This window comes from Rattus rattus, chromosome 1 (genome assembly GCF_011064425.1).
Source record: "Rattus rattus isolate New Zealand chromosome 1, Rrattus_CSIRO_v1, whole genome shotgun sequence".
Classification (NCBI taxonomy): Eukaryota; Metazoa; Chordata; class Mammalia; order Rodentia; family Muridae; genus Rattus; species Rattus rattus.
This window is the reverse complement of record NC_046154.1, coordinates 117,513,220-117,585,308: the sequence shown is the minus strand read 5'-3', so window position 1 is coordinate 117,585,308 and position 72,089 is coordinate 117,513,220. Positions and strand designations below refer to the sequence as shown.

The window sequence follows — 72,089 nt, the reverse complement described above, 5'->3', positions numbered from 1 at the left end:
GAGTCCATATCGCATCATCTCCACCTAATCGTTTCCAAGGTCACCAGATCCAACGCCATTACACTAGGAAACAGGCTCAAAGCACGACTTGGGACATGGGGCACACACATTCAGCCATGATAGCCTTTCTCTCACCAGACAGGCAGCCAGCAGCGGGGCACCCAGGGAGGCCTGCTGGCCACACACCATTTTCAGCAGCAACCACATCTCCCAGTCACACTGCATGGGGCAGCCTGGAGGGTAACTCCCTAGTAGCTCAGGTCCTGCTGTTAAAGACTGTCCCCCAGTGTCACCTCCATCCCGGCTTCAGACCTCTCTGAATGTGGCCAGTCCACCATGAGTCCCCGTCTCTGCAATATTTCAGGCACGGGGGGTGACTCAGAGAGAATGGAGGACACGGGCTGCTGTGAGGCAGGAGTGTTGGCAGGCTGTCCAAAGTGTGCCTTATGTCCCCACACGGAGAAAAGAGCCCGGGCAGCCACCGCACAGTTGACACTCATCTATGAGTGGGCTCGCCTGCCTTCAGCTTGGGAGGGAAATGGAGGGAAAGGCTAAGGAAAGGGAGGTCCTTCTGGGGACCTCAATGGAGCAGTTCTCAATGGAGCAGAGGTGACAAGGGGGAAGGCAGGGCTGAGAAAGCTGGAGTACACACACACATGCATGTGCAGGAAGCAGGTGCCTTTTTATTCTTGGCCGTAGGTATCAACTAAGCTTACTCTTAGTCATCTTGTACTCTGCCCTAACTTTAGTTTACTTTGTAAAGTGGGGTTACCCATTACCGACCAATTACTCAGAGGGGCAAAGCCACCATGAATTATTTTTATATCTTCTTAATCTGCTATTGTAGGATAAGCCTGGTTTTCGTTTTTATGTCGAGGTTCATTACAATTTGCCTTTAATCTAAGCTTCAGGATTCTCCCATGGGTTATCTAATGTTAGTTCTACTGAATGGATGGGGCTTTGGTTCTCTGTGGTAGAACACACGCTTGGTAAGCACAGACGCTGGGCTCAGTCCCCAACACCACAGCGGCAACCAAAGACCACTCATTATCCCTCATCACTAAAACAGCTATGAAGATTATACAATTGTACTGATTGATTGGCGGTGGGGGGTCAATTTGTCATTGACCCCATGACAAAGCTGGGGTTCTCAATTGAGAAAATAAGACTGGCCCGTGGGATGCCTGACCCGTGGCTGCTGCTATGACTGCTGCTGCAATGGCGGCAGTGGCTGAGGCTTCCTCTTCTCCTCCTTCTCCTCCTCCTCTTTCTCCTTTTTTTTAAAAAAGATTTATTTATTCTCTGTATATGAGTACACTGTCGCTGTCTTCAGACACACCAGCAGAGGGCATCAGATCCCATTACAGATGGTTGTGAGCCACCATGTGGTTGCTGGGAATTGAACTCAGGACCTCTGGAAGAGCAGTCAGTGCTCTTAACCGCTGAGCCATCTCCAGCCCCCTCTTTCTTCTTTTAATGAATGATGCAGAAGACCCAGCCCACTGTAGTTGGTGACCTCTGGGTAGGTAGTCCTAAGGTATACAAACTGAGCAAGCCAGGGGAGGCAAACCAATAAACAGCGCTTCTCCATGGTCTCGGCATCAGTTCCTGCCTCTAGATTTTTACCTTAAGTTCCTGCCCTGACTTCCCTCCGCGATGGATTGTGACCTGGTTGCTATAAATTGAAACAAACCCTTTCCTCCCCAAGCTTCTTTTGCTTCATGATGTTTATCACAGCAGTAGAATCCAAAGTGACCCTGTCTCAAAATAATAATAATAATAATAATAATAATAATAATAATAATAATAAATTTAAAAATCTCTCCCAATTACTAGATACAGAAAATTAATCAAAAAGTCTTTTGAAAGCAATAAAAAAGATTTAATGGGAATATTAGTAGAAAAACCCTTAACAGCTGGATGATGGTGGCATATGCCTTTAGTCCCAGCACTGGGGAAACAGAGGCAGACAGATCTCTGTGAGTTCGAGGTCAGCCTGGTCTACAGAACTAGGACAGCCAAGGGTTCACAAAGAAACTCTGTTGGGGGGTGGGGGGTACAAGAAAGAAAGAAAGGAGGGAGGGAGAGAGGGAGGGAGGGAGGGAGGGAAAGACAGAAGAACGGGTGGGTGTTGGGAGCTGGAGAGCAGTTAGGTAAATCAAAGCAAACACATCCAGCTCACAGACTTCTGAATTTTCAATATGTAACCACCAAGTACCTTTTCTCTCCTCATACTTTTCCTCTTGAAGAATTTATATATTTTTCTTCCACAACCCGGTTGACATAATTAGAAAATGACATAGCTCCAAGGTGCAGATAACACCCATAACCTATTCCATGGCATTAAGGCCAGGACAATTTCCTGTAACTGACAAGATTCACGAGCCCTGAGCAGAAAATGAGAAGTCTCGCCTTCACACACGTCTAAGTATGCGGGTCAGGACAGGGCCATTCAATAGCACAGCTAGGTTTTCAATTGTTCATAATATTCTGGCAAATGGATATTGGAGGGGAGACAGTAAAATCAAAAACTACCAAGAGGGAAAAATTATCATGTTGGTTTACCTAAAACCTTCAGTACATCTGCCAAGCTATCAAAACCAATCAAGATACACACTAAGATGCTTGTTAGAAAATAAGTTACCAGACTGGAGAGATGGCTCAGAGGTTAAGAGCACTGGCTACTCTTCCAGAGGTCCTGAGTTCAAATCCCAGCAACCACATGGTTGCTCACAACCATCTGTAATGGGATCTGGTGCCCTCTTCTGGTGTGTCTGAAGAGAGCAACAGTGTACTCATATGCATGAAATAAATAAATAAATCCTTTTTTTAAAAAAAAAAGAAAATAAATTACCCAAATCAGTAACTTTTCTACAATGATCAAACAAGGAAAAGAATATTGAAAACAAGAGCTGAGGAGCTGGCCCAGTGAGTGAAGCGCTTATCATGCAAGCATAGGGATCTGGGTTCAGACCCCAACTCCCACAGAAAAGCCAGGAACACTGCATCGGTTTGGAGGCAGGCAGATCCCCGGAGCCGGTTGTTCAGGCTAGCCAATCAGTGAGCTCAAGGTTCAGTAGGAGACCCTGTCTCAAAAAGTAAAGTGGAGGGGTTGGGGATTTGGCTCAGTGGTAGAGCGCTTGCCTAGCAACTGCAAGGCTCTGGGTTCGGTCCCCAGCTCCGAAAAAAAGAAAGAAAAAAAAAAAGTAAAGTGGAGAAAATATTGAGGAAGAGATCCTGAGTTCAACCTCTGGCCTCCCTTCGCATGCACGAGCACGCGGGCGCACATGCACAATTTTAAGAATATAGATCTGTAAGACAGCTCAGTACGGTGCCTGCTGCCTTGCCTGATACCTGAATTCAGTCCTTGGCACCCTCATGGCGGAACACAAGGACCAACTCAAGCAAGTTGTTCTCTGACATCCACACACGTGTGCCATTCATGGCTCATGCACATGTGTCACGTGCCCGTGCACGCGCTCTAAAACTGAACAGAATTTGCTAAGTTTTCGTTGTTTTGTTCTGTTTTTTGAAACATGGTCTCACTGTGTATGTAGCCCTGACTGTCCTGGAGCTCCCTATGTAGATCTGGCTGGCCTTGGACTCGAACTCAGAGATCTGCCTACCTCTGCCTCCCAAAGGCTTGAGAGGCCTGTGCCACCATACCAAGCATAAATTTATTTTAAATATGAAAACATAAAACCCATTTCAATTGCCACAGTATCCCTTCATATAATGAATGACCACCCAGAATAAACTTAACAAGAAACGTAGACCTCACAGGACAAAGGAAGTACAAAGTTGTGCCTGTGCGTGAAGGAAGATTTGAACCTGTACCTGTGGAAGTCAACAGATACCAAGGGGACACCCCACATGCCCAGTGAAGCAGCTCACAAGACCAAAGGTAATCCACGTGATGCCAAACCCAGAAACACGAGCTTCCCGAAGCGTTCTAACCATCGGTCCCTGGACATTGGAGATGACGTCATTACAAAAGGCCCAGTTCCATTGGTCAGAATGTTTCAGTGGTAAGGGGGCCTCCTAAGAGCCTTTACGAGTTGCCTTGGCCATGATCTCTTCACATCAACAGAACCCTAACTAAGAATCCCCCTCCCTATATTCCCTTCTCCAGCCTAAGCCCCACTTCCTCTCCCTAGTTTAACCCTTCCGACTGCATTGTTCCCTTTTAACCCTTCAGACTAGTGCGTTCCATGCCCCTAATACCCCTTACCCATACCCCTTCGCAGGTTCCTGACCTCTGTGGGATTTCCAAATGAGACACACATATCTGAAGACTCAAAGCTAACATGCACACATGAGAGAAAACAGGTGACATTTGTCGTCTTAGTCTGGGTTACCACACTCAGAATGATTATTTCTAGCTCTATTTTTGAATATAATCATTAAGTCCAGTCCTCCCACAGGAAAGAGAAGAAAGAAGAATTGAACTTCTCTGCCACCTTTCATCTATGCTATAATAGCTCAAATGAGAACAGCCCCTCCCCTAGTAGTTCATATGTTTGAATACTTGGTCCCCATGAGGTAGAACTGTTTGGGAAGGATTGGGATGCATAGCCTTGTTGCTCTCTGCCCCCTTCTTGTGGTTGGAGATGTGAGCTCTCAGCTGTTGTTATGACCATGTCTTCACTCCACCTTTATAGTCTGTAAGCTCGATTGAACTGTCTCTTTTATACGTTTCCTTGGTCATGGTGTTTTATCACAGCAATACTAAAAAAAAAACAAAACAAAACAAAACAAAAAAAAACAAAAAACCTAATACACACGGCTCCTCTGGTTGCCATGGACATCAACATCATGCAAGCAGAGGAAAAGAAAAACATTTTTGCCAGATCTAAATGAGTCATCCCTCACTCCTGCTCCCGAGTCCACCCAGGGAGCATGGCACCAGAACTCACTGCCTCACCATCCTGTCTGACACTGGGCTACACAGTTGAGACAGGAGGAGCAACTGACCATGCTGTTCATATAACTGGACCTGGCCTTTTCTGTATTCTCTGAGTGTTGCATAACTTGGACTTTTCCAAGGATACACAATGTTAGGTTTCAAACCTGTTACAGGATCATCCAGGCTGGCATATCCCTCCCCCTACTCTGAACTCTCCAGTCCAGGGGCTGGACTACTAATCCTTATAAAACCCAACCAATTTGTTACTCGGTCTTTTTGTACCTTGGAGCCTCCTGATGGTTGCATCTTGTTCCCCTCTGTCCCCTCTTCCTCCACCTTCTCCCTACAAGGCCCGGTCTGTCTGGTCATGCCCGCTCAGAACCCTCCCAGCTGTGTCTGCCTGTGCTCTCCCACGTGTCTACAATACACTTCCTCCTCCATCATACCTAGGACCAGTCAAGTTCTTTTCTTTTCTTCTTATTTCTTTTTCATTCATGCATTTCTCCCCTCCCCATCCCCTTTAATGACAGGGTTTTTTCTGTGTAACCCTGGCTGTCCTGGAAATTGTTCTGTGACCAGACTGACCTCAAACTCAGAGATCCATCTGCCTCTGCCTCCAGAGCACTGGGATTAAAGGTGTGTGCACCACTGGCCAGCTGAGATATAACACTTGAACATAGGCAAATATGGGCCTTTTGGTCTGGCTCAGGACTCTTGTCAGGACTACCAGGCCTCCCCTGGCACTACCTTCAGGGGTTCTTGGAGAGTTGCTGGTCCTCTACTACTGTCTTAGTCAGGGTTTCTACTCCTGCACACACATCATGACCAAGAAGCAAGTTGGGGAGGAAAGGATTTATTCAGCTCACACTTCCACATTGCTGTTCATCACCAAAAGAAGTCAGGACTGGAACTCAAGCAGGTCAGGAAGCAGGAGCTGATGAGAGGCCATGGAGGGATGTTACTTACTGGCTTGCTTCCCCTGGCTTGCTCAGCTTGCTCTCTTATAGAACCCAGGACCACCAGCCCAGGGACAGCACCACCCACAATGGGCTGGGCCCTCCCACCTTGATCACTAGTTGAGAAAATGCCTTACAGCTGGGTCTCATGGAGGCATTTCCACAGCTGAGGCTCCTTTTCTGTGATAACTCCAACTTGTGTCAAGGTGACACACAAAACCAGCCAGTACAACTACCATAATCAAAGGCTCTAGATTATTCTTTTCTCATGAACACTTTGAAATGGCTCTTAGTCTATACTTCATGCCTTCTCAAAGTAAGGGCGACACCCATCAGCTCCTACTCCTGTCACCACCACAGGCTTCTAGAAGCCCTTCCCCGGCTAATGTCCTATTCCTGCTAAGATCTAAGCTCATCTTCGTTATGGCTGAAGTAAAAGCAAACCGTGGGAGCTGACGAAGGCGCACTGAGTAAACTACAAAGCTCATCGTCTGGCATGTTTTGGTAACTCGATCTGATTTTGACTGATTTTTTTTTTTCTGTCTTTAACGGTTGCCAATAAACAATATGTTGTTCTATGATATGACACTAGAAAAGAGTGTAAGTCATGCCTCGAAAAGAACCACTTTACAAATAGCTCAATGGGGGGTATTGAAAAGAGGCAAAACAAAGCTGTGACAAGGAAGCAGGCCTGCCTCATACACACACACACACACACACACACACACACACACACACACACACACACACACACATAAAAGCAGGCTGGAAAATGGCTATCATGGTGCTAATCCTACTTTTAGAAGAGAAATTTCTGTATGTACACAGAAAAATTCCGAAGGAACTGAGAAACTGAGAATAGTTATTTCTGGGGTGTAGGATTACTGAGAACCTTTATTTCTAAAGCATCTACCTGTACAATGTTTGACTGGAGCGTGGAACCTTGGTTACTTTTCTGTGGCTGTGGAGGGACACCATGACCAAGACAACTTACAGAAAGAAGCATTTCATTAGGTCCTTGCTTACAGTTATGGAGGGTGAGTCTGCGATCGTCAGAGGGGGGTAATGTCACTGTAGCAGTGGCTGGGAGCTTACATCTTGATCCACAAGCAACAGGCAGAGAGAGAGAGAGAGACCAAGACTGAGCCTGGTGAGGGCTTTTGAAACCTCAAAGCTCAAAACTCATTATCAGTGACAAATATCCTCTAACTAGGTCACACCACCTAATCCTTCCTAAACTGTTCTACCAACTGGGAAGAGAGCATTTAAATGTGTGAGCCTCTGGGTGGCCCGTTCTCATTCAAGACACCACACATGGATTTTGTAAACTTAATACCTTGGTTTGCATGAGGTCCAGATACTGGTTTGCATGAGGCCTTCCTGGGGGAAGTATGTCACCAGGGTTAGGTATGAGAGTTTATAGCCTTGCTCACTTCCCTTCTCTGCTCGACGTGAGATCTCTCAGCTTCCCTCCTCTACCACCATGCCTGCCGCTTGCTCCCAGGACATGATGGGCTCTCATGTCTCTGAAACCACAAGCAAAATGTGCTCTTTTTTTTTCCCTGTAGGTTGCCTTGGTCATGGTGTCTTATCACAGCAACAGAAAAGTAATCAATACACATGAAAACAATGAGGATGCCAAGCGCATTCATGCTACCCTCTCAGAAGCTTCTGGAAGGTTGATGGCAGCTAAGTACTCCTCTCTATGCTGCCTGTTGCCAGGAATAAAGACCTTCTAATAAACACCAGCCTTGTCAGGCCAAAAGAAAGAACACTGAACTCAAAGTCACACATGCACATACGAATACACATGTGCGAGCAAACTCATACACATAAAAATTTTTAAAATAGTTTTTAAAAGCTTGCTCTTTCTATGGCGTCCAGAAGAGGCTGTCCTGTGGTTGCTACCTCTGAGATCTTCACAGTTGCTCCGTGTCCCTGATTCTCTGCATCCCGTCTCACCCACATGTCCCTCAGGCCATGAACTGTCCTCTCACCTTGCCAGTGTGTGCTTTTCTATAAAGGAACCAAGGCTGAGTGGCTCCTTTTATTATCTCTAACACTTTAACTTCTTCTTTTACAATGTCGTGCATGTCTATGATGTATTTTTATCGTATTCACCCCCTTCAGCCTCCCTTAGGCCCCTTCTACTTCCTCTGGACCTCACCTTCCCAAATGATTTACTTCTCTTAATCAAAGAATGGCATCAGGCACGGCTAGGTTCCCTTCCTGTTTTCTACTCCCCAAAGCATATGTGGAGAGCGTCCATGAGAGCAAGCATTAAAGACGCCTCAAAGAGAATAATAAGGCACGCTGTCACTTAAGAACCTAGTGTCTAAAATCATCTTGTGAAAATTACTGTTACTGTGGCAACCTTTAAATGTGTATTCAGTGACTTTATATTAACATTTTAACGTAAACCTAACTGTATTGCTTTATTTGGCTTTAGTTCCTTTTCATATATGGACTATTTGGTCTTATAGATTTATCAGATGAACATTGTCATGAAAGCATTGTTGAAATCATCCCATCAAGAAGCACTCAAATTCATAGTTTTCTCTGAAATCAATGTAAAAATGCAAATTTTATACGAGCATTATTTATCCTGGCTATGACCAGGAAAAGCATGTTTTTAAAACACTGACTAGTTTTCATAGTGCCGGAAGGTGCTATGTATGCTACTGGAGAGGGAAAGTGACGGTTGGTCTTACCCACCTGTGAGTCCTGCAAGCTGAAACAATGACTGTCCTGGGAGGACACACCCCCTAGTGCAATAGTGGCCGGCAACAGAAATGACCACCACTTCCTGATTGGATCTAAGACCCACTTTACAAGTTTAAACCGATAGCTGGCACCGTGACCCCAGCCGGGAGCTGTGGCTAGACAGGTCATACGCCTTATGGGAGAGCCCACTACTCTTATTCCCGTAAGCAGACACAGTGATGGTCTGACCCCTAACAACTTGTTGCTAGCTGTGAGTACCTCTCTCGGCCCTCACTGGAGCCTTCATTAATGTTTGGCTAACTTGAGAGCAATAAGTACACTGCCATTCCCACCCTCCAAAGGACACGGTATGCCCATCCGTTCGGGTATTTATAACTTGGACCTTTTAAACCTTACTTAAATAAGTCTTATAGCTTATGCATGTGCAGAATTGATTCCTGGATTTTGTTTCAAAGCACTACAGTACAAGGAGGAAGTGTAATGCCAGGGAGGTGTTAGTGATCCCCCAAAATACAGACAGGAGCCAATCTGATACAACTCACGGCAGGGCCTTTATCTATTCGAGCTAGCTCGGGCCTCTCCCCCTCCCCCAGCACACTGCTGTCATGCAGGATGGTTTTGGGGGAAAGGGCTGAATATCTATGGGGCAAGCATCTTTATAGTAAGCAGCAAGCAGGGGGTGAGAGTGCAGGCGTCTAAAGCATCTAATTGGAAAGCTACTGTGGCCTTTAACATAATTGGCTGGTGCTGGGAGTCATATCATAAACGTAATCTCTGCTTCCCTCTGCATTGGTGGTCATTGGGCAGGGGGTGGACTTGTAATTTGGGGGTACAGGTTTGTTGGGGGAATAACCTGGAGACACTGGTCTTGTTGGGGATTAGTCCAGAGACTGGAACTAGGCTCGGGTTTTGTAGGGGAACAACTTGGAGACTGATGCGAGGTACCAGCCTGCTAGTTTACCTGAGTTCAAACTTAAATCAGGTTCTCTAAAATGGAGTCTGAACTTAAAAGATTTGGCCTCTCAGAAGGAGGATAAGACATAACAAAATTATAATGGCAGAACATTGGCCACTCCTGCAGCTGGCCCCGGTGCTGTTCCCTGTGCTCTGTGTATGCTTGGGAGTTGTGATGTTATCCCGAGGACGTCAAGTTGTATCATGATTTTAGGTAAGGTACTTTACAGACTGTTGACAACAGAAAGAAAACTGCTGCTTTTTGTTTATTGCCTTGAATCTTTCCACTTTTCTAAAAGTCATCTAAAACTCTAATCACTTGTTACTCGAGTCTCTTGAGTTTTCTAAGCAAATAACCAAATCAGAAACAAAACATTTCCTTCCCTTCAAGCTTTTGGCAACTACTTTTTTCTTTTACCTACATGGACACTCCTGACACTGAAGTATAATAATGTCAAGGAGTCCCTGTCTCCTGCATTCAGTGCGCTTACATCAAGGTTTTACCATTTAGAATATCTGCTGCCGTGTTTGAGGCAAGCTCCCTAATGCTCTTAACAGTACTGAGCACTGAGCTCGGGCCATTGCACGGGCTAGCGTATGCCCCGTATGCCCCGTCTCCAAAATACCGCAGCTCCAGCGTCCTAGTTAGAGTTTCTATCGCTGTGGTGAAACACTGTGGCCAAGTGCAAGTTGGGGAGGAAAGGGTTTGTTCTGTTTATATCTCCACATCACTGTTCATCCTCAGAGGAAATCAGGACAGGAATTCAAACAGGGCAGGAACCTGAAGGTAGGAGCTGAAGCAGAGGAGTGCCGCTTACTAGCTTGCTCCTCTGTTCAGCCTGCTTCTGTATAGAACCCAGGACCACCAGCCCATGGGCCGTACCGCTCTGGGGTGGGCCTCTCCCATCAATCACTAATTAAGAAAATGTCCGGTCCTGTGGAGGCATTCCCTCCTCTCGGAAGACTCTAGCTGTGTCAAGTTGACACTACATTTTCCAGCACATCCAGCTTCAAGCCTTTAAATGTTCCACGAACAAACAAGAGATAATGTATCACCTCCTCCATAGACATAACGATTCTTCCCCTATAGATCTGAGTGCGTGGGCGCATACCCAGACACATTCGCACAGGAGTTTACCGTACAGTTTAACTCTCGCTTCCTTATTTATTCACTTGTTAGTTTGTTTATTGCATGTGCACACCCACACGCCTCAATGAGTGTGCAGAAATCGGAGAACGACTTTGTGAAGTTGGTTCTCCCTTTGTACATCTCTGTGTGCTCCGTCCCGGGTCAGACTGAGGTGGCCAGATTTCTGCAGCGAGGGCACACCATGACATTCTGTCACACCACCTTCAGTTGTCTTCTGTCCTTACTTACCGCTGTCTCCTGGAGACGTCTCATCTCGGCGTGCGTTCACGACGATCTCTTCTATTGTTTACGTCGGTAGTCAGGAAGAGTTATAATTAGGGAACTGTGCGGTAAATTGAGATGTATGAGCTAAAGTGATCTCTTTGTTAAGCACCGCTCGAATCCAGAAGAAAAAAAAAAAAAAGAAGTCCAGTCACATACAACTTAATGTAGCTTAATACACTGAGGACTGGATTACAAGATTTTTTTTCTTCATGCACGCGTGCACACACACACACACACACACACATACACACATATACACACTCACACACACGGGGGTGCTCCTCTCTCTGCTGATGTCAAATCAAGTCCCCCAATCCCAGTTCTATCAAGTCATTTGCTTAATTACAGCCAGAAAATCATAATCATTTCCCTTGATTCATTTTTAATGTTGGCTTTTGTCTGGTTGAAAATGATTATAATTAGGTAATTCTGCAATCTTTTTTAAATAGGCCTTTTCTCTCAAGAAACAAAGCCATAACTAATATGGTGAGGAGAAACTAAAAAAGCCATTTGAAAACACATTTTATTAGAATACAAAGTCCTGCTGCACAAGACAACAAAGGAAATCACGTGGAGAGCCTGCCTGTATTGTTCCTCTCTAATGAGCTTTGACCTCTTCTGTTCTGCAACTCTGTTTCACTTTTAAATTAAGGCTAAATAATATGCAAAAATGTAATTACAATGCCCATGGGAGAGCCAGACACAAAGCAGTGAGGCATAAAGAAGAGGTGCCCTGACCACCTTAGCCATTAATCACACTGCTTTAAGCTTCAGGTTTGTGGGGACAGAACAGGTAGACGTCTGTACAAAAGGCCCCCAGACCTGAGTACTATGGTAACAACGGGTGCTTGTACTTTGTAAAACGGTTCCTTCCCCAGACGTACAACAAACCAGTTGGGAGGTTAGACTGCGCCTGATCAAATGACTTAACTTAATCATTGCCCTACCCAAGTGTGAGTAAACTCACCTGTCAGAGTGTTTCTCCACTTTTAAATATAAAGTTTATATAATGTACAAACTACCGCTGTGTGTTTAAGACTTTGGAAAGGAAGATAAAGGATATTTTTTTCATGAAATTTTTTTATTCATATTTTCTTTCTTTTATTAAAAATAGTTTTTACACGATATATATAGATATATTATATAATATATAGATATATAATATATATAGATATAGATATAGATATGACAGATCTTTATTTTAAACTCTGATCTACCAAATTAGCGTTTCCCACCAACTCAGAGCAGAGACCTTCACAGCTTCACCATCTTTTGTTTAAGGGCTGCCTTTGTGGGGGCCTTGACAGCCGCCATTGCTGTCTTCTTTGATGCCTGCTTGGCCTTTCTTGCTTGCTTGGCAGCCCTGCTACCCTGCTCTCCGTGAGCTTTCCCGACTCTTGGCTTCTGAGTCCTCTCGGCCGTTAAATCAGCCAGAGACGCACTGGTGACAGCTCACTGGAATTCGACTGCGCGGCGGTCTCTTTTCTTTTGAATGTCTTCGACTGTCCTTTCCTGTGTCTTCCTCTGGAGGGGACAGAGGACCAGGTTATCTGCCGAGGATTCCTTTTGGAAAGGAATGCAGGGTCACATTTGGCGTTAAGAAACTGGAAAACCTTCCCATCGGTCCAGGCGTATTGCCGCCCCGTGTCCCGGGCAGATCTTGTAAAACTGCACAACTGCACAACTCGACGATATATTCTGATTATGACTTTCCCTATCCCAACTCCTCCCAGATCCTTCCAACAAATCCAAATCCACCCCATTCCTCTCATTAGAAAACAAAACAAGTAAGAGCACCAGTGGAAGGGGAAGCCCTTGGTCCTGCTAAGACTGAACCCCCAGTGAACATGATTGTTGGGGGGAGGGCAGCAATGGGGGAAGGATGGGGAGGGGAACACCCATAAGGAAAGGGAGGGGGAGGGATTAGGGTGATGTTTGCCCGGAAACCGGGAAAGGGAATAACATTCGAAATGTAAATAAGAAATACTCAAGTTAATAAAAAAAGAAAAAGAAAAAGAAAAAGGGAAAAGAAAACAAAACAATAGTAAAATAAGATTAAAAAAAAAAAACCAAGTCAGAATAGAACAAAACAAACAAATAGAAGAAAAAGAGCCAAACGCATAAGGAACACATGTAGACAGAGAGACAGAAATCCCATAAAAACACAACACCAGAAGCCATGACATATATGCAAAGGATCTGTAAGGTAAAATAAATTAAAAATATAAATATAAATACATAAATACATAAATAAATAAATGCCCTGACTGAATATTATGAGACAAAGAATCCCCAAAGATACCATTGAGTTCATTTTCTGTTGGCCGTCTACTGCTAGGCACAGGGTCTGCCATGCAGCCCCATGAGACTCCATTGAAGAAAACTAAACTTTTATTTGCAAGTACTTAAAATGCCATGACCACAGCAATTTTTTTGGTTGTGGGGGGAGTGTTTTCAGATTTGGTTTATTTGTTTGCTTGCTTGCTTGTTCGTTCCTTTGTTTGAGACAAAGTTTCTCTATGTAGCCTTGGCAGTCCTGGAACTTGATCTGTAGACCAGGCTGGCCTCAAACACATAGAGATCTGCCTGCCTCCTCCTCCGGAGTGCTGGGATTGAAGGTGTTCAGTGCTGCCACAACCTGGTGGCAAGCTAGGTTAAAGGAAAACATCTAATCGGGGCTTAGAGTTTCAGAGGTTTAGTCCATTGTCATCATGGAAGGGAAGGAGTGTGGTAGCATGTCGCGACCAACCTCAACCAGCAAGGAAGACACGGCCAGAGGAGATCTTCTTCAAGCAGTTTATTCAGGAACCTTGATACAATCTTCTACTACTACTACTACTACTACTACTACTACTACTACTACTACTACTACTATTATCACTACTACTACTACTACTACTACTACTATCACTACTACTACTACTACTATTATCACTACTACTACTACTACTATTACTACTACCCCTACTGCTATCACTACTACTACCACTACCCTGGGGAACGCCCTACATCAGCTTAAGTACCCAATGCCAACCAACCCCAAGGTGCCACGTGGGTCATGCAGATAGGCTGTCACTATGCGGAACCTAGCAGGCCAGGCAGGCATAGCCAAATAAGGACTTGTTTACTACAAGGAGCGCTCACCATCGGGAGGGTAGAAGGCGGAAACCAGCGCCATCTTTGAGGCGCGGCACGTCGCAGCTTTCTACAGTAGCATGCAGGAAGACCCGGTACTGGAGAAGTAGTTGAGAGTTCTACATCCGGATCCACAAGCCATGGAGAGAGAGAAAGACTCTGGGGCTAAGAATGGACTTTTTAAAACCTCAAGGTCCACTCCCCGTGGCACGCCTAGTCCAAGAGACCAACTCCTAATCCTTTCAAAGAGTGCCACTCCCTGAGACCAAGCATTCAAATCTGTGCATGTAGAGTGGAGCTTCTTAGTCAGGCTACCACGGGTCTATCCCCACTTCCCTCTCCTTGGTGGGACCCCCTCTGGTAGATCTGTACAGCCTGTGCATGCTGCCTGCCACCCTCTCTGTAAGTTCATACGTGTGTCTGTCGTGCTGGGTTTAGACAGTCTCGTTTCTCCAGTGTTATCCATCCCTAACCCCACCCCCACCTCCCCACCCCCACTCCACCCCACCCCCCCCACCCCACCCCACCACCACCACCACCACCCCACCCACCCACCCCCATTTTATTGCTAAATTCCTTTAACAGTAGTATTTGGGGTTTTTGTGTGATTCCATATAAAGCTGAAAATTGTTCTTTCAAACCCTGTGAAAAATTATATTGGAAATTTGATAGGGATTGCATTAAATCTGTAGATTGCTTTTGGTGGGGTGACCATTTTTATTATGTCAGTCCTACCTACCCATGAGCATGGAGCTCTTTCTATCTTCTGATATCTTCTTCAATTTCTTTCTCCAATGTCTTAAAGTTCTTATCAGACATGTCTTACTTTCTTGGTTAGAGTTTTTAAAGGGTCTAGTGAAAGGGGTTGTTTTCCCTCATTTTGCTCTCAGTCCATTTGTCACTTGTGTATAGGAGTGCTCCTGATTTTTGTGAGTTAATTTTGGATCCTGCTACTTTGCTGAAAGTATTTATCAGCTGTAGGAGTTTTGCATTGGACTGTTTAAAGTGCCATTCATGTGTACGATAATATCATCTGACAATAAAGATTTCTTCCCTTCCTATCAGTATCCCCTTGGTCTCTTTCAGCTGTTATTGCACTAGCTAAGACCTCAAGGACTATACTGAGGAAGAACAGAGAGAGACAACCTGGGCTTGTTGCTGATCTTAGAGGAAATGCTTTGAGTTTCTCCCCATCAGGCCAGTGATGGTTGGCTACAGCTTGCTGTAAATCGCCTCTGTTAGTTTAAGGTATGTCGCTCGTCTCTCCAGGATGTTTATCATGAAGGGGTGTTGGATTTTTGTCAAAGGCTTTTTTGGCATCTAATGAGGTGGGTGTGTGTGTGTGTGTGTGTGTGTGTGTGTGTGTATGTGTGTGTATGTGTGTGAGTATATATGTGTGTATGTGTGTGAGTATGTGTGTATGTGTGTGAGTGTATGTGTGTATGTGTGTGAGTATATGTGTGTATGTGTGTGATTGTATGTGTGTGTGTGTGTGTAGGAGTGGATATGTGTGTGTGTGTGTGTGTGTATGTGTGTGTATGTGTATATGTGTGTGTATGTGTGTGTGAGTGTATGTGTATGTGTGTGTACGTGTATGTGTGTATGTGTGTGTATACGTGTGTGTATGTGTGTGTATACGTGTGTATATGTGTGTGTATGTGTGTATGTGAGTGTATATGTATGTGTGTGTTTGTGTATGTGTTTGTATGTGTGAATGTATGTGTGTATGTGTGAGTGTGTGTGTGAGTGTATGTGTGTGTGTGTTTTCCCCTTTCAGTTTGTTTATATTGTGGATTACATTTATCAATTTACATATATTAAATTATCCCTGCGTCTCTGATCATTATGATAATCTTTTCTTATGTCTTCTTGGATTCAGTTTGCAATTGTTTTATTGAGAATTTTTGTATCTATGTTCATAAGGCAACATGGTCTGTAATTCTCCTTCTTTGTTGGTTTTTTATATGGTTTGGGTGTTAGGGTGACTGTGGCCTTATAAAAGGAATTGTACAGTGTTCCTTCTGGTCCTATTTTGAGGAGTATCCCAATAATTCTTCTTTGAATATCTGATAGAATTTCTCACTAAAATATCTGACCCTGGACTTTGGGGGAATTTTTTTTTTGTTTAGTTTGGTTTGGTTTTGGTTGGGAGGTTTATAATTATTACTACTATTTCACAAGGGGTTGTGGATCTGCATAAATTCCTTATCTGATTTTTATTTAATGTTGGTAGCTGGTACACACTGAGAAAATCATCCATTTCTTTTAGATTTTACAAGTTGGTGGGATCATAAGTATGCCCTTATGATTCTTGGAATTTTTTCAGTGTCTGTTGTTATGCCCCCTTTTGTCTGTTTATTAATTTGTATCTCCTCTGTGTGTGTGTTGTATGTGTGTCTGTGTGTGTGTGTGTTTGTGTGTGTGTGTGTTTGTGTGTGTCTGTCTGTGTCTGTGTGTGTGTGTATGTGTGTGTGTCTGTGTGTGTGTGTGTGTTTGTGTGTGTCTGTGTGTGTGTGTGTGTGTGTGTGTGTGTGTGTGTGTGTGTGTGTGTGTGTTTGTGTGTGTGTGTCTGTGTGTGTGTGTGTGTGTGTGTGTGTGTGTGTGTGTGTGTGTGTGTGTGTGTCTGTGTGTCTGTGTGTCTGTGTCTGTGTGTCTGTGTGTCTGTGTGTCTGCGTCTGTGTGTATGTGTGTCTGTGTAATGCCTGACTGTGGGCCTCTGCATCTGTTCACGTGTGTTGCCGGAGGAAGACTCTCTCGTGGTAACTGGGTAAGGCCCTGACCTATGAGTGCAGTGGGATACCATTAGGAGTCACTTTATTGATCCTTTTATTATTATTATCAGTAGTGTTTGGTTTGACCTTAAGTCTCTTGGCTAACTAGTCTCTGGTTGTTTTTTTTTTTAAAGGAAAAGAAAAATAATTCACAAAACATCTTTATTTTATGACCACACACTAACTGCTTCACCCTCTTCCTGTTGTTTTATGTTCACAGTAATCCTACCAGTAAATGGAATTTCTGAGGCTCTTATAGGTGAGAAATCCAAGGATCATAGAGTTACAGCTTGCCAGAGTCATGCTGCTGATAAGTGGTAGATCTGGTAATCGAACCCAGAGACTCGGCAACTTCTAATGTTGTCTAGCATGTGGGTGGTTTTGGTTAACATAAAACTAATGAAAGTCAAGATTGGTCAATAAAACAAAAACCGTATTGATATTTCATCACAAAGCAGCAGAAAACCCACTCATAGGCTGGCTACTCTGAAGCTGTTGTAAGGCTCTCGCTGGTGGCCAAGCCCAGGAAGCATCCACGCCTGGAGCTAAAGGTTGAGGAGCATTGACAGCAACTCACAAAGCGCCGGCGCCACCTACTGCCTACAGGCCAGCAAGTTGCTCTCATCTTACCCAAGCCACAACCAACAGGTCCAGGGACAAGGTTTCTTGCTGGCATCTGGGGCAGGGCCAGAGGCTTAGCCGGCTCCGTCCCCAGCCATCTGGGAGCAGAACCCCCAGTCTCTCTCCTACAGAGCTGAAAACACAGATCACCGCAGCACCACCCGGCAACCCCACCCCAAAGCCTGCCGGGCAAGCAGCAGGTCTCCTCCGTGGACAGGAGAGGGAGGGAGGAGTAGAGGAAGGTCCAGATATGTCCTCCAGGGCACGTCTCTGGTAGCCTAGCCGGCATCCCTCTGCTCCTTGAACGGAGGACCTCAAAACTCCTAGGGCCAGGACTCGTGCCAGGCACTTTAGACGTGCTATTGCATTACTCCTGGAGGTTTTAACCCCAAGGTTCAGAAAAGCCCATTAGAGCGGGAAGGCTAGCCCAAGAGCCACAGCTGGTCTCTCCTATGCCTCTGCTCTCGGATAACAGAGATCTTGACAGGCGTTAGCTACCCTTTGCCCTCTGTTAGCATTGCTAAAACGGAACCCTCGCTTCTGTGCAGATGCAGCTGGGCGGCATAAGAGCGGCTTTGAAAGGGAGTATGGGAAGAAGCCGGCTTTCCAGGGCATACCCAGCCGTCATGATTCATTCCCTCAGCTCAGCTCTCGGACACCCTCGACTCCCTTCTAACATGTGCCCAAGGACATTCAAGGCTCAGTCACGTGTTTGAGGAAATGCTCTGTGAGACTACAGAGGCCTCTTGGTAGGTGAGGCTTCGATAGTGCTAGACAAGTATTCTACCCCTGGACAACCCCAGGCCAAGCATTTAGGTTCTAACAGCCACATCTTCCACCTCCTAGCCTGACCTGTGACATAACTTCTGAATTGTGAAGCAAATTTGTCAAGCAAAGAGAGGGAGTTTGCCCTTCCTGCCGGGTGATGACTGGCACAGCAGAAGCCCCATACTGTGACTTTAGAACCTGCAAAGGTCTGGCTCCTGCCGAGCTGGGTAGAAGTCTCATCTGGAAGGTTTCTATTTCTCTAATAGGGGGTTTCATTTCTGTTACTATGATAAATATTCTGCAGAAACAACTCCGGGTAAATCGTTTACTTTGGCACATCGTTCCAGATTACAGTCCACCATTGCCAGAGACATCACAGCTGCACGTGCTGCCAATGGTCATGTCACATCTACGGTCAATGGATGAATTAATGTCCCTGGGCTTATGCCTCAGCTCACTGCATCCCCTGACAGTCTAGGGTCCAGCCCATGTTTTTTACTATAACTACAATAATCAAGATAATTCCAGAGGCCAGCCTGATCTAGACAGTCCCTCGTGGAAACTCTCTTGCCAGGTGATCCTAGATTGTGTCAGAATGACAATTAAATTTTGCCATCAGGGACCCAATCACTGAACTGCTTGCTGGGGATTTCAGAGACACCCCCTAAAGCCCTCTCACTTCCCAATGCTGTATCCCCCACTTCTCCCATAACCACCTTCCACAGACCAGTCCACGGAGGAACATTATGGGTCCGATACCTAGAACCTTCCTTCTTCCAACTCCTTTGCTGGTGCTAAGGCAAATAAGGGTGATGATGACCTGCTTCTTGCTGGCCCTGAGGAGGCTTCCCATGGAAGAATTCAACAGAGAAACAGCTCGAAGACCCTGACTACTGACCAAGGGATCACTGAGAATTAAAAGAAACTTGTCACCCGGCAGCAGTGGCACACGCCTTTAATTCCGTAGGCAGAGGCAGGAGGATCTCTGAGAGTTTGAGGCCAGCTGTCCAGGACAGCCATGGCTATACAGAGAAACCCTGTCTCAAGAAGGAGGAAGAAGATGAGGAAGAAGCCAGAAAATGGAGAAGGGCGGCCAGCACAAGAGTGTGTGTCAGTCCCTGGCACAGATTGGCCTGGCTGAGGGTCATTAGCTGAAGGTTCCTGGGTTTTAAGTGCTTGTGGTGAGGAGTTCCTTGTGATGAGAAGAATTTCCTTTCTGCTCCTTAACAAACAAGTTTTAAAACATCAAAGCTAGAATAATACAACCCATTTGAGGTGTGCTTTTAACTTGGACTAGTATAACTCCCTCATATAATAACCTGAAAAGAGAATAAATAAATAAATATCACACGTGGGAATTAATTCTGGGCCCTACCCATCTCCCTATCCCCTACTCCCATCCCATACCCAGAGCTCACCCATGCATGGGCATCCTCCTGCTGTGGGAGCTGATGGAAAGGATTGGTTCCATCTCTTTCTATAGATCCAGATGCTGGCCCGGCATCCCTCCTACCTTATTCAACTGGAAAACAAACTGCCTGCCCACGGAACACTGTACTTAACAGGTCGCCCTGGCTCCTGCAAACCCAAGGCTCTAAACAATAAAAAGTTTGCTGCAGAATCCTCGGTGGTTCTGGAGAGTGCCTCTGGGCAGATCGCACACGGTGACAAATTCTTTCCAAACTGTGACAATTCAATCTTCTACAAAGGTCCGATTCGTGTGCCCAGCATCCATGGTAGCAGCTCTTGCTCATGTCCACCCCCATCTTGGAGTGGGTTCAGGGCTGACAGACACACGAGGGGAGTGCAGTTCTTCGAGTGGTGCTGCCTCTCACAGGCAGGCAGGGCAAGGGGCTCCCCTGAGAATGTCTGCCTTGCTCAGCTTTCAGCTACCACAGGAAATATGGAGAGTTGGAGTTTGGTTTAGCTCACTGTTTCAGAGGTATAGAGCATGGTGGCTTAGCCCTGTCTCCTGGGAGGCAGGAGCATTTAGTACAGTCAAAAGTATTGGGAAACAAAAAAGAAACAGGAAGGGACCAGAGTCCCAGCATCCTCTTCAGGAACATGTCCCCAGTGACCAGACCTTCCTCTACAAGGCCCCACTGGCCAACAACACCATTACGTAGGGCCAAGCCTTCAACATGTGGGCTGGGCATGGGTATCCAATCAAAGCCATAATCTTGGAGTTAAAAAAAAATCACTTAACAAAACCAGCCCAAAGACAACAGGGGCTCCTGAAACCCCAAGCTACTGACACCTGTCAAGGAGACAAAAGCTTGGAAGGAGTGATCTCACATTCTAGTCTCCCTAATGTCTACTAGCAATGGGGCTCTTCTCTCTGGAAAGTCTTGTCTTTAGTGGTAGGTTTTTATTGTGAGGAGAGGAGAGCCTTAGGAAAGGAGCACATACTTTATATAAGAACTTCCCCCTGATAAAAGTTCTTAGAGTACTTATCTAACAGAACCAAAGCCTGAGGCTGGATTTCCAGACTCACATAAACTTAGCAAGGCCGCTCACACCTGCAAACCCAGCATTCAGGACGTGGAGGCGAAAGGATCAGAAGTTAGGGGTCTGGGCCACATAAGATGCTCAAGGTTATATGAGACCCTATCTCAGAAAATAAAACAAAATCCTTAACTGTGGTCCCCAGAAAACAAGGTCCCCTCAAAGCATCCTTCCCAGAGGGACTTTTTTTTTTTAAAGAAAGGTTGACCCTTGCTTTTCTTTCATTTTTTTAAAGATTTATTTATTTATTATGTATAAGTACACTGTAGCTATCTTCAGACACACCAGAAGAGGGCACCAGATCCCATTACAGATGGTTGTGAACCACCATGTGGTTGCTGGGATTTGAACCCAGGACCTCTGGAAGAGCAGTCAGTGCTCTTAACCACTGAGCCATCTCTCCAGCCCCCAAAGGGACCTTAATGTTGAATTTTTAAAGAATTCTCTTCCACTAAATGCACCCTAGCACACAAACTTCCCTGCAGATTAATGGGCCTTCCTCCCCTTTGGGAATATTGGGAGGAGAGGGGATACACATGCGGCATTAAAGAGAAGAGCATCCTGCGCTGAGGCATAGCAACCACCAGAGGGCGTGTGCATCATCCTTTCCTGACATGGCTGCCTCAGAACTGACCCGCAGGAAAGCTCTGAATGGGCAGCGCAGTCAATGTCTCCCCTAAGAACACAAGCCCGAGTGCGCAGAGGCGCCTTGAAACACACAGCTTAACTGGAGTCTCCGTCAGATCCCTCCCCTCAGAGCTCAGGGAACCCCGTAGAAAAGGAGGTGGGAAGACTGTAGGAGCCAGAGGGGATAGAGGGCACCAGGAGAGCAAGGCCCTCTAAATCATCATGATCAGAGCGCATATGAGACTGAGGCAGCAGCACGGGGCTAACATGTCTGCACCAGGCCCTCTGCATACATGCTGTAGCTTTCAATTTAGCGTTTCTGTGGGACTCCTGGGTGTGGGTTTCTGATTCCTGTGCCTTCTCCTTGGCTCTTTCCCTTCTGTGGTTTTCTTTGTCCAACTTCAGTGATATGATGGCTTGTGTTTTATTAAATTTTTTATTTTGTTGTTTTATTGTGATCTCTTAGAAGCCTGTTCTCTTCTAATGGGAGACAGAGAAGTAGATCCAGATTGGGGTGGGGGTGAAAGTAAGAAGAGTAGAGGAAGGGGAAACTGACCAGGATATATTGTATGAGAAAGGAAATCTATTTTCTGGAATGAGACTCAACTGTCTTATGTAAACTGACCACTCCCAAGATGAGAGACTGCTCTCTTATCTCTCTACTGGAAATAGCCATCAATTCTAATGGTCTGTGGCTTTTGTCTTTCACTTGTTTGTTTTATATATATTTATTATTGGGAATTTCGTGAGACAACTTGCAGGAGTCAGTTCTCTCCTTCCACTGTATGGGCTCCAGAGATCCAACTCAGGTTGTCAGGCTCACAAAACCTGAAGGTAAGACCCTGTTGCTGAAGACATCATACACTTGGAACACAGCATTGGGAGAACCAAACTGGAACTGACCTGGGAGCCCCCTCCCTCAGGACCAGCTCTCGAGGCATCAGAAGGTTCGATGCAAGCTGCCAAGGGAGAAAAGCAGTCAGCAGTACTACCAGGCTGTGAAGCCCGCAAACCACAGCAATGATCTCCCCAATCGTACAACAGTGACATTCTTATCTTGAGGGTGAGAGGTCTTACCCTCAAGCAAGAGCTGTCCAATCAGATTAAGGCAGATTCAGTGAGAGGGTATGTAAATCAAGCCAACTCTCTGGCTACAGAACCTACCGCCACCTTCCTAAGCCAGTATAGTCTCATTGCATTTTAAATTATAAAGCTACCTTATACCCACAGGTAAGTGTAGCTCTCACCATCCCATCAAAGAAGCACCTTTCTACAGCAGACAAAGGCTACTGCAGAGATCCACATCTAGTCAAAATGCAGAGACTACGTTACTGGAGGGTGCCAAGCCCCAGCTGCTACATCTACAGTGTGACTCAGAAGAGATGGCGGACGGTAAGCTCGGGGACCAGAAGGTCTGCCCTGAGATAGTGTCGTCTAAACATAACAAGGACACTGCAGCCATGAGATCTCAGGAAATGAGACCTGCAGAATGACAACATTAGTCAGTCTGCCAACCAGGATAGGGGGAACTTCACAGTGCCCCACCCCTGGATGAAGAACTGCAAGCAATCCATGGCTACCCACAGGGGATGAGTCTTCTCCAGAAGAAAGGCCTTCGCTCAGGCAGCCAATCCCAAGTGGTCAGCCCTAAACATGTATGTCAGGTAACACTAAGTGGACTCAGTAGGGGTGCGTGCATACACATGTGTGCATGTGTGTATGTGTGCTTGTGTGTGTATGTGCTTGTGTGTGTGTGCATGTGTGTGTGTGAGTGTGTATGTGTGTATAGTGTATGTATGTATATGTGTGTATGTGTGTGTATGTGTGTGTGCATGTGTGTGTTTGTGTGTACGTGTGCGTATGTGTGTGTGCACGTGTGTGCCCATGCACACGCACGTGTGTATAACAACAATTATAGAAGAAGAGGTCATGAACTTGAGAAGAGTTGAGAACACAGAAAGAGTTGACTGAGCAGAGAAACATGCAAATACAACAACTGAGAATTTTTCAAAAAACAAAAAATTTAAATTGAAAAAGTGTGAAACCTCCAAACCTCCAATATAGATTGTGTGTGGTATTAACACATTTCAGGAATAAAACAAAACTTTTTTTTAACTGTTTTTCAAAAAGGGAACAAAAACAAAAACAAAAAACAAAAAAGACATGCTGGGCATAGCTGTGCATGCCTCAGGAAGTAGAAGCAGGCAGATCTCTGTGAGTTCAAGGCCAGCCTGGTCTACAAAACAAGGCAGCCAGAGCTTGTTACACAGAGAGACGCTTCAAAAGAATGTCTAACTTCAGCCCATCAGCAGATAGGGCCCCATAAACATCAATCCCACTTGGCAAGAGCACACCCTGGATAACTGTCAGCTCACTGCCACTGAGCCACTCACTACCCCAGGGACCCCTGTGAGGGAAGCAGGGGCACTACCTTGTGGCTGACTAAGGACGCTTGCTACTCTCTCAGGGTTCCAGAGGTCGACTCCCAGAGCCCATGTCAGGAGACTCATGACTGCAGCTCCAGCTCCCAAGGGATGTCACTGGTGTCTGTGGGCACCCACAGACAAGTGTATACACACAGACACAGACACACGTGCACATGAATAAGAACCAGTCTGAGAGGAGACCAAGCCCACCAACATTAGCTGGGAATAAGGGGTCCGTGAGCCCAACCCCTAGCTGAAGAGCTGTAGACAGCTGAAGGCATCTGGAGGAAGAGTCCGTTTTCTCCAGGGCTGTGGGTCCTGGGAGGTGGATGGCATCATCCTCACACGCATATGAACAGCAAAGAGGACTTGACAGGCTAGGTTTTAAAACAACATGAATTTGTGGGACACGGGGGAGGGTGGATCCAGTGCTGTTGATCCAGGGGGGTTGAATACAATCAGGACGCACTACCTGACTGGGGAATACTGGCACGCACCTTTAGTCCCCGCACTCAGGAGGCAGAGGCAGGTGGATCTCTGAGTTCTAGGCCAGCCTGGTCTACAGAGCTTCCAAGACAGCCAGGGCTACACAGAGAAACCTTGTCTGTAGGTGGGGAAAAGATAGATATAAAATTCTCAAAGATGTAATAAACATACTTTTAAGAGAGATCTTAACTTTTAACTTGGGATCCAGGTAAGAAACAGGAGAAATGTTTGTGTGGCCACCAGGTACTTGACAGGCTCCAAAGACCCTCATGAGTGCACAGTTAGGACTCAGCCTGGAGTCAGCCAGCCACCTCAGAGCCAAATGTTTTTGTTTTTTTTTTTTTTTCTGTCAGTTGGCTGTGTATATGTTAAACTCTAATTACCTACTCATGTTTCTCTTTCATGTTTTTCTTTCTTAAATTTCAATTTTAATTAGGTTATAAGCCTTATTTTAAAAAAAAAAAAAAATGGACTTGTAGTCCTTACATTGCAGTAGAAATAAAAAATGGCGGAACCATTCCCAAGCGTACCAGGGCGTTCTGGCTCCAATGGGCCAGTGGACCTAGCTCTAATTCATCTCAGATTAGCATCTCTCCCAATGGCTCTCTGCTAGCCATGAACTCTCGGTTCCAGCTACCCGGTAAAATCGAGACTCAACAAACTACTGAAGAGTTAAATTTCAAAAAGTTAGTCATAAACAAGGTCCGGACGTACCTGAGGGAGACTATAGGGCTTGCCGAACCATTTGGAGCCACCCCCTCCCCTTCCTTCACTCCCTAGAGGTGAGTCATCCCCCTGCTGAGTGTGATGGATCATCCCACCCCACATTGCTGAGCGGCTGCATCCCCCTGCTGAGTGTGATGGATCATCCCACCCCACATTGCTGAGCGGGTAGGTAGCACGTACTCTTTGCTGATGTGACTCCGCACCAAAAGTAACTGTGCACCATTTGAATCAGCCAATCCTGTGTAACCGCGCGAAATTCCCTGGCTTCCCCTATATAAACCACTGCCTGAAGAGGCTCGTGGTCGTCGGCCCTCTATCTCCTGCTTGAGATGCGTGGCGTGTCGGCCCGAGATCTCGTTAATAAAGCTGCCTCTTGTTATTACATCATGAACGGCTTCTCAAGCTTCCTGGGGCACGCCGCCATCCCGAGACTGGAGCGAGAGTCCCGATTTGGGGTTCTTTCATTTGTTCTTTCACCACAACCCAACAATCAGATTTACATGTTAAATCCTCAATCCACAATACGTCCATACAATAAACTCACAACCAATTGATAAGGATGTAAACCACCCACCTAGAAATTTTAAGAGAGGAAGAGGAGGCCGGAGCGAGAGAGAGGAGCTGGTAGAACATGGCGGCAGATGTTAAAGATTCTTCTCTGCAATCTCAATTTCTATGAGATCTGTAGTAGAAATTAAACTACATTGTTGGGGTTGGGGATTTAGCTCAGTGGTAGGCGCTTGCCTAGGAGCGCAAAGGCCCTGGGTTCGGGTCCCCAGCTCGGAAAAAAAAAAAAAAAGAACCAAAAAAAAAAAAAAAAAAAAGAGGATTCTTCTCTGTGCATAGTTCCAGGTTGTTACGACTATTCTTAAGGGATGGGTGTGTACAGGATTTTGTGCTGTCTAGATGGGCAAATCATATCTTATCAATTGGATCAGAGGATATTGTGTGATGTGTTCTTTCATGTGGCAACTTAATTGAGTTCAAGAGAGTGTATGGTGGCAGGATACATTGGGATGTATGCCTGGCGTAACAACCTGCCCTGGGAACTAGATGGGCAGAGAGATTGCTGCCTGGGTCAGAGAGGACTTGGGGGCAGCGTGGAGCTCCTGAGATAAATGAGTGCTAGTTCCAATGACCCGAGAACTAGGGAGAGATGGCCGCCAGGGTACTCGTGGAACCGGTTCCGCCGTTTTTCATTTCTACCACAACAGTCCTAGCACTGGGATAGTAGGGATGGCAGGAGGATCAGCAGCTCAACAAAATCCTCTACTACATGGTGAATTCCAAACCAGTCTGACCCCGAGACCCTGCCTCAAAAGACAAAGGACAACAACAAACCCCTTACAGGAGATCAATATGACCAACGCACACCACGTCTATCTTTGAAAGTGTTGTAATGAGCTGGGTGTGGTGGTGTACGACTTTAGATCCAGCACTGGGGAGGCACAAGCGCCCCAAGGCACAAGACCTCTGGGTTTCAGGACAGCCAAGGCCATATGACAAAGGAAACCTGTCTTAAAAAGAAAGAGTCGTAATGAGACTATTACTTTGCACAACTCACATGTGCTGGTAAGAGTTAAAACACGTACATATTTTAAAGTGTCTCTGAAACAGGAGACTTACATAACTTCCCAGAAACCTTAGGCCAAAAGATGATTAAAAATTCTTATTCAAATGCTGCCACCCGGTGGTCAAAGTGAGAAAACTCTGAAATGCTACCACAGAAGAAACTCCCTATTTTGTTAGCTGAAAATCTAATTAGGTGGAAAAAATAGTCTTCTCTATGTCCCCCTCACCCCTACCTATTAGAGATCCTTTGTCCATACAGGATGGCATCAAGAGGTTTGTCAGCTGAACAAACTGGCTGACCAGACAGCACACTAACTAGCTCCTTATATCCCAGTGCAAGAGAAGTCTCTACTATTTGCTTGCAAAATGTGACACAAATTTATTCACTCAATAGAATCTTGTCCTTTATTTCCAGGTAGTCAGAATTCCATTGTGAAGGTGAGAGAGGACTCCATGGGAAACAGAGTCCTCACCTGTCTTAGTTAGGGTCTTACTGCTGTGAACAGACACCATGACCAATGTAAGTTTATAAAGGACAACATTTAATTAGGGCTGGCTTACAGATCAGAGGTTCAGTCCATTATCAAGGCAGGAGCATGGCAGCATCCAGGCAGACCTGGTGCAGGAGGAACTGAGTTCTACATCTTCAACCGATGGAAGACAGGAACAGACTGAGCATCCTCAGGCAGCTAGGAGGAGGGTCTCCAAGCCCACCCCACAGTGACACACTTCCTCCAACAAGGCCATACCTTCTAATAGTGCCACTCCCTGGGCCAAACATGCAAACCATCACATCACCCTCTACAGTCATGTAGTTGTGCCCCACATGGGCTCCGGCCTCAGGGGATCTGGGTTAAAGGCCTCCACACGCAACAGGCACCTTTTTCTCATTCATGTGAAGAGTACGAAATGGGCTGTCAGCTTCAGGGGCAAGTTCAGTCAGGTCTACCTACTGGGGTCTCCTTCTAAAACCTTCAGTCTCCTTTCACTCAAGGTCAGCCACAGCAGCTGTATTTGAGAAACAGACCTGTCACTGGGTTCTTGAGAGCAAAAATAAGTTCCCAGCTGCCATAAACTAGAGGGTGCCTGTGGTGTGGAAATGTTAGCAGCAGGTAAGAATCTAGGTGGTCCACAGGCTCCTTAGAGTGCCAGAAGTCTCTCCTCTGCCCTGCGCTCCACCCCTCACCTGCAGGGTCCAGCCACAGAAAGGTTAGTTGACTCATGATGGCCTACACATGAAGGTGTCTCGTGCTCTGAAAACAGTATCTGAGAACACTTCCTAGCACATACCCAGCACTGCTAAGGCAGTTGGGTCTTGAACTCAAGACCAACCTGAGCTGCATGAATTCCAGGTCAGTCTTTGCTACACAGTAAGACCAGAACAAAGTGGTGTCTCTGCCTCTTTGTCCCATGTGCCAAGAAGGCTTTGTACATGCTTCAACCTCTGCTATGCTCTGCCTCATGATGGGCCTAGAGTCAGGAGAGCCAAGACCTTTGAAATACCAACATGAAGTAATTGTTCCGAGTCTGGCTGATTGCGTTTCACAGGATGACCTCCAGGGTATCTGTCTTCTGGCAAAGGACACAATTCCATTCTGTTCATTATTTATGGTTTAAATAACGTTCCATTATGCACCTCCCAATTCTGAATGCTCTGGGATACCATAAAGCCCGAATGACAGACAGGCAATCACACAGCTGTCGTGTTCACCACCAAAGACAGCCAGGACAGGAACTCAAACAGGGCAGGAACCTGGAGACAGGAGCTGAGGCAGAGACCATGAGTGGGGTGCCCCCCACACTGGCTTGCTTCCCCTGGCTTGCTCAGCCTGCCTTCTTATAGGACCCAGGACCACCAGTCCAGGGGTGGTACCACACACAATGGTGCTAGCCCCACTGATCCCTAATTATGAAAATGTCTTACAGCTGGAGCTCATGGAGGCATTTTCTCAACTGAAGGTCCTTCCTCTCTGATGACTCTAGTGTGTGCCAAATTGACACACAAAACGAGCCAGTACACCATTAGCAACATTCAAAAAGAAAGACCATTCTAAAGAGGCAGATCTGAGCATTACTGCAAAAGGGAATATTTCATGACAATATTTCCACTCTCAGAAAACACTGAATTTTAATTAATATGGGCAATGTCTATCTAATCCTTGTACATTTGCTTATTTTCCTCTTTGGTGGGATACTTGAATCCCAGTACCCTGGCTCTGGACTGGCAGATCTCAGCAAGTTCAAGGTCATCCTAGTCTACATGGTGAGTTTAGGGTAGCTTGGGATAAGGTAGGGGTGTGTGTGTGTGTGTGTGTGTGTGTGTGTGTGTGTACTTGAGAATTAAGTTATTTCTTTTTTTAAGATTTATTTATTTATTATATGTAAATCGGATCCTATTACAGATGGTTGTGAGCCACCATGTGGTTGCTGGGATTTGAACTCAGGACCTCTGGAAGAGCAGTCGGTGCTCTTAACCCCTGAGCCATCTCTCCAGCCCCTAAGTTGCTATTTCTTAAAGAGTACTTCTGACTTACTGGAACTCAGTGGGTAAAGACACTGAGTCAAGCTAGTGATTCAATCCCTAGGGCCAATATGGTGGAGACAATTGACTTCCAGAAATTGTCCTCATGTGTACACACGCGCACACGCGCGCGCACACACAGTGTCAGTCCATAGTAGCAGAGATGGGTGTCCTGTTTACAGGAGGTAAAGCGGCCCAACCAGGAGCCAGGAAAGGGTATGACCTTCAGAGCCTGCTCGCTCCTAGAGACCTACTTCTGCCAGCCTGGCTCCACTCCCTAATGGCTTCACAGTCATCTAAACAACACTGCAAGGAAAGGACCCCCACTCCAGAACACGAGCCTGGAGTTACTCCAGAGTCCAGCCATAACTGCTGCTTTGATAACAACTGGTCTTGCCTGGCCACGATGGGCCAAATAATATGCTTTGGTACCTTAGATAGAATTTTATTTCCCCTTTTAAATCTTTTATTTATTTGCTTCTGTGACATAGGGTCTCATGTAGTCCAGACCTCGAGTTCACCATACAGACAAGGATTACCTGGAATGCCTGGCCCTCCTGGATCTACCACCTCCTAAATTTGGGATTGCAGGAGAATTTGCCACTGTGCCTAGCTTTAAATGTGGCTGGCTTTCTTCTACTCTGCAGTCTCCCAACATCCCTCCCTCTGACTCTGAAGGAAAGCTTCAACTAATTGTACAATGACATGTCTGTCAAGTAATACAGAGTCCACACAGTCTTCTTCCCCCTGGTGATAAAAGCCCATTTTGGGGAGGAGGGCTAGGGAATGAATAAACCTCAATACCTCAATACCTGCTTCCTGCCAGTCATTATTGACATTTTTCCTCTAAGAGATCTATTTTTTTTTTTGTTTATGTATTTATTTACGTATAAGTGCACTGTGGCTGTCTCCATGCACACCAGAAGAGGGCATCAGATCTCTTTACAGATGGTTGTGAGCCACCATGTGGTTGCTGGGAATTGAACTCAGGACCTCTGGAAGAGCAGTCAGTGCTCTTAACCGCTGAGCCATCTCTCCTGCCCGAGATCTGACTTTTACAGATTTAATTATGTGTGAACGTGTGTCTGTATTCAGGTTTGTGTACTTGAATGCAGTGCCCACAGAGGTCAGAAGCAGGTGCAGGATCCCTGGAGCTACAGGCAGCTGTAAGCCACCTAATGTGGGTGCTGGGAACAAAACTCAGGTCCTCAGGAAGGGCAGCATGCACTCACCCCAGCCTTAAAAAATCTATTTTGGGCAGAAGGAAGAATGTAAGCACGGTCACCTCATTCCCCGAATGTTCCTCATTATACCTGACCTTCTTACGCTGTCTGATACAGACATTCCTAGTAGTTTACAGCAAATACTCATTTTAATACTGATGTGCTAAACTATATTGTATCAGGTGGAAAGTAAATGAACTATTTTGCAACATTGTTTTTCTAAGATACATTATCTGAAGTTTAGTTAAATGTTCTGTAATTCTCAAGAGCAATGGCTGAAGCCTCAGTAAAATCTGCCTGAAGCTAATAACACACACTGCCCAGGCTGCCCTCAACACAGGCTGTACTGTTTACTGGCATCACTGTACATGGCTGCCCCTCAGCACAGGCTATACTGTTCGCTGACAGTTCACACTGCCCCAGGCTGCCCTCAGCAGAGGATGTACTGTTTACTGGCAGTTCACACTGCCCCAGGCTGCCCTCAGCACAGGCTGTACTGTTTACTGGCAGTTCACACTGCCCCAGGCTGCCCTCAGCACAGGCTGTACTGTTATCATACTGTGCCCAATATTACCACTTCCTGTTCCCTGGCACAGTCATACACAAAGTATCTCTCTGTGCAGATGACTGCCACATATGTTCACCCAGGCACTCAGCCTGGTACAGTAGATTGAAAGCCTCCTCATGGAGGGAAGAGGAATATCATAGAGCAGGAACCAGGCCCCCTCAGAACCTCAGCTATCTTGATAAAAAGATAGAACATGATCCGGGGGCAAAGGTAGGAACAAATACATTACCAGTCCTCTGCTTCTACATCTTGTATTTGAACCTCAAGCTGACTCTGCCCTCCTATTAGTCAGGCCTGACATGGTCCTGGGAAGGGTGGTCAGGCATGTCTCATCCTCCATTACCAGAAAATATACCATACAAACCCATATTCCCAGTTCCTGACCCAGAGTCACCCTGTGTGGTCACTCAAGAATAATAAGCTTTGTTTTGAAGAGCTGCAAGCTTTAGTTCAGGACTGAACGGAGCACAGGCAATGCAGAACGATGCTAGCGCTGCACTCGGTCACCAAGGCAAGTGTCACCCGCCCCAGTGCTTCCTGAGGTGCTCCTTCAGCTGTGGGATGGAAGGCAGCAGCTGCTGACACTCATGGCAACGGAGAGGCAGCTTCAAGAGTTCACAAGTCCCATCTTTAACAGTCACTCTGCCAGCTTCCTGAACCATCTTGATCACAGCTACAAACACAAGTAAAGAGCAGATCCCAGTTATCTTGGAAAGCTGGTAAGACATCAAGAAAAAAACTAAAAACCATGACTCTAATCGACATATCCCAGTATCCTAACGCTCAGACCTTAGAGTTAGACTTCACACTGAGAAAACGTACTCGACCAGATTCTAAGCCTGAGCAGCCTATCTTTGAGATACACACTCCTTGAGAACACACTCCATGTAACCACATCAGGGGCTCATCACCATGCTTTTCCCCAGACGGCTCTTTGCAAAATGGTGGCTGCCACATTAACACCACATCAGTACTGAAGTTGCGTAGAAAACATACTGGGAAATGCTTACATCCCAAATATACTTAACATTCCTGCCCCACTGCTAACAGGAGAGACACCTGCTCAACTCCTGCCACAGGAAACAAAGAACTACTGAGCCCTCCTGATCTAAGAACCCTTTTGCATTTGGACATAAGTGTCCCCTCTAAAGCCTGTATTCAAAGTGTGGTCCCCAGGTGTTGGTAGCATTGAAGTGGTAGCAACTTTAGATGGGACCTCGCTGGAGAAAATAAGTCACTGGGGACACCCTTGAAGCTGTCCCAGGTCCCTTCCCTGAGTCTCTCTCCTCTTTCTCTCACTCCCTGACTGCCAAGAAGTGAGCAGCTTTGCTCCTCCTTGCCCTCCCTGCAGTGTTCAGCCTCACCATAGCCCAGCATCAGAGGCATGGACAAGTCCTCAAATATGAACCTACATACGGTTTTAATTTCTTAGGTTATGTCAGTATGACACAATGACAAACAGCAAAGTCTGGGTAGCGTCAGGTTCAGAACCTGTTCACACACATCTTCCCAGCAAAGAGTCTAATCCAGCTTTCTAGCTTCAGGACACCTGGCATTAATTGGCATTAACCTTACTGAGCTGCCATTAGCTCATCTGCTGTCAAAATGAAACGCTTCTGAGCCTGACATAACAGCTAACTGGGCCCTCCAGGAGGTTCACAGCAATGTAGCCATCCTAGTACAATGAAGCATCCGTGTTCATTTTAGGAGTGGCTTTTTTATAGAGAGCACTAAATAGATGAGGCTCATTTGAGGCCAGGTTGTTACTGAGAGAGACAACTGAGTCAGATAATAAAACATCTAAGAAAATGAAGTAAATACTAATAAAAATAACAACAGAGTACTCCTTACCTTGTGACTCCAGAAAATATTCTGTATTGAAAGAATTCCAGTGCTTTTTGTTTTTAAGGCAAGGAGAATCAAAATCCTGGCTGATCACATGAAGATGTACATGGCTATTTGAAAGTTGAAGAACAAAAAAGAACCAAGTATTAAAAACTATGGTTTAATCAGAATGACAGCAGTCAAGGTAAGTACAGATACATAAACTTCTGACCCTGTGTTCACTCAGTCACTGAGCTGAGAGTAGTTAGTGCTTGCCATGTGTGCTGGGCAGTTTCATATCAACTTGACATAAGCTAAAGTCATCTGAGAGGAGGAACTCTCAATTAAGAAAATTCTTCCAGCCAGGCGGCAGTGTCACCTTCCTTTAAGCCCAGCACGCTGGTGACAGAGGCAGGCAGATCTCTGTGAGTTCAAGGCTAGCTGGGTCTGCAGAGTGCATTCTAGAACAGCCAGGGCTATATGAAGAAACCCTTTCTCAAAACAAAAAAACAAATAAGAAGGAAATGCCTCCATAAGACCAGGCTGTATGAAAGGCTATAAGGTATTTTCTTACTGAGTGATTGATGGAGGAGGGCCCATCAATTGTGGGTTCTATAAGAAAGCAGGCTAAGGAGCAAGCCAGTAAGCAGCCCCCTCCACAGCCTCTGCATCAGCTCCTGCCTCCAGGTTCCTGCTCTGAGTTCCTGTCCTGACTTCCTTTGATGATGAACAGCAATACGGAAGGGTAAGCCAAATAAACCCTTTCCTCCTCAAGTTTCTTTGATCATGGTGTTTCACAACAGCAATAATAACCCTAATCAAGACATCATCATGCAAGCACAACGACCTAAATTTAATTTTCAACACTGAGATGAAAAGGCCAGGCACAGCAACACACACTCTGCTAGCCCTGAGGAGGCAGTCAAACAAATCAGCAAGCTCCAGGCTCAGGGGTTCACATCTCAAAACATAGCGTAAAGGCTAGGTATGGTGTATGCCTTCAATCTCAGCACCCTGGAGGCAGAGACAGCAGAAGCTCTGTCTGTAAGTTCAAGTGAAGCATGATTTGCATAGTAAGTTCCAGGCCATCCAGAGCTACACAGTGAGATGCTGTCTCAAATGGATGGATGGATGGATGGATGGACAGACGGACGGATGGAAAAACAATAGTGAGAGAGACTGTCTCAAATAAATATAAAAATAAATAAGGGAGAAAGCAACTGGACACAGACAGACAGACAGACACACACACACAAATATTTAATGCTTAGTAAGTATCTAATTAAACCAAGCACTAGGTTTCATAGTGAATAATATAGGACAGGACTTTGTATCTAGAATAATTAAATTCTAATAAAGAAAAACAAATAAATAAAAATTCGAATAAAGAATAAAATGTTTTAAAAGAACATGCCATGCATGCTGGCACATGCCTGAAATCCTAGCACTGGGGAAGTTGATATAGGAGGATCCTGAATGTAAGGCCAGCCTGGGCTAAACAGTGAGAACATGTCAGAGAGAGAGAGTGTGGGGGTAGAAAGAAAGGAAGAAAGAAAGGAGAAGAGAAGAGAAGAAAAGAAAAGAAAACTAGTTGGGAGGATCAGAGGGGGACAAGAAAAACAACAGGATATAATCAATACACATTACACACATGTATGAAAATGTCATCATGAAATCCATTATATATAATATACACTACCAAAACAGCAAAAGGAGGAAAAGAGAGAACTGCAACAGTGATCTAACCCCTACCCTAACCCAGTCTGACCCTAACACTAGAGCAGTTAACAGTGCCAGAGAAGGCCTCTGCCAGATGAAGCAACCGCTAGGCAACTGCGTCTTCAGAGGCTGAATTCAAAATCCCGAGATTCCCGAGAAGCAGCTTTGTGCAAATGGGGACCACACTGAAGGTGAGGACGACACAATGATGGCCAGAATCAGGAGAGCCAAAGAGCAGGAATTCAGCGGGAGCCAAATCATAATGGGTCTTAGAGATCTCTAAGAGTGCTGGGGTTTTGTTCCGACTACATCAGGAAACTGCTGGAAGAGTCTAACCAGAAGAGATTATCCCACTTGTACCTTTAAAAGACCACTCTGGGTGTTGGAAGAAAGGGACGGAGAGTACCTAAGGTAGGATACACGGAGTCTGACACCAGGCTACTGCAACAGTCAATGCCAGAAACCAGCACAGCTTACACCAGAGCTGCAGCAGAGATGACGAGAAACAACCCAAGTTTGGCCATGTTGCAGAATAAGACAGGACGTACTTCGTGGGTGCACATTTGGGCAGTGCCACTTGCCGAGATATTCAGGCTGAGCTAACAGCTCTGTTGATAATGTGCTTGTCCTACGAGCATGAGAATCTGAGGTTTGATCCATAAAAATCACACACACACACACACACACACACACACAGAGAGAGAGAGAGAGAGAGAGAGAGAGAGAGAGAGAGAGAGAGAGAGAGAGAATGAATCATAGTGTCGTGTACTTGAAATCCTGCATGGGAGAGGTGGAGACAGGTGGACTCCTGGGCTTAGCTGGCCAGCTTAACCTAATCAGCAAGTCCCAGGTAGTGAGAGTCCCTGTCTCAAAAATAAATAAATAAGGTAGAAGCACCTGAGGGGAAAGGCACTTGGCATTCACCTCTGACCTCCACATGCATGTGCACAAGCATAAACACACACATGTGTACACACACACACACACACGTGCGTGCTAGTAGTTTTACTTTATTAAACTAAATAGAATGCCTCTTGTATAATTTTTATTCTTGGAATTAGTGGTATTTCACTTTGTCCCATTAATAATCAAAAGCCGCCAGTATGTGTGCAGAATCCAAAATGGAATACAAGCAGTAGTAAGTGAGTGAAAATGAAGGGGGCCATATTGAAGAGTGAGAGAAAAAACAGCCTTGGAGAGCAGTATGTTGGCTAGATACTGTAAAGCTAAAAGGGAGAGAGGCTTTTCACAAATACTGTACAGCAGTAAATGTCTTTCCACAGAAGACGGGTAGCAATACTATAGGTATATTATATGTATGCTCGGACTGAACACTATAATGAATAACATCCAGTCTCTCACTGCTGGAGAAAGAAGACAAAAAGGCAAGCTGGGTGTTGTTTGTGGGGAGGGACTGGGAGGCAGGAACCAGCACATCCTGGAAGCTAAGCAGGGTCAAGTCCGGAAAGAGAACCAGCAGGAATCACCACTTCCCATGTACACATGAGAACGCAAGTCAGGGAAGGGGAGGGGGCTTAGGATTTGTTTTTACTTCCTGGCTTTACCTGCTGAGAGGATGTAGAAGCAGACACCCTAAAATCAGCCACTCGTACCACTAGAGAAAGCTGGGAGTACCTAGGTCTCTCCGGAGAAGATGAGCCTGGGATACCATGAAGGGACAGAAAATAACCTAAACCTTAAAAGATGTTGGGGGCAACAAGTGACAAAGAACCAATCTAAAGGAGCTTCCGGTGACCAAAGATGAAACATTTTAAGCAGCAAAAAAAGTAAAGTATTAATTAGAATGTACAGAACTCCATGAGCAATACTGGGAACGAAGTTCCACACACAACAGAACAGTTCACACAGTAGATGGGAGGGGCATGAAGAGGAAAGAGTACAGCAGCCGCAGTCAGGCAAGCAGTCCCCACTCCAGCTGAGTGTGGGCAGCAATCTGTGATCCCAGCACTTGGGAAACGGAGGCAGGAGGTCAACTCTGAGATCAAGGTCGACCTGAACAAACAGCAAGATCTAGGCTGACCTAGACACAGACTGAAGCCGGTCTCAAACAATTAAATAAAAATAGAAATAAAGGGGTTGGGGATTTAGTTCAGTGGTAGAGCGCTTGCCTAGCAAGCACAAGGCCCTGGGTTTGGTCCCCAGCTCCGAGAAAAAAAAAAAAAATAGAAATAAAGTAAAATCACCAATGGTAATAAAACAATGGGTCTAAATTTGAGTGACAAGATAGAAACAGTCTTGACAAAATATCAAAGGTCACAGTCATCTCAACAGCACACACCTCTGACAGAATGAGGACACTTCACAGATGTCACACATACCTACACTGAAGGAGATCTCATACCAGGGGTGAGCACACCTAAGCCCAGCACTCAGGAGGAAGGATCATGAATTGAAGACTAGCCTAAACCGTGTGATTTCAGGGCCAGCCTGGACCCAGAGAAACCCAGCCTCGGGGCTGGAGAGATGGCTCAGTGGTTAAGAGCACTGACTGCTCTTCCAGAGGTCCTGAGTTCAATTCCCAGCAACCACACGGTGGCTCACAACCATCTGTAATGAGATCTTCTGCCCTGCAGGCATACATGCAGGCAGAATGCTAGATACATAATAAATAAATTTAAAAAAAAAGAAAAAAAAAAGAAACCCAGCCTCAAAAAAACAAAACAAACAGCCAGTACTCATCAAATGCATGAAGATCAGGGACTCAGACTGTGGAGGCTGAGGGCAGACAAAAAGTAAGTGCTTTGTGAATCCTGAGGCTGAAAAAGAACACATTAGCAAAAACAGGTGACCTTCAAACAAGCCTACCTTTCAGTCAGCAGGGGAAGGTCTTTGTTCTACTTCACATGTTACATTGTATCTTTTAATTAAAAACATTGCTCTACAGTAGGAAAACTTGTTACATTTTCCTTTGTTGTTGGTTTTGTTTTAGAAAGTGTCTCACTTTCTACAATATGTATTCAAAAATTCTATCATCCCGCTGGAGATGTCATTCAGTTAAGACAGTGACATAATCTCAGCATTCGGGACACAGAAGCAGGAAGATCAGGAACACATGGCCAGCCTTGGCTACCTGGAGCCCTACCTCAAAATAAGTAAATAAACAAAGGTAAAAATGGAAAAATAAAAGTATGATTAAGGGGTTGGGGATTTAGCTCAGTGGTAGAGCGCTTGCCTAGGAAGCGCAAGGCCCTGGGTTCGGTCCCCAGCTCCGAAAAAAAGAACCAAAAAAAAAAGTATGATTAATACCAATGTGACACATCTTAAATGGGGCCACAGATATGTCTGAGCAGTTAAGAGCAGCAGCAGCTCCTCTAGGGGGACTAGGTTTGATTCCCAGCACCACATGGCAGTTATCAACCATCTCTAACTCCAGTTCCAATGGATCCCATGCCCCTCCTGACCTCCATGGGCACCAAGCACACATATAATAGATATATATGCAGACAAAATATCCATACACATAAAATAAAATAAATCTCTAAAATATTCAAGTGATTATCTGGAGTAGAAAACACCTGTAGCCGCAACCTCAGGAAGCTGATTTGACAAGAGTAAAAAAAAAAATAGAAACTTATAAAAATCTAAGTTTTAAGTTGTTTATTATAATATAGCTTTTTAAAAGTCGAGACTGAAGCATATCCCCTATTGCTTGGACCAAATAAACTGAAGGAATTTGTCCTGCATGCACTTGTGGGGAGAAAAACAACCATTTTGCTCCAAATCCTTCTGCAACTAAGCCCATGAAGAACAAATCCCACATTCTCCCCTCATTTTATTTGAAATTGTGCATACCCTGAGCTTACATTTACAGAAGTCTATGGTGCCTTGTTTCCTTTAGAGCAATGGTCCTTAACTGATTAGGGTTAGAATGGCAACAAGTAACAAGCCACTGAGCTCATCTAAGGCAGAGGAGCTCCTTCATCAAGCCTGCATGTTAAGATACTTAAACTCGGGGTTGGGGATTTGGCTCAGTGGTAGAGCGCTTGCCTAGCAAGCTCAAGGCCCTGGGTTCGGTCCACCTCCGGAAAAAAAAGAAAGAAAAAAAAAAAAAAAAGGATACTTAAACTCCCAGCTGGGGAGACTGCTCAGTGGTTAGAGCACTGACTGCTCTTCCAGAGGTCCTGAGTTCAATTCCCAGCAACTACATGTTGGCTCACAACCACCTGTAATGGGATCCAATGGCCTCTTCTGGTGTGTCTGAAGACAGCTACAGTGTACTTATATAAATAAAAAATAAATCTTTTTTAAAAAAAAAAAAAAGACACTTGAACTCTGAGAAAAATAAGAAACTACAGGGGACTGAATTACATGCAAAAGCAGGAACTTGGGCTCACAGGCAAGTTGGGCAAGTATGAGATTTGGCCCACCTGCCTCAGAAACCTCCCATCTACTCCCCTGGACCTTAAAACTACTCAGACACTCAAGTCTAAGCTGCTCACCGGAACCAAACCAGTGTGTACCACCTCACCCCAAGGCTTACCTCATGCTGGGAATGGCATGGTAACCCAGTCGGAAGCGCAGTTTGCTGGATCCAGCAAAATCTGCTATCACCTTTTCCCCTATAGCGTGCATGTGTTTGAGAAGTTCGAGGTGTTCACTGGTCACAACCTTCAGACTGGAAATGGAGGCCCATGGTAAGACCAGCCAGTGGTGCCGGGCCTTGGGGTATTTATCCTTAATCACCACCACCTGATCATCCTTGTAAACCTAGCAGAGAGCACGGGAAGGAAGAGACATCTGCTGAGGATTTTTGTCATGTGCCATCTACTCCTTCAGTCACTTACTTGAAAACACAGTGGAGAAAGTTTTAAGAGGTAGAGCAGACACAGACACTGACAGCGTCTTACCCCTGTCACATCATTACACAGTGAGGAGTCAGGGTTCCAACCCAAACCTCCTGAACTCCAGAGCCCATGTTTTTAAACACAGTACACAGGATGCAGAGAAGATACACAATACAAGAGTTCTCAAGAACCAATGTAAATCTCCCCAGACAGAATCCAATCCTAGCTCTCACACCACAGACCTGGAATACATGTGTGGAGAGTTGGAGGAGCCCTGACTGAGGCAGAGCACTAAGGCCCCTCAAGGACAACAGTGACTTCTGACAGGAAGACAGCATTACTACAGTCACCATCTGACGGTCCCTTCAAAGGGCCTTGCTGGGGTTAGCACTTTCTCTTTTTAACATTTATTATTTATTTGTGGAGACCACAGGACAACTTAAGGTTGTTCTCTCCTTCTGCCACGTTGATTCCAGGGACTGAACCCAAGTCATCAAACTTGGCAGCAAGCACCCTGACCCACTAAGCCATCTTGCCAGTCCACAATCTCTCCTAATAGCACCCAGAAGGTAAAATGAGACAAAGTAGACAGTATATTCACCTCAAGAAGTGAGCGGGGGTTTGGGGATTTAGCTCAGTGGTAGAGCACTTGCCTAGCAAGCGCAAGGTCCTGGGTTTGGTCCCCAGCTCCGAAAAATAAGAAGAAAGAAAGAAAGAAAAAAAAAAAGAAATGAGCGAACTCCAGTTACTTTTCATAAACCCACTTTAACAAACTCACAAACAAAAACCAGCACACAGAGTAAGGTAGTCACTCACACACACACTTGCCCATTACCCACTGCTATACAGCTCATGAATTTTCATAGTTAAAATGGCCATTCTGAGGCTGTGGAGTTTCACTTAGGGTTTAACACTTTCACTATCAATTATAATTTATGCACTTATGTACAAAAAAAGAGAAGAAACTATGAGAGCTCACACTAGAAAAGCTTGCATGCTCTTTCATGACTCAAGTGTCCATCAACAACGAAAGGGTAATGTGCTATATATACAAAATGGAATAGGATTCAGGAAATCAGGGGCTGGGTGTGGAGGTGTATGATGTTATCCCAGCACTCAGGAAGCATAGGCAGACAGATCTCTATGAGTCTGAGGATAGCCTGGTCTACATAGCATTTCAGCACACCCAGGCTATAGAAAGAGACCCTGTCTCAAAAAGGTGTGGGGGAGGCGGGGAGAGATGATCTTAAGAGCACTGGCTGGTCTTCCAGAGGATCCAGGTTTGATGCCCAATATCCACATGGTGTCAACAATCATCTGTAATCCCAGTCCCAGGGGATTCTTCTACTGTCTCCAAGCACCAGGCACATACATGGTACACAGACATACATACAGGCAAAGCACCCTTCACACTAAAATAAATAAAAATTTTTTCAAAAGAAAAAGAAAAATGAAATAAAAATCTACAGGAAAATGGATGGACTCAAAAAGTATAATACTAAGCAAGGGGATCCAAAAATCAGGAAATTTTTCCTATATGACTCCTAGCCTATAATGTATACATGGATGTGTGGAAATAGCTAGTAAGCGTAGGTACAGTATAACATTTAGAGAGGAGACCAAGAAATGTGGTATTAAGTGATACTTGTACTCATAGAAAAGTGCAGTAAACAGAATCAACCCCACTAGGAAGAACCGACCTCCTTTGGCTTCATTTATAATTATGACTTTTGTAGTATGGTCTTGTACTACATGACAGACACTAAAACTATACACTGTTATTCTGACCTGCATTTTGGGGTCTTTCATAGATATCTTCAAGCCTTGACTCCAGTGGCCCAGTGATTCCTAAATAGAAAAACAATGTAAATGTAATGCCAATAATTAAACGTAGCTAATACTACTTATCAGCAAAGTCCCAATAAAGCATGGAAGTAAGATGAGTTTTTGAGAATTACTAGACTTCCTTTATTTCAGTTCACTGCCCTTTAGGACCACAAGCCTCCCGAGTGTCTTCTACATTTAGAACTGAGAGTAAGATGGAGGCCTACTGTGGAACTTTGTCCAATGACCAAGGACTGTTCCCGAAGAGGAGCGGCTGTGATTACCTGAACAAGGCTGTAACAAGAATGGGCCAAATATTCACTTCCTGGGGGTGAGGAGGGAGGATACACAGCAGCTCCCAGCTGCCGAGAGGGACACTCCTCCCTGATGGGGCAGTCACACTTAAGTTGCCCATGCTCCTGTAACCACGACTAAACTCACTGGTTCACCGACTTAGACTTGGGTGGAATAGTTGGTCTGTCATTAGTGCCAGATCTGGGGTGAAGAGACATCTGTTCACATCTCCCCAGAAAAAGTCCCATAAAGCCAGAGTACAAATCAGCCTCCTTGCCTGTTTATTCTCCAGTGCAGCCGAGCCAAGCTTCTCCTTTGACATCAATATGTGAAAAACACTATCAAATAGGCAGACAAGCAAGTGACCCGTTTTAGTAGTAAACGTTAATTACGCTATTATGGCGAATAGATAGATGTATAAGGAGTGGATGAAGTCCTGAATGAGTGCGTGTTGTTGCTATGACCAGTCATGGCAAGGACCTCAGTGCCTAGACGGATTCCTCAGAGAGGGCCCAGAGGGATGGCAATGGCTGGCTACACAGTGAATGCAGAAACCACAGGTCGTCCTCCAAGGTGTTTACAGCTGAGATTGCTCCCTTACAGAGCCCTCCTACCAATGCTACCTAAACCTCCCTCCTTGTGCAGCTATATGCAATAAACCCACGTCCTCAGCTGCGATGTGTAAAATAATCATGCCAAGTGCACTGGCTAGTTTGTGTGTCAACCTGACACAAGCTGGAGTTATCACAGAAAGGAGCCTCCCTTGAGGAAATGCCTCCATGAGACCCAGCTGTAAGGCATTTGATCAAGGTGGGACCCAGCCCATTGTGGGTGGTGCCATCCCTGGGCTGGTGGTCTTGGGTTCTATAAGAGAGCAAGCTGAGCAAGCCAGGGGAAGCAAGCCAGTAAGTAACACCCTCCATGGCCTCTGCATCAGCTCCTGCTTCCTGACCTGCTTGAGTTCCAGTCCTGACTTGCTTTGGTGATGAACAGCAACGTGGAAGTGTAAGCTGAATAAACCCTTTCCTCCCCAACCTGCTTCGTGGTCGTGATGTTTGTGCAGGAGTAGAAACCCTGACTGAGACACTGAGTTTCCAGGCTGTTGGTGCTGCATCTCCACTGAGCACAGCCAACCCACTTCCGGCTTTTCTGTATGTGTGTCTGTCCTTTTTCTTTCCCTCACTAAGCTGGGAAGGGCGTGGCACACTGTCCCCACTGACTGCCCTGTCTTTCTTCAAGTGGTTTACCCCAGGAACTTAATAGAAAACCATCTAAAGGGACGTTCGTCAAGTGATTTCCAGGCCACAAACAAGAGACTCTCTCATCATGGTTAAAAACCTTCATTAGATTAAAACCACCTCACTATGTACAAACAACTAAGCAGTCATTACCTCAATTCATGTCCCCATCATCTACCCATCACACTATGCTCACCTCCTTGGTGGCTCCATGCTTGCCCTTCTTAGGGGGCACAGAGCACTGGCTGGGGCTGGCCCCAGACTCAGCTTCCATCTCCTGACTATCACAGTCTGACCTCTTTCTCTTCCTCTGTGTCACGTTAGGGCTCTCTGCCACCTCCTCAAACTCCACCATGTATGGATAAAGTTCATTCACCATGTGGAGAACCTGACCAGGCAGCAGCTTCATCTCCTGGTCCTTCCCAATGACGACTGCGTCAATGCTGGTGGGATTGACCCCCATCTGCGGATGGACACAGCATGGCAATGTAAGTAGACGGCAGCAGTGCCACTGGAGATAGGGCTGCTGCACTAACTGCTTCCTCTACCCCCACTCCCCACTCCATCACGTCCCATGACAGAGGAGCGCTCACTAGCTGACAGTCTGAAACAACATCCTGAGAAAACTATCAAGTTTAAAAACAAAAACGGAAAGACAGGTCGCCAACACATACCTGCTTAACGTTGACATATCTCTTGTTACACTCCGCTTTCAACTGTACTGAAAGAAATAAGAAAACATTAAACACAGACGCAACCAAAACCAGGTACTCTGTTGTCCCTAAAGGACAGCAAAGCATGACTGCTGCAGGCAACCCACGGCTGAGCTGGTTCTGCTTGGCCTGGGCCTACAAATCCCACCTCGTTCTAATAGCTCCAAACCCTTCCATAAAATGCCCTTCAGTGAGCAGGCTCTGGTGGTAATCCCAGGCTTGGGAAATAGGGTCAAGACCAGTTCAAGACCAGCCTTGACTGCCTAGCCAGTGTGTGAGGTCAGTGTGGAATATGTAAGAATATCTTATCTACCCATACACACACACACACACTACATTACTGTATGTTTTCTGTTACCTACTGCTAATACTCTGGCTGAAAACCTGGGATGGTGAAGGGAGGAGAGGCTGCAAAGACGGCTCACTGGCTGATAGTACTTCCTTGCTGCTGCTTTTTCCAGAGAACCTAAGTTTGGTTCCCAACACTGGACAGCTCATTACCACCTTTGACCCCAATCCAGAGGAATCTGATGCCTCTGGCCTCCACAGGGAACTAAGTCAAATATACCCACATAGACACATATAATTTTAAAAATAAATCAGAATAACAAACAAATGCTCAGTATCTTTCGCTCTTTAAAGCTGCTTAAAGAGACACTTAAGAGACAGAAGCAGGTGGATCTCTACGAGTAAGAGACCAGCCTGGCTCATATACTGAGTCCAAGACAGCCGAGGCTATATAGTAAGTCAAAAGAAAGAAAGAAAGAGGGGCTGGGGATTTAGCTCAGTGGTAGAGCGCCACCTGGGAAGCGCATAAGGGCCCGGGTTCGGTCCCCAGCTCCAAAAAAAAAAAAAAAAAAAAAATCAAAAAAAAAAAAAAAAAAAAAAAAAAAAAAGGAAGGAAGGAAGAAAGGAAGAAAGGGAGGGAGGAAGGAAGAGAGGGAGGGAGAGAGGGAGGGAGGAAGGAAGGAAGGAAGGAAGGAAGGAAGGAAGGAAGGAAGGAAGGAAGGAGCGAGCTTTCATGAACCCCTGTGGACCCCTAGCCAGCTCGGGATCACAGACTGCCAACAGGAGAGAAGCTCTAACTCATGATTAGCTAAGATTCCACTACTGAGGAAAAGAAAAAAAAACCTCCTAAGAGTCGGGGCTGAAGCTAAGTAGAGGACTTGTAGAGGGCTTCTCTAGCATGAGCTTCAGGGCAGGAAATATCACCATCACGTGACTTCAACAGAGAAAGAGGAAAAAGATATGATCTTGGAAAACAGGAGTTCAAGCTGGAATGGAAAGAACGTTCAAGAAAGCACGGCAGACAAAAGCGATCTACAGATTCAATGCAATCCCCATCAAAATACCAATCCAATTCTTCAAAGAGTTAGACAGAACAATTTGCAAATTCATCTGGAATAACAAAAAACCCAGGATAGCTAAAACTATGCTCAACAATAAAAGGACTTCTGGGGGAATCGCTATCCCTGAACTCAAGCAGTATTACAGAGCAATTGTGATAAAAACTGCATGGTATTGGTACAGAGACAGACAGATAGACCAATGGAATAGAATTGAAGACCCAGAAATGAACCCACACACCTATGGTCACTTGATTTTTGACAAAGGAGCCAAATCCATCCAATGGAAAAAAGATAGCATTTTCAGCAAATGGTGCTGGTTCAACTGGAGGTCAACATGTAGAAGAATGCAGATCGATCCATGCTTATCACCCTGTACAAAGCTTAAGTCCAAGTGGATCAAGGACCTCCACATCAAACCAGACACACTCAAACTAATCGAAGAAAAACTAGGGAAGCATCTGGAACACATGGGCACTGGAAAAAATTTCCTGAACAAAACACCAATGGCTTATGCTCTAAGATCAAGAATCGACAAATGGGATCTCATAAAACTACAAAGCTTCTGTAAGGCAAAGGACACTGTGGTCAGGACAAAACGGCAACCAACAGATTGGGAAAAGATCTTTACCAATCCTACAACAGATAGAGGCCTTATATCCAAAATATACAAAGAACTCAAAAAGTTAGACCGCAGGGAGACAAATAACCCTATTAAAAAAATGGGGTTCAGAGCTAAACAAAGAATTCACAGCTGAGGAATGCCGAATGGCTGAGAAACACCTAAAGAAATGTTCAACATCTTTAGTCATCAGGGAAATGCAAATCAAAACAACCCTGAGATTTCACCTCACACCAGTGAGAATGGCTAAGATCAAAAACTCAGGTGACAGCAAATGCTGGCGAGGATGCGGAGAAAGAGGAACACTCCTCCATTGTTGGTGGGGTTGCAGACTGGTACAACCATTCTGGAAATCAGTCTGGAGGTTTCTCAGAAAATTGGACATTGAACTGCCTGAGGATCCAGCTATACCTCTCTTGGGCATATACCCAAAAGATGCCCCAACATATAAAAAAGACACGTGCTCCACTATGTTCATCGCAGCCTTATTTATAATAGCCAGAAGCTGGAAAGAACCCAGATGCCCTTCAACAGAGGAATGGATACAGAAAATGTGGTACATCTACACAATGGAATATTACTCAGCTATCAAAAACAACGACTTTATGAAATTAGAGGCAAATGGTTGGAACTGGAAAATATCATTCTGAGTGAGCTAACCCAATCACAGAAAGACATACATGGTATGCACTCACTGATAAGTGGCTATTAGCCCAAATGCTTGAATTACCCTAGTGGCCTAGAACAAATGAAACTCAAGACGGATGATCAAAATGTGAAGGCTTCACTCCTTCTTTAAAAGGGGAACAAGAATACCCTTGGCAGGGAAGAGAGAGGCAAAGATTAAAACAGAGACTGAAGGAACACCCATTCAGAGCCTGCCCCACATGTGGCCCATACATATAGAGCCACCCAATTAGACAAGATGGATGAAGCAAAGAAGTGCAGACCGACAGGAGCCGGATGTAGATCGAACCTGAGAGACACAGCCAGAATACAGCAAATACAGAGGCGTAATGCCAGCAGCAAACCACTGAACTGAGAACAGGACCCCCCGTTGAAGGAATCAGAGAATGAACTGGAAGAGCTTGAAGGGGCTTGAGACCCCATATGTACAACAATGCCAAGCAACCAGAGCTTCCAGGGACTAAGCCACTACCTAAAGACTATACATGGACTGACCCTGGACTCTGACCTCATAGGTAGCAATGAATATCCTAGTAAGATCACCAGTGTAATGGGAAGCCCTGGGTCCTGCTAAGACTGAACCCCCAGTGAACTAGACTGTCGGGGGAGGGCGGCAATGGGGGAGGGTGGGGAGGGAACACCCATAAGGAAGGGGGGGGGGAAGGGATGTTTGCCAAATGTACATAAGAAATACTCAAGTTAATAAAAAAAAAATAAAAAAAAAAAAAAAAAAAAAAAAAAAAAAAAAAAAAAAAAAAAAAAAAAAAAAAAGAGAGAGAGAGAGAGAGAGAGAGAGAGAGAGAGAGAGAGAGAGAGAGTGTGTGTGTGTGTATGTGAGACAAGCTGGAGGCCACATTCTTAGAGACCTACCTTCTGTGTGAGGCAGTGGTGAAGGCTGACACCACCCCACTGTGACTCAGACAGGATTCAGCTTGATGATTCTAGAATTTACTTGTCTTTCTGCTCAACGCATTATTTCTGGACACAGCAGAGTGCAAGCCTCAATCCTGCCGTCCCAATGTAATAAGATACCAGCCACCCCTCCCTTACCTGAGCCTGCCTTCCTTATGGATCACTGCACTGAGAAGACAGAGTCCAGGACGGCCCAGCCCAGGTTGAGCTAAAAGAACACAACTAAGGAGCCTTGTTTTTGGACTACATTAGGTTTTTCAGCAAGAACCAGGAAATGTGTTTCTCTGGTTATCACTGTACCCCAGATCTAAACACAGTCATCTTCACATTGCTATGACCAGTTACCTTGCTGTCGGGAACATTTCTTATCTGTGATCTTGGTCTCCGGGCTTCGACCAATCACAACAGCTTCTAAATGGGGAAGTTTGATTCGCTGGTGCCGGCTGTCCTGTCTCACCAACCAGCACACCCGCATCTTGGCTCTAAAAACAACACAGAATTTCTGAAAAACAAATCACCCAGGCCACGCCAGCCTCACCACACATGCCTTTGAGGATGGTCACAGACAGGTGACTTCACCACCCTCATCTCAACTTCCTCGGCTATAAAGTTGTGCTAATGACAGGACTCGGAGGCTGCTGGGGTTAATGCAGTATTTAAACATTGCTAAGCAGTCAAACACTCGTCACACATTTGTTGACATCCTGTGCCAGGCACTAGGTTAGATGCAGAGTCCCTCCCTCAGAAGTGAAACTGCCCCTGTGAGCTGAAGAGCCTGGAGTAGGTGTGTGAGCGGACAAGGCATACACTAGCTACCGTGATAAGATACAAGCACTCTAAGAGAGAAACTGAACGTGCTTAGTCCAGACAGGACTGGCCCTGGACGGTATTAGAAAGGCTCTCATGAAGAAAGGGGTACATTTGAGGGTTTGGGCTGTGACAGAGAACCAAGAACTGAACAATGAAGATATGGGACCAAGAGAGGTGGCTGAGCAGTAGCAGCACTGACAGCCCTTCCAGAGGACCCATATTTGGTTCCCAGAACCTACATCGTGGCTCACAACCATCTGTAACTTCGACTTCAGGGGATCTAATACCCTCTCCTGACCCCCACGGGTATTACACACATAAGTACATTTACATACATACAAACAAAACACTCTAAGAAAAAAACAATCCTAAGGGAAAAGTTCTTCAGATCTCTGGTGTCTATGTACTAGGCTTCTCTCTCGCGCTCTCTTTTCTTTTTGTTTGGGGGTGGGGGGAGTTAGTTGAAGTCAGGGCTTTGCACATGCTAGGCAAGTGCTGTCCGCTGAACTACATTTCTAGCCCTTATTTTATTTCAGAGAGGGAATGTGTGTGCTTGTCAGTATGCACCATATACAATACCTACAGAAGCCAGGAAAGGACATCAAAGTCCCTGGACCTAGAGCTACGGCCCCTAGAACCACCATACAGGACTTATTAAAAAAAAAAAATGGAGTGGGGGCTACAGTTCTAATTTGTAAGATGTCATTAAACAAATTAACGGATTTATAGGAAGACACTGCTTAGAAATAGAAGTGAAGAAAGTACAGAGGTGGCTCAAAGATTAACAGTACATACTGCTCTTGAAGAGATAGATACCAAGTTTGCAAGCACCTGTACTCCTGGCTCCAGGGGATCTGACACTTCTGCCCTCTGTGGGCACCTGCATTCACGTGCACACACCACCCTCCCCCATACACACACACACACACACACACACACACACACACACACACACACAATTAAAAAATAAATTTTTTCTTTTAAAAAGAAAAAGAGGGGTTGGGGATTTAGCTCAGTGGTAGAGCACTTGCCTAGCAAGCGCAAGGCCCTGGGTTCAGTCCCCAGCTCTGAAAAAAAGAAAAAAGAAAAAAAAAGAAAAAAGAAAAAGAAAAAGAGATGAAAAATCAATTTCATATTGGTTCCCTTAGCTATTGTTTTTTTGGTGTGTGTGTGTGTGTGTGTGTGTGTGTGTGTGTGTGTGTGTGTGTGTGTGTGTGTGTGTATATCCATCCATCCGCACATGCGTACTGCAAACCAAACCCAGGACCCTGACCTTGCTAAATAAGCACTCTACCACTAAGCTAAATCCCCAGCCCTGAATTTTACGCCAGAACACAATTAATTCACTTGGCGTGTGAAAGATCCAAGAGTCAAGCTGAGATACACAAGAAGAGTGGATGAACTGAACATATCTGAGAGAGGCTGAAGCAAAGAAAAGGGACGAGGCGACCCAGGCAAGGCTAGGACTAGGTCTTCAGGATGTTTCTCTACCCTCTAGAGCAGTGGTTTCTCAACCTTCCGGATGCTGCAATCCTTCAACACAGTTCCTTAGGTTGTGGTGACCCCAACCACAGAGTTATTTTCATGATACTTCCTAACTAATTTTGCTACTGTGATGAATTGTAATGCAAATATCCGGAATGCAGAATACCTGATATGTGACCCCTGGGGAAGGGGTTGAGAGCCACTGCTCTAGAGCCTTATCAATGTTCAAGCTTCTGGTACCTTGGGGGATATCTTGCCTCCTGCCCAAGCAACATGCAGGCCTTCTGCACGATTGCTGTATTCAGAAACGAAGATCAAAGAAACCATATTCTTAAAAATGAGAATATTGTTACCATCTGCAAAGACAAGAGGATGCAAGGCAGAATGAGCCCGAGGGGCACATCCTCAGGGACTGGTTAGTGTGAGCGCATGCAGGCCAAGGAGGTCCGATGCTGCAGATTGGTTCTAATGCTATTTATGTTAATTTGACTCCCAAACTTACATGGGAACCAGCAAATCTGCCTGAAAGACGCTGAGGGTCCCTGCCCCAGTTGGCTTTGATTGGTGAAATAAAGTTGCCTGCGGCCAATGCTAGGCAGGAAGACTGAGGCGGGACTTTAGATTTCCCGGGCAAGGAGCAGGAGAAAGAGGAGTTTTTAGAATCACCAGGCCGGGATGCAGAGAGATCAGACTAGAGGGAGCAGGAGAGAAAGCATCCAGTAAGAATCAGGGAAGTAGCCCCTGGTCAGGGAAGCAGCCCCAGGGGCCACTTCCCGGATTGGGTCTGGGGTAGCAAGAGTGGCCCAGCCTTTGAGATGCTTAGGGCATATTAAACGTGTGTGTGTGCGCGTGCGTGCGTGCGTGCGTGTGTGTGCGCGCGTGCGTGCGCGCATGCGTGCGTGCGTGCGTGCGTGCGTGCGTGCGTGCGTGCGTGTGTGTGTGTGTGTGTGTGTTTCTTACATTCGAGAATCCAGAGCATTTTGGCTGGTGGTATCAAGAAGGACACAGTGCAGACAGGGAGTTCAGAGCAGATTAACAATTTACTGCTTCAGTTCAAAGTTCTCTGTCAGTCAGAAAAGGCCAGAAGGCAAAGGGACTGAGCAGGAAGCACTGAAACAGGCATCTCAGGTTAAAGGGCACAAGTGGCGGTGCAGACTTCCTCAAGGTGAGCATGAGTCAGGAGAAGGCTGACTTGGCTGCACCAGATACGCTGCCTCAAGAGTCACTCAAATAAAGGGCAAACTTAAGGAAAGAACACCAGGACGAGAGGCTAAGCTTCAACAGCCAAGTTTTACATGTCAGAGTACGATAAAACAGCAGAAGCCCAGGAATACCTAGCCAACGGTTATGTGTAGGCAGAGGAGTTCAGGAAGCTGGGATTAGAGACTAATCCAGAAGCTGCTATTAAAGAGACCAGAAAGTCCAAAAGACAACTCAACAGGTCTCCGACAGGAGCTGATATGAAGATAAGCTGTTCATCTAAGATCCTAAACCCAGGCCCAGTGGTGATCCCAGGCAGATCCCATTTAGAATGCTATGTTCCATGGGGCATCCATTGGACCTGCTACAAACTGATGGATAGGCAGGTAATAGACAGGAAAGTGAAACGTCCTCACTGGGTACTGAGAAACAAGTCTTCTGACTGACAAAGAAGCCAACAGACAGTGCAGCTTCTGAGTAGGAGGAGAGGATTCGATGAACAGTGAGGAACATGGCGAGACAATGGAAACAGCACTCCCTTCTGCCACAAGTACAGACACATTCCCTGAAGTTGTCAAGTTGTGATGTTCAGATGCGCTGCTTCCTGGAAAGTGGATGCAGTTACTGCACAATGCTCACGACAAACCTTAAACAGCAGGTTGGCCCATTTGAGCCTCCAGACCCAATTTGTAGGAATTAATGACTGTAGAATAAAAGAACATAGAAGGCTGGTTGTTCCTGAACCTTACCCAGACTCTCCAGTAAAATTCCATAAACTATACACAAGCATCATGACAGCAGATATCATGCCTACCTCAGCACTGCAATTTCCAGCATTTACCCCTTACCATATAACGAGCCTACAAAAATCAGCAAGCTGTCAATCAATGTTGGCAGATAACTGATTAGATGATAACCCTACCAAAGTTCTCAAGGTTTTCCACCTTCTCTTTACTTCCTTGAGACAGGATCTCACCATGTACCTCGGGCGGGTCTAGAACTTGTTATAAAGACCAGGATGGTCTTAAACTCACAGAGATCCACCTGTTTCTACCTCCCGAGTGCGTGAGATGAAAGGGGTGCACAAACACACCCAGTTGAGTTCCTCATCTTAAAGTAGATGCCCCAAAACAGGAGTTCATTCTACCATTCCCTCTCCCTTCTGCAATGACCCATTTGCTGACTACATCACTGGTCATTACTCCCCAATTAATTATGGTTTGCTTGTTTGTTTGTTTTTCTTTTTCCAGACAGGGTTTCTCTGTGTAGCCTTAGCTGTCCTGGAACTAGCTCTGTAGGTAAGGCTGTTCTCGAACTCAAAGATTCATCTGCCTCTGCCTCCTGCTGGGATTAAAGTCATGTACCACCACCACCGCCTTAGGGATCTTAGTTAGGGTTTCCATTGCTGTGGAGACCCCATGACCAAACCAACTCTTATAAGGACAACATTTAATTAGGACTGGCTTACAGGTTCAGAGGTTCAGCCCATTATTATCAAGATGGGAACATGGCAGCATCCAGGAAGACATAGAGCATTTCACCTCTTGTTCTGAAGGCAGCTAGGAGAAGACTGGCTTCCAGGCAGCTAGGACAAGGGTCTTAAAGCCCACCCCACAGTGACACACCTACTCCAACAAGGCCACACCTCCTATTGGTGCCACTCCCTGGGCCAAGCACAGACAAACCATCGCATTAGGGAACCCAAATGATCTTGGCAAGTGGCGTGCGGCCTGAAATCTATCTTGAAGCACTGTTAGCACTGAGCTTCTGAAGGGCCACTAGCACAAGTACGGAGCTGAATTTCCAATTAATTTAAGCACAAGTGACTGTGGAGACGTGAATTTAAGACTGTCAGCCTCTAATTCCTCAGAGGTTACTTATTTCACAGAACTGGCCCCAGTGGCCATCCTTCTCACTCTTCCCTCCCCAGACATACACGCAGGCACTTTACACACAGACATCATCATTCTAAGCATGGTATTCTGATGTTGACTTATCCTTCTCTCCTAACTAGAGACCCAAATCTTAGATTTCAGGTCCCATCTCCTTGGAGGCCAATGGAGTTGTCATCTTCTCACAGCCTTAGGAACGGACTCCCCTCTGTATCCCCATTCGAGAAACATGGAAGAAAAGTCTTGGAAGACTGCTGCTGGCCTGCTCTTGTATCCCAGGATCCCAGGTGTTCAGCATAACCTATTAAGAACATACTACATGGGGTGCGGGGGGGCTGGGGAGATGGCTCAGTGGTTAAGAGCACTGACTGCCTTCCAGAGGAGCCAGGTTCAATTCCCAGCACCCACACGGCAGCTCACAACTGTCTATAGCTCCAGTTCCAAGAGGATCCAACACCCTCTTCTTGCCCCCCAACGACCATTGGGAGTCAAGAGCTAATGCATATGTCCTCCTTTCAAAAGCCTCCAATCTCACAGAAGACCCAGAAATAATTATAATCAGTGGGGTATGATTTGCCTGTAGAAAGAGTATTATGGAAATACAAACCCTTAGTACCATGTGAAGGAAAGTTTTCTGGGGAAAGTTTTCTGGTATAAGCTGAGTCTTATAAACTTGATTAATTTGGTAGGAGTAGGCAGCCTATCTGAGGAACAAGAACCAGAAACTGGGATTAGGAAGACATTTCTAGGCAAAGAGAACAACAAAGGCAAACACAGGAAGACATGGCACAGTGCATGGAGAAGCATTAAGTGATAGTGGAACCGGGGTTGGGGATTTAGCTCAGTGGTAGAGCGCTTGCCTAGAAAGTGCAAGGCCCTAGGTTCGGTCCCCAGCTCCGAAAAAAAGAAAAAAGAAAAGAAAAAAACAAAAGTGATAGTGGAACCTAAAACTGAAGGCAGAAGGGACCAGAGACCCAAACAAGGTCCAGATAAAGCCCCATGTGACTGGCTGACAAGCTGAAAAATTGTACATTCCAAAAGATTTTGAAATTCAGCAGTCAGTGAATGCTTGCTTAAAGAATAGGAGGTGTGGGGACGACATATCAGCAAACAAGTCAGTAACAACCAAGCAGGAATTGGACAAAGATTTCCTTACAAAGATCATCTTGGAAAAAAAAAGTATAAAAACCAAATATGCATTTCTTTCCCACATAAACAATTCTGTAAAAAGATTTCTATGACAGAGGTCTGTAGTCTCAGTATTAAGGAGGCACAGGCAGGATATCCAGAAGTTTGAGGTCATACTACTCTACATACTGTAAACCATCTTGGAAAAAGAAAAAAAAAATGTACAAGGCCTGTATCCCATCACTGGGAGGTAGGGACAAGGGGATCAGGAATTTGAGGCCAGCTGGGCTAGTGGGGAGGCAGGGACTCTTAAGAAATCCCCAATACATATCGACTCCTCCAAAGTATTCTCCATCAATTCCAAATAGATGTAATTTCAAAAGCCCCAGCTTTGTTGAATCAGTCTCTGCACTATATGAAAAAGGCCTTACTGCTTCCGGCATTATTAAGGCCCGCTGAGGACACTGCTAGGGCGCCTCAAGTTACTCTTGGAAGGCGTTTCTGGCAGAAACAGAACAGCCCCGTTGGCACGGACAGTGTCCACTGTTTATCTATAAATCTTTTCAAGCTGATCTTGCAGCCAACTAGGTACAAGAGTCGGATGGGGATGGGGGGCGGGGAGTCAGAGAGGTCGGAACAATGCGGCGGAAACCAAAACTCTGAAACACGCCCACCTGAACAGGACGAAAGGGTGGGGCTTGGTCCACCCAGAAGGAAACCTCGAACTCCACCTTCAAGGTCTCCGCTCCGGGTTAGCAGCCCCGGCCAAACGCCCCTGCTGGCTTCTAACCCAACCAGCTACGAAAGCAGGCCGACCACTAGCTTACCTCGACTGCACACTTACAAACCTCCACGCTACCCGGCTGCGCCTCGCCGCTTCCGGTGCTGAAAGATGATGTCACAAACTGCTGCCTGGCAACTGGTGATGATTGCAGAATTTTTTCGAGAATTGGCCGAAACGTTCTCTTGCCGGATACCCTGGTCGAAAAGTGGTCGTAGCAGCTAGTTGTTTCCCGTGAAGATAACTCCTTTGCCTTCTCTGAGGCATCTAGCTGTCATAGCCTTCCAGTGTCTGAATCCGGAGAGATTTCAGACAGCAATCTCCTGTGGCTTTTCTATGCAGCCATGTCGTCTCTTAGCACTTCCTCCTCAGGAAGCTTGCTATATGTTAAAGCCATCTTTGAAAGGGAAGGAACGAGGTTGGAGGTAGTGAGACAAATTCATTCTGTAGCCCAAATTGGCCTTGAACTCGCCAGAATCTCCTCTTGCCTTAGATTCCCCCAGTGCTGGGATTGCAGGTGCGAGCTACCAAACACAGCTTTGAAGCCATCGGTTAAGCTACAAGCTGGAGTGCTTTACCAACCACTCACGTTCAAATTACACGTTCCTTCTCTAAGGAGAAAAAGACTAAAGAGAGAGACAGAGGAACCCTGCTAAGATTTTTTTTTTATGATGTCTTCACTAAATTAACTGAGGGCAATCAGTAAGGCAGGAGGTTGGGATGACATATTTGTACTGATTTTTATAGCAATTCCAGGACGTTCCCTAAAAGTCTTGTATTGTAAATCACCAAAGACTTCTTGGCAGATGAAAGAATTCCTATCTCGTGAGTACATCAGAGTGTAGAAACTGAACCTTTTAGAGTCTTTTTTTTTGGGGGGGGAGGGGGTTGTTTAGAAAACAAGGTTTCAATGTACCCTAGGCTAATCTCAAACTCAAGATTCCCCTTTCCCCTACCTCTGAAATACTAGGATAACAGGCTTTCACCCCCATTCTCAGCTAGGAGCTCTTTTGTTTCTTGGTCAGATGGGTTGCTATTGTTTTCTTCCGTGGAAAAGCGGGCTCCACTAGTCTGATAGAGCTGACAAGACAGGATGGGAGGATGTTCCTGGGAACAAGAGAAAGATGTGCTTTTGTTGGCAGAGAAGATGCGGGTGTATGTTAGGATCAGAGCGGGAAGGGAGGAGGCATCGCAAGCTGTGCAAGCCTCAAGGCTGAGAACGAGGTCCACAACTGCTTAAGATACTGAGGCAGATCTGGTGACCTGACAGTTTACATTTTCCCTCAGGATTAAACATCTTAGCCAAGGCTTCTACGCAGACTCCATTGTGTCTCTTACGGCTAAAAATTAAACCGGGTCATTTGTACAAAATTGGTCAGGGTTTTCATAGGCACTGTATTAGGTCTAATCCATTGTCTGCAGTGCACTGACCAGAAAAACAAGGTTGTCTGGAACAATGCATGGTTAAGGGTAGGCACTTAAGACAATCACTGGGGTTCACATTGTTTGGGGGCTAAGCTCCCTGTTTCAGCTTCTCTATGAATTAAACAACTACTAATTTTTGTCTTCCACTATTCTTCTCTTAGCTTCCATGGGTTTGACCAGCCTGGAAATAACATTTAAATGAAATCATGAAGTATTGGTTTTTGTAATTAATTTATTTCATTTAGCTTGGTGTCAAGTTTCATCTACAATGTGGCACACGTCAAAAGTTCCTTTTTAAGGCTAATGTTTTTCTTTGGGTTTTATTTTAAATATTCTTTCTTTTTTAATGTATTGATTTTTTAATGTGTATGGGTGTTTTGCATGCATGTATGTCTGTACACCATGTGTGTACCTGGTGAGGAGGCCAGCAGAAGGCAGATTCTCTGGAACTGGAGTTATAAGAGACTGTGAGTTGGGAATAGAACCCAGATCTTCTGAAGGAGTAACCAGTGTTCCTACTGATCCATCTCGCCAACACACACATTATTCTTTCTCATTTTCCTTTTTCCTCCATTTCTTAAAGACAGTGTCAAGGCCTTAAAAGTTGGCCTTAGGGGCTGGGGATTTAGCTCAGTGGTAGAGCGCTTACCTAGGAAGCGCAAGGCCCTGGGTTCGGTCCCCAGCTCCGAAAAAAAAAGAACCAAAAAAAAAAAAAAAAAAGTTGGCCTTAAATTTCTGATCCTCCTGCTTCAGTTTGTTGCTGTTGTTGTTGTTGTTGTTGTTGTTGTTGTTGTTGTTGTGAGACAGGGCCTCACTATACCTCTGGCTGTCCAGAAACTTTTTATGTAGACCAAACTGGCCTTGAACTCACAAAATAAATTCTGCCTCTTGAGTACTGGGATTAAAGGCGAGCACCACTAAACCCAATTTTGCTTCGGTTTCCCAAGTGCTGGGACTGTTGGGTTGTTCCTGTCTTTTGACTTTTGTGAATAATGCTATGTTTATGAGCATGGACGTTCAAAACATCAAGATCTGCTTTCAGATACTTTGGAAAGCAGGATTGTTGTGTCACATAGTGTGTGTGTGTGTGTGTGTGTGTGTGTGCGCGCACATGTGCGTGCATGTGTGCACACTCAAGTATGTTCTGAGCAAGTGAAATGTGTAGGCCAGAAGACTATATATATTAAATGTTGCCTTCACTCCCCACCTTAATTTTTGTTTTGTTTTGTTTCTTTTTGGATTGTAACTGTTTGTTGTTTGTTTGTTTGATTTCTGATACAGGGTTTCTTTGTGTAGCCCCGGCTGTCCTGGAACTCTTTGTAGTAGAACAGACTAGCCTCAAATTCACAGAGATCCGCCTGCCTCTGCTGTGAATAGAGGGCAGTGACCATGCCAGGCATCCATCTTAACTTTTAAGATGGCGTCTCTCGTTGAACGTTGAGCTCACCAGTTAGGTTAGATTAGCCCATAAGCTCCAGAAGCATCCTGTCTGCCTCACAGCACTGGGGTCGTAGGCATCGGCTAGTACACTGGGCTCTTTTACATGGGTGCTGGGGACCTAAACCTAGGTGATGGGCCCTCTGGGACAAGCACTTTCCCAACTGAGCCATCTCCCAGCCAGGGCCGTTTTATTTTTAATACTTTGAAAACGTTCACAATGCTTTCCATGTCAGCTGCATGGTTTTACATTCCCCTAACAGTGCCCAGACACAGTTTCTCTGTGCGCTTGCCAGCACTTTGTTATCTGTGTGGCTGGTTTTGTGGTTGAAAGCAGCCACCCACAACGGTTTCTGATTTACAATTCCCTGATGACTAGGGATGGTGCTCTTTTTATGTGATTATTTTTTTCCAGTTGTGCATCTTCTTTGGAGAAATGTCCAAACCTTTTGGCCATGTTAAAATCGACTTACTGGTATTCGTGTTGTGTTGTTGGAGTTGGGGTGGGGGAGCTTGGTGATATATAGCTCAGCGGAAGAGCATTTGCCGAGAATATGTGAAGCCCTAGGTTCAAGCCACAGCACCAACAAAGACCTGGAGGGCTTTTCCCTGCCCTAAGTGTGGCCCTGGGCTTCAGCTGGCCAGCATTCCTGCCCGTTTCTCAGGCCCCCTTGTCAGTTTGTTAGCTGTAACCTTAGATGTACAGGAGCTTAGTGTCTAACTTACCTGCTGTAATCTCGCCGCCTCTGCTTTTATTGTCAAGTCTAAGAAATCACTACGGAATATGCTGTGAAGTTCTATGTTCCCTTCCATGGACTTTGGCTCAGTTGGCGTTTGTTTTTATACTGCAGAAAGCGGAATTCCTGCATCTTTTTCTGTGATTATCGTGTTCCCGACACCATTTGCTGAAAAGACTGTTCTCTCATTGTTGGTCCTGTCACCCTTTTTAGAAACGCACTCGATCGTGCATGTGAGGCTTCATTTCTAGGTTCCGGTCTGTGTCCTTTATGTAGGTGTGTCTGTTTGCCTGCTCCAGAATCAGTTTTCATTGCTACCTCTTTGTAAAGGCGTTTGCAGTCAGAAAGTGAGAGGTCTCTAACCTTGTTCTTCTTCAAATTGTTTTGTCTGTTTTCACTCCGGGTTTTGCTGTTTTGGTCAAACAAAACAACAGATGAAAGTCAGTTTTGTGGTCTCTTGAAAGCAAATCAATAAATCTAGCAAATTCTGGTGATGCACAACATCTGGGTTAGCACTGTGTTAGCACAACTGTTGATGAATTGACTGTTTCTGTGAGAGATTAAAGATCATCTTTGAGTTTTAGGGAGACTTCAAGACCCTCCAGGTCTAAGGAAAAGGCAGTTGCAGCCAGAGGCTGCAGTCCAGTGGTCCACAGACTTTCTCCAAAAACAAAAACAAAACAAAACAAAACAAAACAAAACAGAGTTCTGAGAGAGAGTACAACTAGGAGACTGTATTTTGTTTTGGTATTTGGGGAGACTGTGCTTAGATTCTCCAGAGAAACAGTAAAGAAGAGAAGGATTAGAAGGATTACGTGAACAGTCAAGAAAGACCCCTCTCTTGGCTGAGTGGAACGGTATATGCCTGTTACACCAGTACTCAGGGCAGAAGCAGGAACATCATGAGTTCAAGGCCCCGATGTGGGCTACTTAGGTAAAGCCCAGCCAGAGCTACAAAGTGAAATGATGGCTCAAACAAATAGGGGACAGGACTAGGGGTATGACAAAGAGGTGCCAAGTATGTGCTAGGCTCTAGGCCTCAGGGGAAGGGGTGAGAGAGAAGGAGCACAATACCCACAAAGAGCCTACCGTGGGGCTTTTAGCCACGTCAGACATCCACGGGAGCTGAGTGCAGTGGAGTTGTTAGTGGGAAGCAAATGGTCAGATCTGAGCAAGGATCAGACATCCAGCAGTAGATACATGACTTAGGAACTGTATGTGGGCTCATCATTCAGTAAACAATAAAACTGGAAAAGGGCTGGGGAGATAGCTAAACAATTAAGGTGCAAGCATAAAGACCAGAGCCTGGATCCCAAGAGCACATACGAAAGCCCGGTGGTTGTGGCAGCCCACCTGTATGTAATTCCAGTGGGCAGAAGCAGAAACCACCGGATCTCCAAGGCAAACTGACTGGTAAGACAAGCTATACTAGCCAGCCCTGGGCTCAAGAGAGAGAATGTCCTTACCATGTTCATAAAGTGGAGAGTCATCAGGGAAGATACTGAGGCCAATGTTTACATGTGAACATGAATACACTCATACATACACACACACACACACACACACACACACACACACACACACACACACACACACATTTAAAAAAAAACACCACCTCTGAAGAGTCAGCTAGGAGTGTCTGGGTTTGCTTCCTAATGCTGTAACAAACAACATAACCAAAATCAACTTAGGGAGAAAATGGTTCATTTCAGCTTACAGCTTTTGGCCCATCATGCAAGGAAGGCAGGGCAGAAACTGAAGGTAGGAATCTAGAGGCAGGAACTGAAGGGAGACCATGGAGGAATGCTACTTACTGGCTTGTTCTCCTTGGCTTTCTCAGTCACCTTTCTTTTACAACCATAACATCAAATCTTCAAAATTACCTAATACAATTACCTTGTAGTAATGGACGAAAACCTACTGAAATAAGTTTAGATACAGGTTTCATAACATCCAAAAATGATTTTTGTCTGCAAGCTTCCTCTGCCTCCAGGGGCCCTGTCTGACCACGCACGTGTTAGAAATGAGGATTTCTGTCCCTTGGATAATGATGGAAATGACATGAAGAAGTGGATGAGCATCTCCCTGCCTCAGATGGGATGATGTTGGAGCCAGCAGCCTACTGTCTCTCAGAGCACCCAGCTATCCGGAGATGTCACCTCAATTTACCCACCCTGTGCATCGTCCTTCTCTCCTCTCTCTCTCTCTCTCTCTCTCTCTCTCTCTCTCTCTCTCTCTCTCTCTCTCTCGGTATGTCTTGGCTTCCTCTCCAAACCACTCATACTCAAATCCTCACACAAATATCTGCCTGTGGAAAAATCCCACCTGAGGCGCTGCTCCTGACCAGTCTCTTAACGGTGGCATTTTATCTTTTTAGTTAACTCCTACTGCTTCCCAGCTATTTTATGCCATGACACAAAGATAAAAATATAAAATTTATAGAGCACACTGTGTGGGGTGTGGTGGTACACACTTGTAACCCTAACACGTGGAAACTAGAGGCAGGTGGGTCCAGAGCTCAAGGACAGCCTAAGCAACATGAGACCCTGCTTAAAGATTAGAAGAGAGAAAAACAGGCTTGGTATCGAACAACGTTAGTCCCAGCACTTGGGAGGCAGAAACTGGAAGATCTCTGAGTCCAAGGCCAGCCTGGTCTACAGAGTGAGTTCCAGGACGGCTAGGACTACACAGAGAAACCCTGTCTTGAAAAACAATACCTGGAGTAAGTTTAAGGGACTTGGGCAAGTCTTTGAGGAATTTCAGTGACATGTTTTCATTATACTTACAAATAGCGGGGTTGGGGATTTGGCTCAGTGGTAGAGTGCTTGCCTAGGAAGCGCAAGGCCCTGGGTTCGGTCCCCAGCTCCGAAAAAAAGAATTAAAAAAAAAAAAAAAAACAAATAGCGATTTTTTTTTTTCTTTTTTTCGGAGCTGGGGACCGAACCCAGGGCCTTGTGCATGCTAGGCAAGTGCTCTACCGCTGAGCTAAATCCCCAACCCCCAAATAGCGATTTTTAAAACATAGAACTTTTAGGAGCTGGTCGGTATAGTCCAGTGGCACAGAACTTTCCTAGCATGCACAAGGTCCCATGTTTGATCCCTGAACCCAATAAATACATACTTGACAAGCTAGTACTAATTTGGCCAAATAGCAGAATATTTAAGTTTTATGAGAAACTTGTTCTGGAGAATGTGTTCTTCATGATGAAGTAGTGACAGGCTTTATGGTTGTATTTTCGTGATAATATCCTCAAATCCCTGGCTGTTGTACCTGTACTTGGCACATCAGTACAGAGTTTCTGTCCTATAAACATGATGTGTTCACAAACTGTACCCTACAGTACTCCAACTCCTGCTTTTAGGACTGGTGACCACCTTCCGACATGGGTTCATGGCTCACCTCTCTGAAGGGCCTAATTTCTAGGAGTGGAGATGCTAACCACTGTGACTCCAACCACTCACGTTCGTTCCACTGGTGGACATTGTTAGAACTCTTTTTTTTTAAACTTTGTTTTAACATTTATTAATCTTTGTGTGTATTTATGTGGGTGTGCTCGTGACACATCGAGAGTGTGGAGGTCAGAGGATAAACCTCTGAAGTCAGTTCCCACTCATCTCTATGGGGTCCCGGGAATCTAGTTCACAGATAAAAGTATGACATTTAGGGCTGGAGAGATGGCTCAGTGGTTAAGAGCACTGACTGCTCTTCCTGAGGTCCTGAGTTCAAATCCCAGCAACCACATGGTGGCTCAAAACCATCTCTAATAGGATCGGATGCCCTCTACTGGTGTGTCTGAAGACAGCTACAGTGTACTCATATAAATAAAATAAATTAAAAAAAAAAAGTATGACATTTATACAGCACACGTAGGCCCTCTACCTGCTAAGCCATCTCGCCATTCCCGTTAGAAATTATTTCAATTCAGTAATGTTTGCGTAAATTATAGATGTTGTGGTCTATGTTAGAATTTCCTACAAACATTAAGGAAGACAGAAAAAATAAGGAACACAGAAGCCATCGGGGTCCTGTATGACTCACCCCATTGGCCTCCCACTAGCTCTTTATTCCCAGGTTTGTAAAGCAGTGTTGAACTTCACTCCTCGCACCCCAATATATCATTTTGATCCCTGGGGCCCACATGGTAAAAAGAACTTCCATAAGTTGTCCTATGACCTCCACACATGTCCCGTGGCACACTCACCCACACAACTATGCCATACACATACAATAGTTTATAAATAACTCGAGAAGGATATGAGGGGTGGCTCAGCAGTTAAGACTACTGGCTGCTCTTCAGAGGACGCGGGCTGAGTGCCCAGCCTCCATCCACATAATATACACATGCATGCAAATTAAATATCATCTTTAAAAGACTACAGGATGTAGTGACATCTTTGCAAATTCTAGAATTTGGGTTTCTTTTTAAAAAAAAAACTGAAACATAAGAATGTGCTTTCATTTTAATCCAGAAGTAGGGATTTGGGGCTGTTTCAGACTGTCCCCAGCAGCTGACTGTGATTTGCTTCTTGCTCTAGAAGAGGGGTAGTTTTGCGAAATGGAGGGTGGAGACAAAGGATGGGGGAAAAGGATCCACAAAGTAGCAAAGACCAGTTACAGTAGAAAAGAAGCAGGCCGTAAATATGTAGGTCACGGGATGCTGGATGCTTATGAAAAAAATAAAACCAGATAAAGAACTGGGAGGCTATTTCTGTCTTGTAAAACTCATGTCTTGAGAAGGCCTGAAGGGAAAAAGTCATGTGGATAGCTAGGTAGAAAAAGAAACCATCACGTGAGTTTAGTGCTGTTTAAATGAGAAGAGTTTTCTTCTTTTTCTCTAGGTGAGGGGGGTGACACTCAGCTCTGTTGCCCTCAAACTCCTGAACGTATGTGCATTCGCAAAAGTTAAAAAGGGATCTTCCCCCTCTGCTGCTAAGGGTCAAGCCCAAGGCATGTTCGTAGTCAAGCACTTTCCCACTGGGTTGCATGCTCAGACCCTCCCGAATGCTCTAAAGATAGGGGAACTAGAATATGTGGTCGAGCAGAGAGACACGGATCTCTCATGAACTGTTTAGCCTTCCTTCCTCTGACAGTTTCTTTAGTAGATCCATCGATTCTCACCCTGGTGTACCTTCCCCTGCTACACTGACTCGGGACCTGACAGGAGCAGCTTTGGTCAATGACCCACTAGCCATGCTGTGAGAATCCCAGATCAGCCACACTGAGAGCCAAGCCTCAGCTGAGCTCTCTCACACCTGTCAGCCTACACAAGCTCCATGCCCAGTAGAGCCATCCCAACAGCTACACAAAGAACAAAGATGGCTGCCCCTGCTGGATCCTGCTCTTGGCACAGATCCTGCTCTTGGCAGTTACACGTTTTTATATCACCACCTTTGGAGGCAATGTGTTAAAGGGCATTAAGTAATCGGGGTGTAGAAACAGCATTAAATAGAGGGGGGACAGGCAAAGACACAAGCGTTGTGTTCCTATTGTTTTCTGGGTTTAAGGCTGAAATGTCTGAAATTTGAATCAAGGCTCGCCTTAAGATGAAACTGCCTTGGGGTTGGGGATTTAGCTCAGTGGTAGAGCGCTTGCTAAGGCCCTGGGTTCGGTCCCCAGCTCCGAAAAAAAGAAAAAAGAAAAAAAAAAAAAGATGAAACTGCCTCGTGCATAAATGTTAGTTTAGTTGCTCACACCTGTAATCCCAACACTTAGGGGACAGACATAAGAGGATTTGGGCAAATTCAAGGCCAAAGTGGCTTACATAACCAGTACCAGGCCAGAGAGGGCTGCAAATGATCATTTCTATAATTAAATAAATAAATGTCAGTTTATGTCTGTCCCCGCACATCTGTAAACTCATGAGGGAAAGGATTATATCTGTCATGGCCGTCCTTGTTCGATGACCTAGAAAAGACAACATTTTAATACACTGGCTGAAAGGAGAGGTCATTAGATGCATGCGGAGGACCCTGGGATTAATCCTTGGTGGGAAAAAAATCAGTGCTGATTTACTAGTTCTATTTGTCCTCTGCCTGAATGAGATAATTATTTTATTTTAGATGTATGGCCGTTTGGCCTGCATGTATAGCTGTACACCATGTGAATGCATGACCAGAGGCGCCAAAAGGACAGTTGGATCCCCTGGAACTAGAATTACAGGCTATCGTGAGCCACTGTGTCCGTGTGAGAACCCGACCCAGGTCCTCAGGAAGAGCGGCCAGGGCTCTCTCAATGCTGCACTCTCTCTCCAGCCTTCAAGATGATAATTTTTGTAACTTATCATTATTAGCAACTGTAATTAGAGACACCCTTCTAAGGACTTTATACCTACAGTCATGTGTCCCTTAACTGCAGGCATGTGCCCTAACAGACGCATCATTAGGTGATTTTGTCATTTGGGGGTGGTGGTGCAAGGTGTACATCAATAAACTGAAATGACCACAACAATGTAATTTTATGGAAACTCTGTCCTTAATCAAAACATCATTATGTCATAATGGCTATCTTAATTCATTTAGTCCTCATAATAATCCAGTTATCTTGGAGCTATTATTATTCCCTGTTGTAGATGAGGAAACCCGGGCACAGAAAGTATAAATAATTCGCTTATGGTACAGATCCAAGATTCAAACAACAGGGAATCAGTTTCCAGAATCTATAAATCAAACTGTCTTCAAACTTGTAATTCTTTTTTTTTCAAAGATTTATTTATTTATTATATATAAGTACACTGTAGCTGTCTTCAGACACACCAGAAGAGAGCATCTAATCTCATGGCAGACAGTTGTGAGCCAACATGTGGTTGCTGGGATTTGAACTCAGGACCTCTGGAAGAGCAGTCAGTGCTCTTAATCACTTAAGCCATCTCTCCAACCCCAAACTTGTAATTCTTGCTCAGCCTCCAGATGCTAGGATTAGAGGAGTGTACCACTACACCAGACTTATAGAGCACACACACACATCTCTCTCTCTCTCTCTCTCTCTCTCTCTAAAATCCATATATATTCTTGGGGTTTTTTTGGTGGGAGGGCATGGGGGTGGCATCAAGACAGGGTTTCTCTGTGTAGCCTGAACTGTTCTGGAACTCCCTCTGTAGATCGGGCTGACCTTGAACTCAGAGTTCACCTACCTCTGTCTCCTGAGTGCTGGGACTAAAGGTTTGTGCCATCACCACCCTGGTAGATCCATATTTTGTTAACCACTACCCTTTCTCATTCTCCTGTGCTGCATCTGGCAGTGCAGGGGTGGGGCTGGGGCTGGGGAGTTGTATTATTGGAGAAGAGAAAGGTAAGAGGAAACAGCAGGAGACAACAGCACCTTTCTCATAGTAACAATGGCATCAATGGCAAGAGAGGTCGAAGACTGCTCGAAGGGCTGCAGCGCCTGCTCCAGGTTGCCTTTCTGGTGTCAGTGACTAAAGGTGAGGGGAGAGGACCAGAACAGGTGACAGTCACCAGGAAGAAAGATGTATAACACAGGCCCTTTCCCTCAACTTCTAACTACAGTAGCTGAATTTCTGATGCAACCCCAGCTTGTGGGCTTAGCCAATCCCCGGTCTTCAGAGAGGATCATCAAGTTCTCTGAGTCTGAGCTGCTGGCCCCATCCGAATGCTGTGGCCTGCCGCTCGGCACTGATAATAAAGACCAGCCTTGGTACAGATACCCTCCCTGCCTCTGCTGGGAGACGGCTCGGGTGCAGGAGCCTAGACGTAAACAAGGTCACCATGAGCTGGTCTCTTAGTTGGCTAAGTATGAGATTTTTCCACCATTCTCACCACCAGAAAGTGTACACACAAACTCTCCTGTTTTCAATCCCACATTTGAAGACATGAGAACTTCATAGGAAAGCATTAACATGAGCTGGGCTCGGTAGCGTTCCTCCGTAATCCCAGCATTAGGGAGGCAAATACAGGGGGACTGCCACAGTGTGAGGCCCGCCTGGGCAATACAGCAAGTTCCAGGCCAGCCAACTAAGGGCACATAGTATTCTAGTACAGTCTCTCTGTTGCTATGATAAAAAACAAAGTGCCATTGCTGGGCTTGGTAGCACATACCCTTCATCCGATCACTCAGGAAACAGAACCAGGCAGATGGTCCACAAATTGCCAGGCCAGCCAGGGATATACAGTAAGACCGAGTCTCAAGAAACAAAACAGTAACCGAAGGCAATTTGAGGGAGTAGAGAGTTTATTTGGCTTACAAGTTACCTTGCCTCATGGAAGGAAGCCAGAACTCAGGCAGAAACCTGGAAACAGCGATCAGGAGAATGCCTCAAAGACCCTGCTGGCCGAGGGCCGACTTAATTGGGGCAACTCATCAAGCGTTCCCCCTCTTCCCAGGTGGCTGAGGTTTGCGTCTGCTGAAGCTGTGATACAGAGCCATATTCTTTCCCAGTTGGCTTCCTAAGTGTGTGGGGGTGGGGGTGAGGGGGGTCATGAAGCAAAACAGCTCATATCTCCATTGGATTTTATGAGCACGAAAAGAATCTAGATGGAAAAAACAATCACTTCAGAAGACACCCGATAGCAAAGTGAGGTAGAGAATTACCTACGTAGATGTGCGTGTAAATAGAATACTCCACAGGAGTACGTCAAAGAAGGGATGCTGCCAGTCACGGTGCTCTATGCCTGGCATCCCAGCTCTCCAGGCGGGATGATTGTGAACTTGAGGCCAACACGAGCTACAGAAAGACTTCCTCAAAAAACTATAGGGTGCCTGGAGAGACGGCCCTTCTGCTACCTCCCGTGCCGGGCAAGCATGTATGCAGAACATCTGTACACACTAAATACATCTTTAAGGTAAAAAATGGTACCGAGCTAGGGGTGTAGCTCAGTGGTTGAGCTGAGTTCTTGTTTTGCACATGCAAAGCCAGCGTTCAGCTCCTAGCACTGGGGGAGAAACTGACAGATGGGATTTATGAGTTGAAATTATCCAGATCAGAGGATATCAAAAGGCATCTTGTTCCTTTTCTCCTTTGGGTTGGGGTGAGGGTGCAGGAGACTAAACCCAGGGCTTTGGGCTTGCTAGACAAACGCTCCACCACTGAACTAAATCCCCAGTACTGTGGGGCTGGTGCTGTGGCTCCGTGGTTAAGAGCATCGGCTGCTTTTTCCAGTGGACCAGGTTCAACTCCTCTCACCCGTGTGGTTGCTCACACCCACCTGTAACTGTAGTTTCAGGGGCTCTCCCACCCTCTCCTGGTGGACATGGGTCCTGTTACGGATCTGCTCTTCGTAGCCTACTCTGCCTGCTTTTTTAAAACCATTCAGGGCCACCAGGATATAGCCAGGGGTGGGACCAGCCACAGTGAGGGGCCCTCCCACATCAATCATCAATCGAGACCGCCCTCCAGACTTGCACCCAGGGTGATCTTACAGAAACACTTACTCAGATTCCATGCTTGATCCTCGATACATCTGGGTTTGTGACAAGGTGACAAAAACCAACCAGTGCACCTAGCTTTTTGTGTACAGGTCGGCCCCACATGCCCAGAGATGGCACCACCCACCTGCAGAGCTGGGCCCTCCTGCATCCATTAGCAATTATGCCACAGATGTACCCACAGGCCAGTCTGGCTGAGGCACTGCGTCCCTGGAGGGTCCCTTTTCCCAGGTGTGCCCAGTTGACAGCAAACTAACAAGGACATGTGTGAATGAGGGTGCTTACCTGTGGGTGCCCTGGGAAAGCCTGAGGCAGATGCGTGGGTGTCATCCTCTGTGTCTCTGCACTTCAGACCTCTCATGGAGAAGTGACTAGATCCTGATCTGACCAGACTGGCTGACCCGGGAGCTCCTACGACCCACCTGTCTGCCTCTCCAATGCTAGGATTTCAGACACAAACTGCTACACCCAGATTTTTCTTTTTTGTAGCCCCAGACAACCTGGAACTCAGAGAGATCTGCCTGCCTCCGTACAACAACCCCTGCCCCATTCCCACCCAGTGATGAGACTAAAGGCCTGTAGCACAGAGCCCACCTCGTATCCAGATTTTATATGGGTGCTGGGGATTTGAACTCAGATCCTTGAATATGCAAAATAAGTTCTCTCCCCCAATGAATCATCTCCTCACCCTCTTTTCTGTTTGAGATAGGCTTTTGCGATATAACCCAGGCTAGCCATGAACTCTTGATTCTCCTGTTTTGACCTAATGCTACCACCATATTCAGGATTTGAATCTCTCTCTCTCTCTCTCTCTCTCTCTCTCTCTCTCTCTGTGTGTGTGTGTGTGTGTCTGTGTGTGTGTGTATGTGTCTGTGTGTCTGTGTGTCTCTCTGTGTGTGTATACATGAATCATGCCTTTAATAAAGAGGTAGAGGACAACATGTGGGAGTTTGTTCTCCTCCTCCCTGTGGGTTCTGGAAAGCAAACTCAAGTGCCTTTGCCCCCGAGCCATCTTGTCAGCTGTTGAGTTTCTTGAGTAATGTGCTTAACCATATCTTAAATGTTCACCGACTCTTCTATCAATTGTCCATTTATATTATTTGAGCATTTTCTGATAAATGAAAGCCATTTATATTGGGCACAGTAGATGCTTATCATGTGTTGTGATTTTGTGTATTTTTAGCTGTTTACATAGTGTCTATATCTATTTATACTTTTTGGCCATATAAGGATTTTAGTTAAAAATAAGGGCCATACGTCTTCTGAACCAGGCAAGTCCTCAGCTGGAGGGACTGGGACACCAACCCAGGCACAAAACCTTTGACCTACATACAATGTGTCCTGCCTGCAGGGTGTGCTGGGACCTGAGCCTAGCAGACGCGTCATCTAAGAAGTCGGAGAGATTTCATCTAGCAACGGATGGGAGCAGAGGCAGAGACCCACAGCCAGACACTAGGTAGAGCTCGGGAAGGGGAGGTCTACTGAGGCAGAAGAGGAGAGACTGGGGGAACTAGAGGGGTCAGGAACACACCATGAGAACATGGCCCACAGAATCAACTGACGGGCACTCATGGGAACTTGAGAGATCAGGAAATCTATAGGAGTCTGACCTAGGTCCTCTACGTATATGTTATAGCTAAGTAGCTTGGTGTTCTTGTGGGAATCCTAACAGCGGGAGTGGGGGACTGTCCCTGACTCTCTTGACTACTTGTGGGACCCTTTCTCCCACTACTGGGTTGCCTCGTCCAGCCTTGGTGTGATGGTACGTGGCTGGTCTGATTGCATCTTGTTATGCAGTTTTTTTGGTCGGTGTCCTGCTCTTTCCTAAGGGAGGGGAAAGAGGGAGGATCTATGGAAGAGTCATGGTGGGGAGGGGAAAGGCTGGGGTAGGAGAGGGAGGGGAACCTCAGTCCATATATGAAAGAAGAATAAAGGGTGGGGGGCGTGTTTCAGTAGAGGACACTACAACTGTCAGTAACCATGTGGCCAGATCACAAGTGGCTAGAAGTGGCTGTGGGCAGTGACCAAATAGTATTGATTCATACTCTCTGCTAAGAAATAAGAATTGTTTTCAGAAGCTCTGGATGATTTTAGGAATGCCTGTATCAGAGAGCTGCAACCCGGGCATGTCCAGGGCCTCACTATACTTCCACTCAGCTCACAGCCTACAAATACCCAGGGCTCATCTGAGATGATGAAAACATGCCTGGAGTGGCCGAGAAACCCGTGAACAGTGTCTGGAGAACGCCCTCTCTCCACAACCCGCCTGTGCCCTCCCCAGAAAAACAGAAGAGGTGCCAGCTGTGGTTCCAAATAGATGGAGGCAAGAAGACTGGGAGCTCAAGGTATCCTGAACTACACACCAAATTCAAGACTGAGGCTAGCCTGGGCTACATGAGACTCTATCCTCCCAAAAGAAAACAAAAGAGAAAAGGAGACGGGGTTAGGGGTAACTTAAATGAAAAGTTTGTACTTCTTTTTTTTTTTTTTTTCGGAGCTGGGGACCGAACCCAGGGCCTTGCGTTTGCTAGGCAAGCGCTCTACCACTGAGCTAAATCCCCAACCCCAAAAGTTTGTACTTCTTTAAAGCAATCTTTTTTTTTTTTTAAGATTTGTTTATTCTACGTATGTGAGTACACTGTTGCCTTCTTCAGACACACCAGATGAGGACATCGGATATCATTGCAGATGATTGTGAGCCACCATGTGGTTGCTGGGATTTGAACTCAGGACCTTGGGAAGAGCAGTCAGTGCTCTTAACCACTGAGCCATCTCTCCAGCCCCCAAGTTTGTACTTCTTAAGAACATTACAGACACATATCAGCGAACATTCTCTCCCTTACCCTATCCTCACACCAGCAGTTACACTACCAAGCTGGAGTAGAAGGCTGAGTGAGGATCCCTCTGTAAGGCAGGATGAATTAAGAATTAAGCTTTGGGGCTGGAGAGACGGCTCAGTGGTTAAGAGCACCGACTGCTTTCCAGAGGTCCTGAGTTCAAATCCCAGCAATCATATGGTGGCTCACAACCATCTGTAATAAGGGATCCAATGCGCTCTTCTGGTGTGTCTGAAGAGAGCGACACACACACACACACACACACACACACACACACACACACACACACACGTGCATGTGCAACAAGCGGAAACTAACGGAAGGGCCAAATGTGGTGACTCATACCTGTAATCCTAGCATTTGGGAGGCTGAGGCAGGAGGACTGACTTAAATTCAAGACCAGCCTGGGCCACAGAGTAAGACAGGAAGTATGGGATTTTTTTTTATTTTATTATTTTAGGTGGACGTGTACTTTGTCTGTATGTATGTCTATGCACTGCATACATACACTGCATACAAAGAAAAAATGTTAAAGCAGTAAGATATTAACTTCTCACATACACTCCCAAACAGGGTCTCAAATATCCCAAGCAGCCTCAAACTTCCTATGTAGCCTCTGTTGGCCTTGATCTCCTGAGCTTCCTACATGAGCCTCCCAAATGCTGGGATGACAGGTCAAAACCAACGCATTTAATTAAGTTTTGACTTGTAAAGCTGGCAAACATTTAACAGAACAACAAGAAAGCAAATCAGAATCCCTACACTCGGAAGGCCCATTCACACACGTGCTGGAAGTAGCTTGGACCAGCATACAAAGTCGATATAACTTTCAATTTGCAGTCGCATTGGCTCAGCGGTTAGGTGTTTGTCCTAAAGAAATATTTGCTGCAAGTGTGGTGGTAGAGGCCTGCAATCCCAGCTCTTTTCAGGCTGAGTCAGGAGGATTGCAAGTTTGAAGACAACCTGTGCTGCATAGAGCTCTAGAGATTGGATGTGGTAGCGTGTGCCTGCGGAGCTTAAAGGGTCAATGGCTCCGTGCTTCGGGTGAGCAGAAATCCACCCACCTCCCCTGCTTTCCCCCCTTTTATTTTCGAATCACTTCAATCAACTCTAATCTACAAAGGAGGATCATGTTTTTGAGGCTGGCTTGGACTACACAGAGGGTTCGAGGTCTCAACTCTGTGAGGCCTATACGAGGTTGAAAAAGCACGAAAGAAAAATAAAGTTTGTATGAGAACCTAAAACTGTATTTGGAGATCTTCAACACTTAACCATAAAACACTGGAAACTGCTGAAACATTGAATAGGGAACAGGAAACCACATCAAAAATAACAAGGCTGATTTATTTACCCCAACAAAACGATGTTGTAAACAACTCGTGCAAGACGGTTTTCTTTATTCTTTGCAGTCCTAAGAGTCACAGCTGGGGCTTGAACAGGCTAAGACGCACTCATTCTGTGAGTTAGGTTCTCACTCCCAAAGATAGTGTTACACCTAATTCAAGTGACCTTGAGTTCACCAGCCTCCTGGTTCTGCTTCCTAGTTCTGAAATTTCAGGTGAGATCTCATTTCCGTGCCCCCACCCCCAAAAAAAAAACACATATGAAGTTGCTGGACATTTTTTGGGCTGTTTTGTTTGTTTTGAGATAGTGTCTTACTCTGTAGCTCTGGCTGTCCTGGAACTTGCTATGTAGACTGGGCTGGCCTCTGTATCAGAGATCTGCCTGCCTCTGCCTTCAGTAGTAAAGGCGGACTTTATCAGCCTAGCCCGGTTTTTTTTGTTTGTTTGTTTGTTTGGTTGGTTGGTTGGTTGGTTTTGGTATGGGTTTTTTTTGTTTGTTTGTTTGTTTGTTTTTAATTCTGTTTTTTTTTCTTCTCTCATTACAAGTTAAGTTCCTTGAGAGTAGGGGCCATGGCTTACAAAAGTTTTGTATTGACAAGGCCTAGAGTACACCTGGCATATTAGGTAATTTACTCCAAAGCGCTGGCTTAAAGCAGCAGTTCTCAACCTGTGGGTCTTCATCCCTTTGGCAAACCTTTAGCACACATTTATATTACAACTCATAGCAGTAGTAGCATATAGTTAT

At 45.6% G+C, this 72,089-nt stretch overlaps 1 protein-coding gene across 2 annotated transcripts; it reads right to left on the bottom strand.

Moving 5' to 3' along the window:
* Positions 1 to 30,465: 30,465 nt before the first annotated feature.
* Aptx (aprataxin) lies at positions 30,466 to 54,293 on the bottom strand. 2 transcript variants are annotated; one of them, XM_032905036.1, is made up of 8 exons: positions 49,423 to 49,457; positions 47,233 to 47,369; positions 43,282 to 43,328; positions 42,804 to 43,070; positions 41,040 to 41,099; positions 38,948 to 39,174; positions 32,755 to 32,858; positions 30,466 to 31,576 (listed from the first exon to the last, which is right to left on the bottom strand). In XM_032905036.1, exons 1-8 carry the CDS (start codon positions 49,455 to 49,457, stop codon positions 31,422 to 31,424), a joined length of 1,032 nt encoding a protein of 343 aa, XP_032760927.1. In that variant the 3' UTR covers positions 30,466 to 31,421. The 2 variants fall into 2 exon arrangements, with proteins under 2 accessions (XP_032760927.1, XP_032760926.1); XM_032905035.1 differs by lacking the exons at positions 42,804 to 43,070; positions 49,423 to 49,457 and adding an exon at positions 54,230 to 54,293 and having other exon boundaries at positions 31,141 to 31,576.
* Positions 54,294 to 72,089: the final 17,796 nt, after the last annotated feature.

Excerpts from the sequence above, each read along its gene's own strand:
- Aptx (XM_032905036.1), bottom strand. The coding sequence starts at position 49,457 with ATGTTGCTTGGGCAGGAGGCAAGATATCCCCCAAG. Across the intron at positions 47,370-49,422 it reads GAGGCAAGATATCCCCCAAG|AGCCAAGATGCGGGTGTGCT; the intron begins GTACCAGAAGCT and ends TGTTGTTTTTAG. Across the intron at positions 31,577-32,754 it reads ATATTTTCTGGAGTCACAAG|CTGTGATCAAGATGGTTCAG; the intron begins GTAAGGAGTACT and ends TTGTGTTTGTAG.